This window comes from Mastigoproctus giganteus, chromosome 6, assembly GCF_048544385.1.
Source record: "Mastigoproctus giganteus isolate SK-2022 chromosome 6, ASM4854438v1, whole genome shotgun sequence".
Taxonomy (NCBI): domain Eukaryota; kingdom Metazoa; phylum Arthropoda; class Arachnida; order Uropygi; family Thelyphonidae; genus Mastigoproctus; species Mastigoproctus giganteus.
Window position 1 is genome coordinate 40,389,297 of NC_143580.1, and position 72,089 is coordinate 40,461,385.

The following is a 72,089-nucleotide window of genomic DNA, read 5'->3' on the forward strand; positions in this document are numbered from 1 at the left end:
AAAAACCTTGCTATCTACGCCTGAGACAATATTTGTTAGTAACTGGTACTTTTCTGTTGGTTAGATAAGACTTCAAACTGTTATATAGATTTTTAGAAACATTTGATTGCCGAAGTCTCCGAAGAACGCTGGGCCACCACAGGCGGTCGAAAGCTCTAGCAAAGTCCACCAATATAGCAACAGAGTACAGTGTATTTGAAAGCTGAGTGCGTTGCTTGGGTGATTAGATTGTTGATAGCGTCTTCAGTGCTGCAGCCTGTTTTAAAGCCATATTGTTTTTCTGAGGAGAGTTGGTGTTCCTCGTAGCAGGCAGAAAGTCGAAACAAGAGTAGACGCTCCAGTAGTTTTGCCATCACGGAGAGTAAGGCAATCGAGCCATATGAGGTTGGGTTCTGTGGTGACTTGTCCGAGTTTTTCAGAATTAGTTTTAAGGTTGCAGTCTTCCATGAAGCTGGGAAGGTGCCCTCTGCCAGGCACTTATTCAGTAGGCTTAGCAGTATAGCTGGGCAGGCCTCAGCGAATTTTTGGAGAACTTCTGCGTCCGGGTGTCAATTGAAATTTGTGCCTTCCCCTTAAAAATTTTCTTCATATATGTATATAAGTTTTAGGTTTTCACACCTCCCTTGAACATTGGCGCCCAGGTGCAGTGCACCCCTTTCGCCATCTGGACGGCTGGCTCCTGATCTGGATTTCATATTTATATTTCGCAGTTACAAAATAGTTTGTTTTGTTTATTTCAACTTTTTCTCAAGATAAGTAATTTTTATAATGAAAAATATAACAATGTGAAACTTACTTGTTAGCATATGCGTATAGCTTCCATTCTCAATACCATTTCAATTTTTTAGCATTGCTTATAAATATCACAAAACTTACCTTCTAATCCGTATGATATTTGGATTTTAGGAGCATTAGCAACTAAGGCGATATTACTCAGGGATATTGCGGTTCCTGACCTCTCCGCATCCTCCGTAACTGGTGGTCACGGACTCGAACCCCGGTCTAAATCAAGAAGCGTGTGCTACGCACCGCTGCTCCTGCCCACCTGGCTACGGAGGCGACTAAGCCGTATGATTACAATATTATGAAGAAATTAAAATGGGAAATTTTTTTCCTGTTTTAATTTATTTTTCCCGTGGGAAAAAAGTGCACTCTTTTACCGTGATTTAGAATTTAAAGTTTATCTCCAGAATGATTTTATTTTTGTTTGTTGTTTGATTACTGTATATTATATGAGAGATATGTTGTAATTATTTTCTTTTTCAATAAATTAATAATAATTATTTACGCCTTATTTTATTTTTTTAATCCGAATATTTTGGAGTGGAAATTTTAATTTCGCTTACTGGCAGTGCATAGGGTTGCAGTTGGCCCTGTGTTTTGTAAAATATTAAAATCGTTATAAAGAATAACAAGTCATTATTATGATATCGTATCATTTACTAAAGTTATATTATAAATATTAAAATGTGTAATACGGTATTTTAAATACTTTTTTTTTATTCCTTACCACAATCAATTGTTCTTATGCTACTTAGGTCCACTGATAATTTTGAAGAAATTTATATTTATAAAGACAAAAAAAAAATTTTATGCAAATAATTTACATGATATTGATATCTTTAATAATAACGGAAACACAGACTTAGAAATTTCTATATAATGTGAAAATATTTTATTTTCACCTTAATAACTTATAAATTAAATAAATTATTTTTAAATTTAATTATATCTTAGTTATTGTAAAATTTTAAAAAATAAAAAGTTAAAAAAATCACTATTACAAAAATGCTCTGCATAAGTTTTGCACAGGACCCCAGGGTCTAAAAAAAAACCAAACTATTATATTTAGACCACCCGAATAATTAAATTCATCTGCCGTGTTGTGTCTTATGTCTGTTAATTGCGTATGTTCTGTGGTCGATTTGTCTGTTTACTGGACAAACAACCCCAGTTTCTGGGGAAAAAAAAACCTTGCTGTCTACTCCCGAGACCGACTAACTCAGCCACGGAGTGAAAAAAGCCCACTAAAGTTCCTCGCGTCATCGACGGGATCCGACCCCAAGCCTTTTTCATATTTAGTTGTGGGGAGGACGTGGACGATACCACTGTGCTACACGCGCAGACGGGCCCCAGGGCCTGCAAGTAATTCTTGAACGGGGCACCGCAAATATTGGGGCTGACCATGGTCACAGGTTGAAGTAGCACGTTAGGTTAAAGTGCCACGCCATGTCGTCTCGGCACTATGGAAGCAGTTTCGCGAGACAGGAACAATTACAAGAAGAGCTGACCAAGGTCGCCCGAGGGCTATGTCAACCAGAACACACCGCTATTTGGCTCTAACATAAAAATGGAACCTATGATGTCCTGTCATCATCAGCTGTCTCTTGAGGTTGCTGTGGCTACAGGCGAAAACATTTCCAACCGTACTGTGTTAAGCAAGGTAAGGTAAGCAGAAGCCATTATCAATCCACTGCAGCATAGACGCTTCCTCAACAATTCATGTCGAGGGAAATGAATTGCCACGCTGGTCCACTGCGCATTGGCAGCTCGACCATATTTAGGAGTCAGGGCTTGAACCCCGGTCTGCTTTCGTAAAGGCGACTACGATGGTCTGAGACAGTATTTAAATTCTATACAGTGGGACCAACTGATGATGTTACCAACAGCAAACTCAAAATGGGAAGCATTCAAAGAACTTATCTTGGAAGCTACTAGGCTTTACATACCAACTAAGAAATATTGTTCAAGGTTCAGGCCTAAATGGATGTCAGATGAATTAATGAGACATAGGGCAGAGAAGAAAAATGCATGGGATACATATAAATTAACATGTGACACAGAAGCCTATGATAGATATAAGTTGATCTGTAATCAAGTTACAAAGGAGGTTAGGCAGGCGAAGGCAGATTACGAGAAATCTTTGGCAAGGGATCCAAAGAAAATCAGCAAGGAGTTCTTTACTTATGTAAACTCTAGAAGGAAGGGGATGAATCAGATTGGTCCACTTGATATCGACGGTTCAACTGTTCATGATCCTGCTCAGGTAGCTAACAAACTAAATCAATATTTTCCATCAACATTCACACATGAGGAGTTATTCAGCGAGGGGAATGCCAGAGGTGTATTCAACTCTGGCAGTAAGCTAGATGATCTTGTAATAATTGAGATTAAAGTGCAGGAGAAATTGTTGAAGATAAATACAAGAAAGGCACCTGGGGTGGACGCGATTTATCCGGTTATATTAAAGGAGGCAGCAAAGGAAGTAAGCAATCCGCTAGCCATAATTATGAGAGCTTCCTTGGACTCAGGGGAGGTACCCACAGACTGGAGATGTGCAAATGTAAATTCACAAAGGAGGATCAAAGTCTGACACAAGTAATCATTGACCTGTGAGTTTAACTTCTGTTCCAGGAAAATTAATGGAAGCACTGGTTAAAGAAGCACTGCAGGATCATCTTGACAAGAATTCAGTTATAGCTCAGACACAGCATGGTTTTGTTAAGGGCAGGTCTTGTCTGACCAATTTGATTGGATACTATGATGCAGTCACAAAAGAACTGGATGCAGGGAATAACTTTGATATAATAATTTGGAACTTAGAACGGCTTTTGATACTGTTGCACACGGAAGACTGCTGCAGAAACTGAGCAGTGTGGCATTGGTGGCAAATTGTTGCTATGGATAAAGGGATGGTTGAGTGGAGAAGACAGAGAGTGGTAATTAATGGACACTGCTCATCGTGGACTAATGTTATTAGTGGAGTCCCTTGTCCTATCAGTGTTGGGTCTATTGTTGTTTTCTGTATTTATAGATAATATTGATGATGGTATATCAAGCTTAATGTCCAACTTTGTAGACGATACAAAGGTTGGCAGGGTTGTTAAGGAGGCTACTGACACTATGCTGCTGCAACAGGATCTGGAAAGATTGAGCAGATGGTTTGAGAGGTGGCAAATGAAGTTAAACATTGACAAATTTAAAGTATTACATATGGGAAACAGCAACCCCAGAGCAACGTATCAACCCTGTGGTACTACACTGACAGTGGTAGAGAATGAAAAGGACCTGAGGGTACTTGTGCAGGCAGATATGAAGTTCTCTGAGCAGTGCAGACGGGCGGCAAGAGTAGCTCATGGTGTCTTATCAATGATATACAGGAAGTTTTCTAGCAGGGATAGGGAGGTGATTATTCCCTTGTATAAGGCAGTGGTCAGGCCGCACCTTGAGTACTGTATACAGGTCTGGAGGCCTCATTTCAATTTGCAAATTACAGTGTCTGGAGACTAGGCACCGGCGAGGTGACCTGATAGAGGTGTACAAAGCCTTGAATGGTTTGAGCATGCTCAATGCTGATGGGATACTGCCTCTTGCTCAGAATAATCACCTGACAGGGCATAAATTCAAATTGAGGAAAGAAAGATGTAGCATAGATGTGCGGAAATTTGCCTTTAGCCAGCGTGTAGTTATTTGGTGGAACAGACTTCCATCCCTTGTTGTGGAAGTTGATAGCCTAAATAAATTTAACGCTCAGCTGGACAGGTATTTCGAACGAACGGAGGGGTGAAGTGGAAGGGTTTTTTTTTTTTTTTTTTTTGGCTGATGCTGCATAAGCTTGCTTTCTTGCATTGTGTGCCTCTACTAATGCTAATGCTAATACTCAAAGAGTGTATGCTTCTGCATTCCTGCTCTGACCACTCTGCTACGGAGACCTACTGCCTGACTGGGTAGTAGTAGTAGTAGTAGTGGCATGTGATGCAAGAAAGCAAGTGTATGAGCTTATGCAGTATCGGCCAAAAAAAGAAAAAATCACACCATTCCCTCCAAATGCATGTACAGTTCCTCCTTAAATTTATTTAATCTATCAACTTCCACAACGACAAATGGAAGTTTGTTCCAGCAATTAACCACCCGCTGGCTAAAGGCAAATTTCCGCACATCTATTCTACCTCTCTCTTTTCTTAATTTGAATTTATGCCCCTTTAGGTTCGTAATCTGAACAAGTGGAAGGATCCCATCAGAATTCAGCGTGCTCAACCTATTTAAGGCCTTTATACACCTCACACAGATCACCTCGCAGGTGCCTAGTCTCCAGCCACTGCAATTTGCAGAATTTAAGCCTCTCTTGGTAAGAGGATCCCTTCATTACCCTCACCAATCTTGTTGCCCTTCTCTGTACACGATCAAGCAAATCTACATCCTTCCTAAAATGAGGCCTCCAGACCTGTACGCAGTACTCAAGGTGCGGCTTGACCATTGCCTTATACAGAGGGACAACCATCTCCTTCTCCCCGCTAGCAAAATTCCTATATATCATTGACAAAACCCCATGACCTGCCCTGGTAGCCTGGCTGCATTACTCAGAAAACTTCATATCTGACTGCACAATTACTCCCAGGTCTTTTTCATTTTCTACCACCTTAAGTGTAGTACCACACAGTTGGTACTTTTCTCTCGGGTTACTTCTACCCATATGCAGTACTTTGCATTTGTCAAGATTAACTTCAGTTGCCACTTCTTAGCCCATCTGCCCAAATTATCTAGATCCTGTTGGAGTAGCACACTGCCATTACTGTCATTAACAACCTTGCCGACCTTTGTATCATCTGCAAACTTAGATACTAAGCCTGATATACCTTCATCAGTATCATTGATAAATATACAAAACAACAATGGACCCAACACCGAACCCTGTGCGACTCCACTAATAACATTAGTCCACGAAGAGCAGCACCATTAATTACCACCCTCTGTCTTCTCCCACTCAACCATCCTTTTATCCATTTTAGCAACTTACCCTTAATACCACTCTGCTCCAATTTTTACAATAGTCTTCCATGAGTAACTGTGTCAAAAACTTTCTTGAAATCCAAATATATGATATCAAAATTATTTTTTGCATCCAGTTCCTTTGTAACCACATCATAATATCCTATCAAATTTGTCAGACAAGGCTCTCCCTTAACAAACCCATGCTGTGTCTTAATTATTGCTGCAGTCTTGTCTAGATGATCCTGCAATGCATCTTTAACCAGTGACTCCATTATTTTACTTGGAACGGAAGTTAAACTAACTGGTCTGTAATTACCAGTGTTACCCTTCGATCCCCCTTTGTGAATTGGGGATACATTTGCATATCTCCAGTCCGTGGGGACCTCCCCTGAGTCCAAGGATGCTTTCATAATTATGGCTAAGGGTTTGCTTAGTTTCTTTGCCGCCTCCTTTTATATAACCAGATAGATCCCATCCACCCTGGGTGCCTTTCTAATGTTTAACTTCAACAATTTCTCCTCCACTTTTCTCTCAGTTATTACAAAATCATTAAGCGCCTTGCTACAATTTGATAACCTTCTGCCATTTTCAAACCTTAATAGCTCCTTATGTGTGAATGTAGATGCAAAATACTCGTTCAGTTTGTTTGCTATCTGAGCAGGATCATCAACAGTCGAACCATCGATATCAAGTGGACCAATCAGATTCATCCCCTTCCTTTTAGAGTTTATATAACTAAAGAAATCCTTGCTGTTTTTCTTAGTATCTTTTGCCAAAGATTTCTCGTAATCTGCCTTCGCCTGCCTAACCTCCTTTGTGAACTGATTACAGACTAGCTTATATCTGCCATAGGCTTCTGAGTCGCTTGATAATTTATATGCATCCCATGCATTTTTCTTCTCTGTCACGAGTCTCATTAGTTTCATTTGATAACCATTTAGGCCTAAACCTTGAACAATATTTCTTAATAGGTATGAAACTTTTAGTAGCATCCAAGATTAATTCCTTTAATGCTTCCCACTTAGAATTTACTATTGGTAACATCGTCAATTGATTCCACTGTACAGAATTTAAAAACTGTCTGAGACCACTGTACTCACCTTTACGGAAGCAAAAACCGTTTCCTTTACCCCTGATGGTAATTATATCTTTAAGTAAATCCCATTCCTTTACCCCTGATGGTAATTATATCTTTAAGTAAATCCCACATCAGTACTCTGTTATCACTGTCACCTAGTGGTTCCTTTATCTGCAAATTCTTAATACACGAATGATCACTGCTGATAACCAGATAAAGAGATATTACCTTCTTTAAGAAGGGTTAAGAAGGCTCAATTCAAGTGGACTCTACGCAAGGAATCCACTAGTATCCCATTAACCCCAAACCACCGCAGAGCTCGTCGAAACTGGTGCCATGAACATGTTATTTGGAGCCCTAAGAAATGGGGTACCGCGCTGTTCTCTGACGAGTCCTGTTTTAGCCTAAAAACACATTCTAGACGTTATTTCATCCCCAGACAAAGATGAATGCGGTACCATTCCTCTAAGATCAGAGAAAGGGACACTTACGGTGGAGGTGATGTTCTCGTGTGGGGTGGAATAATGATCAATGGCCGCATCCCCTCTTCATGTTTTTGATAGGAGTACCGTAACTGCAGAAGTACCGAGAACAGATCCTCGAACCGTACGTGTGACTTTTTAGGGACACTATTGGCTCGAATTTCTTTTCATGCACGACAACGCCACTACACATAGATCTCAATTGGTGGAGGAATATCTTGAAACTGAAGATATCCAATGTCTGTCGTGGCCAGCGATCACCGATCTGACCGATCATGTGTGGGATCCCTTTGGGCGTCGCATTGCACGCTACAAGCCAATTTTTTGGTCACTTGGTGAGATAACGTCTGAGCTGGTGGAAGAATGGGATTTGTTGCCACAGTGTCTTATGGACACCCTTATATCGAAAATGGTTCACGGCTGTCAGGACTCTTTAACTGTTGGAGGGGGGTTATACTCCGTACTGATGTTATGTGATCTAGTTTTCAAGCATATTGTATCGACTTCTGTAATGTGACCTTTTTGGTAATTCTTATACAACCCGTATAAATGTTCCCACCTGTCCGAAGTTTCCTGCTGTCTCATTTCATCGTTATTGTACGGTAACCACCATGCCAAACTTTGCCTCACATCAACGCAAGCTGCTGCACGAGATCCTGCATGTTTTCTAGGTGTTCTGTTAATTTTGTCTACAGTGCATTATTACTAATAAGATTATCTATTGTCTAAAACATCAATCATACAAGGGTATCAGTTACAGACAATATACCAATTCTCAGTGCCTAAGTTGTTTTTCCGCTCAACATGCCTAACATAGCCTAAGTGGCGCCACCGTAGCCAGCTGGGCAGGAGCAGCAGTGCGTAGCACGCGCTTCTTGATCAGACCGGGGTTCGAGTCCGTGACCACCAAATACGGAGGATGCGGAAAGATCAGGAAATGACCACCGCATATCCCCGGAGCAATATGGCCTTAGTTGCTAATGATCCTAAAAACCAAATAATAACAACAACGGCCTAAGTAATGTTTCAGTTCATCGGAAAGTACTGGAGGTATCTCTGCATTGAATTCTAAATACAGATGACCATATGAATCTACTTGTTAGACTCTTTGTTTACTGTGAGTTCACATAGTGTTCAGCCTTAAATGTTATCAACCAGTGTTATCATTCATGTGTTCATGCTCTTTTGTGAGTGGCATTAGAAATTTAATGACATTGCAAACTCAGTCCACTGGCCAATTTGTAAATAATTGTTTCTCTCTCTCAACACCATTCATTATCATCAAGGCATTCATTTTTTTTCCTCACTAGGTCCATTATGAATTATATTGGGTGGTGCATGACCGCAAGGTTTCACTTCTTGTTACCAGAATTCAGGGAGTTTTGTTATTCAGAGAAATCGATCTTAGCAGAGAAGGACCGGGTTTTGACTGCATCTGATATAGGAAAATGTGTTAGCAGGATTTTGCGGAACCTACCTTATGCTGCTGAATATTTGATATTCACTAACAAAACGGACCATCATGACGTCGAGGTAAGTTTCTTTTGAAGTTTTAGAAACTTCTTTAAAAAAAATTTTTTTTCACCGACGTTGGGTGGAAATCTGATTCGGATTCATACCCAACATATTTTTCCCGCCAAACATGTTGGGAGGAATAATATATCTGGTGGAAATAATATGTTGAATTCCCAAAAAACATATTGTCACCTAGTATATTGTAATCTAGTATATTATATACACAACGTATAATTTCACCGAAGTCTTGCATTTTCTTCATGATGTGGCAAGTTACATTCAGTAACTATGAAGTTCGCCTTTGAAGGAAGTCAGTGCCCTGTATTCAAATTCATTTAAAGTTTGAGGATGGACAAAATGATTTCCTTTCATTTTTGATTTTGTGATACCAGGACATTTTTCCTTCAAATTCTCTCCTATTAACAAGCACAGACTAAGCTGAGAAAAATTCTCTTCCATAAACCTTGCACATTCTCTCCAGCCCCGAATTGATTGACAATGCCCCCATCATATACTCTTTCCTATCGTGTCTGGGAAGAATTGCAGACACTTTCAAATTTAATCCTAACTCGCGCATTTTTTCATCATATCCTTGTACTTAGCATTAGTAGTGACATATGATGCGAGAAAAACAAGCTTATGTAGCATCAGCCAAAAAGAAAGCCCTTCCTATTTCACCCATCCATTCGCTCTCACTGTTTAGCATTAGCATTAATAGAGGCATATGATGCAAGAAAGCAAGCTTATGCAGCATCAGCCAAAAAAAAAACCCACTCCCATTTCACCCCTCCGTTCATTCGAAATACCTGTCCAGCTGAGACTTAAATTTATTTAGGCTAACTTCCACAACACGGGATGGAAATCTGTTCCACCAATCAACTACCCGCTGACTAAAGGCAAATTTCCGCACATCTGTCCTATCTGTCTTTCCTCAATCTGAATTTATGCCCTCTCAAGTGATTATTCTGAGAAAGAGTAAGATTCCCGTCGGCATTCAGCATGCTCAAACTATTCGAGCTTTATACACCTCTATCAGATCACCTCACAAGTGCCTAGTCTCCAGACACTTTAATTTGCAAAACTTAAGCTTTCTTCGTAAGAGCAACCCTTTGTTCCATTCACTAATCTTGTTGCCCTTCTCTGTACTCGTTCCAGCAGCTCTACATCCTTCTTGAAATGAGGCCTCAAGATCTGTATACACTCAAGGTGTGGCCTCACCATTGCCTTATACAAGGGAATAATTACCTCCTTATCTCTGTTAGAAAAATTCCTGAATATCATTGACAAGACACCATGAGCTACTCTTGCAACCAGTCTGCACTGCTCAGACAACTTCATGTCTGCCTGCACAATTACCCCAGGTCCTTTTCATTCTCTACCACTGTCAGTGTACTACCACAGATTTGATACGTTGCTCTGAGGTTACTGTTTCCCATATGTAGTACTTTACATTTGTCAATGTTAAATTTCATTTGCCACCTCTCAACCTTTCAAGATCCTGTTGTAGCAGCATAGGGTCAGTAGTGTCCTTAACAACCCTGCTAACCTTTGTATCATCTACAAACATGGACCTTAAGCTTGATATACCATCATCAATATCATTTATAAATACAGGAAACAATAATGGACCCAAGACTGAACCCTGAGGGACTCCACTAATAACATTAGTCTACGATGAGCAGTGTCCATTGATTACCACTCTCTGTCTTCTCCCCCTCAACCATCCCTTTATCCATAGCAGCAATTTGTCTCAAATGCCACACTGCTCCAATTTGTACTGCAGTCTTCCATGTGCAACTGCATCAAAAGCCTTTCTAAGATCCAAAAATATAATATCAAAGTTATTCCCTGCATCCAGCCGTAGCCTAGTGGTCAGGCACGCGGGTGCATAAGTACACGTGCCTTGAGTGACCGGGGTTCAAGCCCGTGACTACTGAATATGGTGCTGTTTCTTGTATTCTGTCTATCTTGTGAACTCCTCTGACCGTTTGGTCGTCCCGGAGTATAAACAGAAAATTTATTTATTATTATTTATTATGACTGCATCATAGTATCCAATCAAATTGGTCAGGCAAGACTGTCCCTTAACAAAACCGTTCTGTGTCCAAGCTATAACTGAAGTCTTATCTAGATGATCCTGCAGTGCTTCTTCAACCAGTGCCTCCATTAATTTTCCTGGAACAGAAGTTAAACTCAAAGGTCTATAATTATTTGTGTCAGCCTTTGTCCTCCTTTGTGAATTGGAGTTACATTTGCACATCTCCAGTCCATGGGTGCCTCCCCTGAGTCCAAAGAGGCTCTCATAATTATGGCTAAGGGTTTGCCTACTTCCTTTGCTGCCTCCTTTAATATAACTGGATAGATCCCATCCACCCCAGGTGCTTTTTTTATGTTTATCCTGAACAATTTCTTCTCCCCTTTCCTATCAGTTATTACAAAATCATCTAGCTCGCTGCCAGAGTTTACCTCGCCTCTGGCATTCTTCTTCCCGAATAACTCCTCATGTGTGAATGTAGATGCAAAATACACGTTTAGTTTGTTAGCCACCTGAGCAGGATCCTCAACTGTTGAACCATCAATATCCAGTGGACCAATCTGATTCATCCCTTTCCTTCTAGAGTTTATATAGGTAAAGAACTCTTTTCTGTTTTTCTTTGCATCCTTTGCGAAGGATTTCTCATAATCTGCCTTTGCCTGCCTAACCTACTTTGTGACTTCGTTACAGACCAGCATATATCTATCAAAGGTTCCATGTCACCCGTTAATTTATATGTATCCCATGCATTTTTCTTCTCTGCCATATGTCTCATTAGTTCATCTGACATCCATTTAGGCCTAAACCTTGAACAATATTTCTTAGTTGGTATTTAAAGCCTAGTAGATTCCAAGATAAGTTCTTTGAATGCTTCCCATTTTGAATTTGCTGTTGGTAACATCATCAGTTGGTCCCACTGTATAGAATCTAAATACTGTCTCAGACCATCGTGGTCGCCTTTACGAAAGCAAAAACCCTTCCCTTAACCGCTTATGGTAGTTACCTCTTTGAGTAAATTCCACTTCAGCACACTGTGATCACTGCCACCTAGTGGTTCATTTATCTGCAGATTCTTAATGCATGAAGAATCACTACTGATAATCAGATCAAGAGTATTACTCCCTCTAGTTGCCTCCCGAACATGCGATGTAAAAAACAATCATCCAATAAATCCACAAAAGCCTTGCTAATGTGTGAGTGATCAACTCAAAAATTCCAGTCAATATATGGGAAATTAAAATCCCCCAATATAAGACTCTGATATACTGGCCCACTCTATTTCCTGTACAGTTTCTTATTATACTCATTAGAGTCATTAGGCCTATAGCATACTCCTACTCTCAATTTTGATCTCCCAATGCTTATGTCACACCAAACTGACTCAACACTGCACTGTCCAGCGATGTCGACTGGCTTCACTTCCTTGGATTTTATGTGTTTCTTAACTAATAGCATAACCCCTCCTCCCTTCCTATCCAGGCGCCTCCGTAGCCACGTGGGAAGGAGCAGCAGTTCGTAGCACACGCTTCTTGATTAGACCGGGGTTCGAGCCCGTCACCACTAAATACGGAGGATGCGGAAAGGTCAGGGAATGACCACCGCATATCCCGGAGCAATATGGCCTTATTTGCTAATGCTCCTAAAAAAACCAAAAAACCCTTCCTATCCTGTCCATCCTTTCTGTACACATTGTATTTCCCAAATTCCAGTTCTGCATCTCTTATATCTGTGTGACACCACGTCTCTCTGATATCCCAACAATATCTGCCTTTGATGTTTTGAGCAATACCTCAAATTCATCAAATTTATTTACCAAACTCTTAGCATTGGTCTACACGCAAGCATGCATGCACCTGTTCTTATTCTTAGCTACCTGAACACAACCCATGTGTTTACTTGTACCATAATGACTCCTGGCAGTCCCTGATATATCCTGCATCTTGTTTTCCATGCTGCTGCTTATTCCAATAGAAGCAGTGCAAGAATCTCTTTCACCTCTGCCAGTGGCTACTGTTAATCTATTAGTGCTTGTATCCCCCAAGCTAGCAGTTTTCCGACCCACCTAACACTACTTCGATAGTATTAGCAAATATTCTTACACCTTTTCTATTTAAGTGTATCCCATCCCCACAGAAGCAGTCTCTCCTGTTAACAAGTACAGACCAGGCTGAAAAAAATTCTACCCCTTGAGCCTTGCACAATCTTTGCAGGGCCGAATTGATCGAAAAGGCTCTCATCATATACTCCTTCCTATTGTGTCTGAGCATAATTGCAGACACTTTCAAATTCAACTAATTCACGGCTTTTTGTTTTCAACAGTGATCTGTACTTGTTAAGTAATTCTGCCGGTCTCCTAGTCTTGATATCATTAGTGCCAACGTGTACAATATATCACCTTTTGTGCCCTTAAGAGGTGATATCCGCTCTACAACGTCATCAACCTTTGGCCCTGGTAGACAAACCCTGGTCCTGTTCCACCTATCCTTTTTAAAAAGCATGTCCGCCGTTTCCCTGACAATAGAGTCACCAACAACTACTAGTTCCTGTGGGACCAACGCATTCTGCCTTGGGGGTTGCCGCTGTGTTGCGTGATGACCAAGTGCAAGCTGTGGCGTTGATGTGGGCAGCTGTGAGCTCGATGGGCCCCTCAATTTAGATCCTTTGAGGGTATCCACCCTGTCCTTCCAGCTCACGTATAGGCCCATAACAACGCTGAGTTGTCGCCTGATTTCCTTACACTTCCTACATCGCGCACACACAAAAACATCCTCCATGGCCATATCATGTCCCGTACCCGATGGACCCACAAACATCAAGCAAGCTGTGCATTTTAAAATACAGTGATTCAGAGGGCAACTGCCCCTCTCAGTTCTCCCCTGAGCCACTGCACTCCGATTAGCTTGAGCCTTTTGCTTTTCTGCTCTGGTTTGAGTCATGATTTCGGTTTAATTTCAATAAAATTTCAATTTCAGTACAAAATTATAACCCTAAACTTATATCCCAACACAGTTATAACGCTATATATATTTTTCAGTTTCGAGTATTATCTACGAGTTCCGTTTATATAACTTCCGTATCAAGTAATGTATTAATTAATTATGTTTCGTTTGTAATCTAAGTCGTTATATGTATTTAGTTAAAAAGTACAATTTAATTGAAAAAGAAGTTTAACAAGATTAATAGATTTTACTGATTAATTGAGAATATTATATTATTTACTATACTATACTAAGCTTACGCTTACGTTGTATCGTTTAACAATGGCGGCAAGTTACGAACGGTAAATCTACGGACACTTTAAGTAATAATTAACTTACAAATCTCGATGTCTCAATTCAGAATAAACTAAGGATCCTGACTGGGTCTATAAGCTACTTATAGAAAATAATTTAATATAACGATTAGTCAATAAAGCCGCTAAATATGTCTAAAAAACTTCTCGTTCAGCGGAGCTGCAACTTGTAACACGTGGATTGGATACCCTTACCGATACTAAGTAATACCTACAAAATCTCTATCTAAGTTAAACTTTAAACTAAGTATCGTAACTAGGAATATAAAGCTACTCTAAAAAATAAGTTAATATGTCAATTTAAGCTTATAAAACAGAAAAAACTTCGCCTGCACAAGGCTACTCGCGTTCTCGATGTTTTGACTACTCTCGAAGTCTACTGACTGACTAAAAGGCTACTCCCGTGTTTTTCCACTTATTCCTTGAATCTGTTGAAGCTATCAACTTCCACAACGACAGATGGCAGTTTCTTCCAGGAATCAACTACCCGCTGGTTAAAGGCAAATTTCCGCATATCTATTCTGCAACTGTCTTTCCTCAATATGAATTTATGCCCCCTTAACTGCGTATTCTGAGCAAAAGGAAGAATCCCATCAGTGCTGAGCTTGCTCAAACTATTCAAAGCCTTATACACCTCGATCAGATAACCTCACAGGTGCCTGGTTTGCAGATGCTGCAATTTGCAGAAGTGAAAGCTTTCTTGGTAAGAGCACCACCCTTTTTTCTCCCCACGAATGTCACTCTAGCAACTCTACATCCTTCCTAAAATGAGGCCTCCAGTCCTGTATGCAGTATTCAAGGTGTGGTGTGACCATTGCAATATAAAAGGGATAATCATCTCCTTATCCCTGCTAGCAAAGTTTCTGTATATCATTGACAACACCCCATGACCTACTCTGGCAGCCTGTCACATTGCTCTAAAACTTAATATCTGACTGCACAATTTCCACCAAGTCTTTTTCATACTCCACTACCCTAAGTGTAGAACTACTCAGTTGGCATTTTACTCTGGGGTTACTGCTACCAATATACAATACTTTACATTTGTCAATTTTAAAATTCCGGTGTCATCTCTCAGCCCATCTGGCCAAATTTTCTAGACCTGTTGCAGTAGCATACTGTCTTTAGTGTCATTAACAACCCTGCCAACCTTTGTGTCATTTGAAAACTTGGACATTAAGCCTGATAGACCTTCATCAATATCATTCATAAATATAGGAAACAACAACGTTTCCAACATCGAACCCTGCTGAACTCCACTGATAACATTAGTCCACAAAGAGCAGTGGCCATTTACCACACTCTGTCTTCTCCCACAAAGCCATTCTTTTATCCTTAGCAACAACTTGCCCTTAATGCCATACCGCTCCAATTTATATAGCAATCTTCTATGTGCAACACTATCAAAAAGTTCCTGAAATCCAAGTATATGATATCAAAATTATTTTTTGCATCCAGTAGGAGGTCTCAGACATACTTGTTAAGTAATTTCGAAGGTTTCCTGCTATTAATGTCATTAGTATCAACCTGTACAACAATATCACCTTTTGCCCTTAAAGGATGATATCTGTTGTGCATCGTCATCAGCATTTGACCCTTGGCAGGCATACTCTGGGCCTGTACCACGTATCCTGTTTGCACAATATATTTTCTGTTTCCTCGTATGCCTAAATAACGACTTAATCCAGTCTGTATTGTACCAGTAGCGAATATCGGCGCTGGTAATGTGATAGAATGGTTGTCTTTTCCATGGTTCATCGATGAAACCGTGAAAAATCAGCTATGTATTGTGACTTTCTCAAAAATCTTCCTTACCTGTATTATGCTAATTCTTTGGAGAGCGGCCATTTTTATCACCATGATACCGCTCCATATCAGAAAGCACAATCAATAGAATAATGATTTGAGAATAAAACTGTGGCGAACATGCAGTTTTCAGTCTTGAGCTCAGAAGTAAATCCAACTGAACACCTTTGGGATGTTTTGGGACAACACTGGGAGTCAGATAAGGCGCCCTAGTTCAACTAGAGATTTATCTGCAGTATTATGTGATGAGTGGAGCAAGATTCTAGTCTCTATTCAGGGTGTCTCAAAAATACACGGCATAACTTCAGGAATGAGTTCCTCATATGTAGACAATAAAAATATTTTATATCAATATAGTTCCGGAAATGCTTGGGTTCCGAGTTTTGAAGGTCTGTCTATGACACTTAACTGTTCACATCACCTTATAGTAATTGTTTAAAATGTCCACCCTCTGCCTGAATACAGGCCTCACATCGACGTCTCATGTATTCGCGAAGATGCCAAATTCCTGGTATGTTTCGTATTGTCTCACAACCTGCCACAATTGCATGTGGGTTTTCCTCAGCCCATTCATGCTGATTGTGAAAGTTTTGGATTCCGTCTCGTGTGAACTGTGCTTCATCTGTGAATATCACTAAGGCAGCAGTTGTACTACACTGCTGCAAGAACCACTGGCGGAACATTACTCGCGCAGGGTAATCTACTGGTGACAAGGCCTGTACCCGTTTCAGATGGTAAGGATACAGTTGATGTTCTCGCAACACTCTCCAAATAGTCGAACGTTGAACAGTCAGTTGCATTGCTTTTCTCCGTGTGCTGATTCCAGGAGTGGCATGCACAACATCCAAAATCTCCTCCTCCTCTACTTCAGGAGTCGTAGATTAATAAATAAATAAATAAATAAATTTTCTGTTTATACTCCGGGACGACCAAACGGTCAGAGGAGTTCACAAGATAGACAGAATACAAGAAACAGCACCGTATTCAGTAGTCACAGGCTTGAACCCCGGTCACTCAAGGCACGTGTACTTATGCACCCGCGCGCCTGATTACTAGATCGGCAACCCCTAGATCTTGGTCGTCCTCTGTTGGTAGCACGAGGTGTAAAGGTCCCATGTTCACAAAGGCGGCGATAGATACCTTCAAACGTTTTCCTGTCTGGACATTTTCGTTCTGGTAACCTTTCGTGGTACAAACGACGAGCCTGCAGAGCATTGCCGTCCGTCAAACTGTACATAAAGTGCATATCCGCTTGCTCCTGATTTGAGTACATGGTCGGAATGGAAAACCACCAGATTCTGTCAGTACCTTGTGATGAAGGAAATCACCTGCGGGAGATAAGACATTCCGGTTAATAACTCGGGAACCAAGCATTTCCGGAACTATGTTGATATAAAATATTTTTATTGTCTATACATGAGAAACTCATTCCTGAAGTTATGCCGTGTGTTTTTGAGACACCCTGTATATAGCAAAAAAATTGTAGAAAGTGTCTGTCAGAGACTCTTAAACGTTATGTAAGTTTATTGTTATCGTTAAAGGGCAGGGGACGGGATCCATGCCAATATTAAAATTTCTTTTTTTATAATGCACGAATCATATCTTCATTTAATGTCCCACTATGAGCTGGATATCATCATTCTTCTCTTTTATGGCGATTCCCTTCTACATCTCTCTCGCTTTCGCACTCTATTACTTTAAGGGTGACTCAGAAATTTTTTTTAGCTGGTGTAGCATAAGCCTCAAAGCTTCCTTACACCATATGGCTAATAATAATAATAATAATAAAAGGACATGGTGGCACAGCTTTTTAGGGTAAGGCGCCATCTGTGGTCTCCCACAACTGCACCATCTGTACTCTTGTGATGTATACAGGACTCTGTAAATGCCAGAAATGTGTGTGTCATTATTTATTATTATTATTATTTTAGGGTTGCCCGTAATTAAATACATTAACCCGTATTTGTGTCTGTAAATTGCGTATGTTCTATGGTCGATTTGCCTGTTTTGCTGGACGAAAAAACCCCAGTTACTGGGGAGAAAAACCTTGCTATCTACGCCTGAGACCGACTAACTCAGCTACGGAGTGAAAAAAGCCCATTAAAGTTCCTCGCGTCATCGACGGGATTCGAACCCAGGCCTTTTCCCGGTGTGGGGAGGAGGACGGTGACGATACCACTGTGCTACCTGCGCAGACAATGTGTGTGGCATGTTGTATGTGTATAGTATTGTGTTGGGTTCTGTTGTTTCTCTGGCTTCTTGGCCACAGAGCCCCTAATGGGACCCTACGTTGCCCGCCACAACCACTAGGCGGTGAGCCAGGCTGCCCATCATAGTGCTTCCGTAGCCAGGTGGGCAGGAACAGCACACGATTCTTGATTAGATCGGGGTTCGAGCCCGTGACCACCAAATACGGAGGAAGCGGAAAGGTCAGGTAATGACCACCGCATATCCCCGGAGCAATATGGCCTTAGTTGCTAATGCTCCTAAAAACCAAATAACAACAACAGCCCATCATACTCTGGTTGGCCTCTACCAGGGTCGTTTGAGCTTCCTGACAGAGGCCACAAAAAAAAAAAAAAAAAAAAATGTTGAAGAGAGCTCACAGGGAATAAGAGAGGAGGAGGCCAGACTGTGGGGTAAAAGTTGGACTAATAGTGAAGATAATCCACCATGGATTCAGGCAAAGTAGGGGTAGGGAAGGGGATTAAAAGTCGCAGGAGCAGGTTCCCCTGTGTATTGATCTAGCACCCAATTGAGTGCCAGCAGTGATTCCGTACCCTAAATTGGATGCCAGCATGAATCCTATCCATAAAGGGTTTGCAGTATTGTTTCTGTAGCACAGATTTGCATTTATCCTACCCCCGAAGGGGTTAGCAGGGAGTGGGAAGTATTCTGGAATGTCCTAGCAGCGGTGAGCTTGACACACCTTGTGGTGAAGACAACCTGGGAAAATCGAGTGAACGCTATATATTTATCTCCGTCATTTAGTAGATCTTGCTCCTGATTGAGGATAGTTCCTCGGATTACAGTAAACAGTTGTAACCGGTGGTTTTCATAGGAGGGGCACTCATACATAACGTGGGCCCAGGACTCCTCATCTCCACAGTGGCAAAAGGGATGTGATTCGATACCCATAGAGTTGAGTTTTTGCTGGAATGATCCGTGTCCTGTTAATAAAAAGGTTGCTTGCAAGCCAGGTGAATACCAGGAAGGAACCTTGGGAAAGGTGAAGCTGACTGAGGGGAAGAACTTTTTGGTTATTTCTCCTTTGTGGGTTGAATTCCAGGATTCCTGCCAGAGGCGCTGCAAATGATCTGAGATACATCTTTTTTCCTGTTTTTGTGGTCGCTTGTCAGGTCCAGTTGGGGATTAATTAGCTGTGTAGGTATGCCTTTTTTCAGTCGATGGAAAAGGCTTCTTTTGGCAACTTCAAGGTATAGGGGCATATACCCTGCGATAATAAAAGGACATAGTGGCATAGTGTTTTGTGGAAGGCGCCACCGGTGGTTTCCTACATCTGCACCATGGTACTTTGTGAAGAGTTTACAGAATCTCTGTAAAAGCCAGAAAAAGTGTGGTGTCTGGTTTGTGACAGAGTTGTGCTGTGATCTCTTGTTCTGTCTCTGGCTGCTTAGCCGCAAGGCCCGTAAGGGAACCACCCCACGTTGCCCGCCACCACCACTGGGAGGTGAGCCAGGCTGCCCATTATACTCTGGCTGGCCTCCGCCAGTGTTGCCTGAGCTTCCTGACGGAGACCAAAAAAAAAAAAAAAAAATAATAATAATAATAAATAAATAAAAATAAATAAATAAAAATAAAAATAATAAATAAATAAATAAAAATAATAAAATAAAATAAGTAAAAAAAGTAATAGATTAAAAAAAAGAGAGAGAGAGAGAGAGAGAGAGAGAGAGAGGGACATAGAAGAAGAGAGGATTAGAGGAGGAATGAATTTGGGTGGGTTGACAGGGGAGAATAAATCCACCCTAATTTAGGCAAAGTATAGGAAAGAGTGTGGGTTTAAAAGTCACAGGGGACAGGTGCCACTGTGTAATTGCCAATGGCATGGTGCCTGTAGATCCCGCACTGAGGTCAGTGCCAGCAATCCCGCACTCCGAGGAGTGCTAGCATCCCGCACCTTGGATGGTGCCGGCAATAGATCCTACCCTATTAGGGTTTGCATGATTATGTCTGCGTTTTTCCTGGGGAATGGAGAGTTATCCCACACCTGTCCGGTTTAGTTCTTGGGCTCTGAGTTCTGCAATCTTAGCTCGCCTAAGTGCAAATGTTTCTTGCGCGTAGGTGCTCAATGCCTTATAGGTATCTTCCTCGATTAGCAGAGTGGATTCTTGATTGCGAGGGTTTCTGTGTATTGTGGTGAGGAATTTAAGCCTAATGTTGTCGTAGCTGGGGCACTCATACATGAGGTGCTCCCAGGACTCCTCTTCGCCGCAGTGGCAACGTGGATCATTCTCGATTCCCATGGCGGTCAGTTTTTGTTGGAAGGATCCATGGCCGGTGATGATAAAGGTCACATGGAGGCCAGGCGAAAACCAGGCTGGAGGTTCTGGGTGAGTTGAACTTATGGATGGAAGGAATCGTTTTGTGATGGCCCCTTTTGTTGTAGTGTCCCAGTCATGTTGTCATATCTCTTGTAGATGTTGGGTTATCCGTTGTCTTTCCTGCCTGGTGCCGTTTGTGGTGTCAAGTTGAAAATTTAGCAGTTGGGTTGGAACTCCCTTCCTTAAGTGATAAAAAAAGCCCTCTTTTAACCACTTCTAAGTATAGTGGCTGACATCCAGTTAATACCTGCAGAGCAGGGGTGCTGACGGTGCGGCACTCATAGCAAATTGAAAGGAGCATGAATCTCTGAATTGAATCCGGCTTACGTTTATTTCTTGCTAGGATGGCTTTTCGATACCAGATGGAGGCACCATAACACACAATTGGCACGTATGCCGCTTGGTATATCAGAGTATGAGCTTTGTGCTTCAGCCCCCAGTCTGCCCTGCTGACCCGCCTTATCATAGCACTGTACCTTTGAATTTTGTTGGCTAGATACTTTAGGTGGTGGAAGGTAAGCCCCGAGTCTAAGAAGATACCTAGGAGCTTGACTTCAGTGTGCAGCCGTATGGGCATAAAGTTTAATTTTATTGTAGGTGGTCTTGTGATTTGTAGCCTGCCTTTAAGGAGTATGGACTTTGTTTTCTCTCCTGAAATGGTAAGGTTGTGCAGGGCTGTCCAGTTCTGAAGTTTTACCAGTGCTCCATTTGCCATTTTCTCCAGGTTCGTCCTGGTGTTAGCCCACCAATTGAAAGTGCTTCCTGCGCAACTGCGCTAGTGACCACACAGGAAGGAAGAATACGCCAACGCATGAAGTGGAGCATCGAAATGAATACGTACATCATGCGAGCATACTGTGAAACAATCAGGCTGGACACCGATATGACAATGTACAGTTCGCGACTACATACCAAGTGGTTGGAACGATTCCCGGATATTCAGGTCACCGAACAGCGATTAGCGGGCCAAAGAAGGACCATCGTCACGAAGAACCTAATAGCTCCTGGCATCTTGGAAAAAATGAAGCAGAATGTGGGCGACCAACTCCAAAGAACAAAGAATGTGGTCAATATGGAACCAGAGGAGGGCGAGCAAGAAGAAATACAATCCAGAGTAGCTGAAGTGGAAAGAGACAAAGTCAAGATATCGAGAATAGAAGACGAGTGGAAGAAGGCCCTAACAGAATTTGAAGGAATGGACCCCACAAGAACCCACATGATGTCTAAGCAGAGGCCAAATAAAATCCCGTGGAGAGTAACAAACCACTTCAATCGGCAAATAATGCCATATTACCTTGACAATAATGGTGCAACGCTGGAGGCCCTCCACAAAGCCGTATACTGTGCTGCCATAGCAGCCACTAGAATTAATAGAAAAGAAACGAAGTACCAGCAGCAGAAGAGCCGAAAACAGAAGGAACCGCCAGCTTGGGAAAGAAGACTTCAGCAGAAGATAGAAGAATTAAGAGTTGAGATAGGTCAGTTGGCCCAGTACCAACAGGGTAATAGAAGTAAGAAATTGATTGGACAGGTGAAGAGCATCCTCAAGAGAGACAGCGTCCACAGCAAACATGAGACCAGAAATCAGAGAATAGGAGAATACTTGGACACACTGTAGCGGAACATCCTTGCACTCAGCAAGAGACTACTCCGATAAAAAGAGAACTCCCAGAGGAAAATAAACAACCGAATCTTCGATGCGGACCAAAGAGCCTTCTACAGGAAACTGGGAGAAGATGAGAAAGCAGAAAATGTACCACCCAAGAAGAAGACGATCGAGGGGTGGGTTCTGGGAGAATTTCTGGAGCAGTGAAGTAAAACATAACAGGCGAGTCCCCTGGATAGAAAAATAGAACAGAAGAAAACCAAGGACGTACAAGAGATGAGAGAGTGGGAGATTCGAGAAGAATAAGTAAAACAGTCGATCAGAAACACCCACCACTGGCGAACCCCAGGAATTGATAACATCCACAACTACTGGTACAAGAAGCTGACCTGCACACACAAGCACCTAGCAGAGCAGTTCACTCGAATGATGAGGCACCCGGAGACAGTCCCGTAGTTTCTCACTGAAAGAGTCACATATCTGAAGCCTAACGACGAAGATACAAGAAACCCGGTGAAATACAGGCCAATCACCTGCCTCCCAACGATGAACAAGATGCTGACCAGTTGCATAACCAAGAAGATATCAGACCACTTAGAGAGTCAGAACATAATGGCCGAACAGCACAAAGGATGCAAGCGGCAATTAGCCGTAGATGCAGCAGTTATAGAGCAAGCCTACAAGAAGCTCCGCAACATGTACACGGCCTACATCGATTACCGCAAAGTCTTCGGCTCCGTAGCTCATAGCTCGCTAATAGAGACCGTGAAGATCTACAAGGTCAATTCGATAGTGACAAACTTCCTAGGAGCAACAATGGCGAAATGGAGTGCCATCATTAAGGTCGAGAACATCACAACCAGACCAATCCCCATCAGAAGTGGAATCTTTCAGGTAGATGCTCTGAGCTCACTGTGGTTCTGTTTAGCACTCAACCCGCTATCTACCATGCTTAACGGCAGAAAGTATGGATTTAATCTCAAAGAAGGAAGAAAGAACTTGTACACCCTCACTCACCTGATGTACAGGGATGACATCAAGCTCTATGGACAACCGAGAAGCAACTCCAGCAACTACTCCGGATCACGGAAGAATTCAGCAAGGACATCAGGATGGAATTTTGTCTAGACAAAGGCAAGATCCATGCACTGCACATGGTAAAAGTAGTCGGCCGAAACTACCAGCTGCTGACTGGTAAAGTGATTGAAGCTACGACAAATACCTAGGGATCATCCCTAGGTATTTGTTGCAGGTATATGATGTAGGCTCAACAGTTAGAGCACAAGGAAATCAAGAAATGCCTGACCGAAAAATATCATCAGAGACTCAGAAACCTGCTGAAAGCAAAATTGAACGGAGGGAACATAGTTAAAGCCATAAACACCTATGCAGTTCCAGTACTAACATAATCTTTTGGGGTTATAGATTAGAATAACACCGAGTTAGAGGATATCATGCGAAAAACAAAGACAATGATGAACAAGAGCCGCTAACACCTCCCGAAGTCAGCAGTGGAGGGGCTAACAATAGCTTGGAAAGAGGGAGGAAGGGGCCTGATAGAGCAACAGAAAACAGCGATAGTTAACCTGAAGGATTACTTCGAGAACAACACAGCACCAGGCCATAAGGAAGATAGATAAGTGGTATACCCCACTCAACCTAAGGGAAGAGCCCTCCCAGACGGCACAAGAAACGAAGCTAGAAAGATAGGCAAAGAACGACACTACAATGACCTCCATCAAGATCACATCGATAACATTGCTTCCAATGCATGGCTCACAAGCGGGACGCTCTTCGCCGAGACTGAAGGATTCATGCTGGCCATCCAGGACTAGGTAATCAACACCAGAAACTATAGAAAATACATCTCAAAGGAGCCCGAAATGTCAGATGACACATTTCGACGATGCCACCTGGCCTCAGAAAGAATCCAACACATCACTGTGGGGTGCAAGATGATCACTCCGTCTGAGTACACTCATAGACACGATCAGGTAGCGAGAATAATACATCAGACGCTAGAGAGGAAATACCAGTTAACCAAAGAAAGTGTACCATACTACAAGTACGAACACCAGGCAGTACTAGCGACTCCAACCCACAAGCTGTACTGGGATCGCGCCATAATAACGGATAAGACCATCCCGCACAACAGTCCGGATATAAACCTTGTGGACAAGATGGAAAAGGCTATCTACCTGATTGACTATCAATGTCCAGAAAACCCGTAAGGAAAAAAATTAGGAAGTACACGAACCTGAGACATGAGTTCAAGGATATGTGGCATATGAAAGAAGTAACGACCATCCCGCTCATCATGTCAACCACCGGTATGGTGCCCAAGACCCTACATAGCAGCCTAGCAACAATGGGTCTCCCAGAGAACACCTACAAGGAACTCCAGAAAGTCGCAATCCTGAACACCTGTAGGGTAATCAGATATTTTGTCGACCAACAGTAATACCAGACATTACAACCCCTCTGTGTACTTGGTAGCAGTACCCGTGACGGAGTGGAATCCCCCAATCAGGGAGAAATAATATAAGAGCAACAATAATAATAATAATATATTGGAGAAGAGTGCATAGAAAATACTCGTCCATTTTGGAAAAATGTAGTCTTATATCAAACGTCATAGTTAAAAAGTCATAGCCATAGTTATAGTTATATAGTTTTATATCTAATATCATAGTTAAAAAATTTGTTACCTCATGACTAAATATATATGTATAATCTGCTTTTATCTTTGTTAGGGTAAACCGATCGTGGATTTCACTAGACACGCGATGCATGAGCTGCTTCTTGAAAACGAATGGCTCGATGAGAACACAAAAGGAAATGCTATAGATAAAGTACGTATTTTACTCTTATTAACATGATGTTTAAATTTTTTTACTATATCATAATATTGTCATGGATTTTTTTTAAAAAATTTTAGTTGAATTGTGTTTCATGTATATGTCTCTTTTGATTGCTTTCCTTAGCTTTGTGTTTCTTAGGTGGGTTTTAATTCTATTGGTGAATAGTGGTAACGGTTAAAAACTTAATTGTCTAATGTCGATTTGATATTAATCATTATATAAGACAAATATGCTGAATAGCTGCAGTTATCTAGGGAAAAATCGCATCTCTCTATTCTCTTTTGGAGTAGGTTTCTCGCCCAAGCCTTGTAGAGAAGACCTGGTTTTGAGGCCTGTCTAGTTTCCATTCCGAAAACAGATTTTTTATCCAACAAACATTTAAAACAACCAAACGAATACATGCAAATCACAAAAATGCAACCAGCGACGATTTTGAAGTACTTTTTATGATATTTCCATGTGCTTGCAGAAGTCCGGGCATAGACCTCGCCCTCTGGGTTGAACAGTTGGTAGTGTCTTCTGGTAGAAAAAATCGCCTCCACACACCGTGTGGAAAGGACCCGAGTTCTAATCTCGTTGATGACGTGAGGTATTTTTATGAGCTTTTTACAAGGTAGCCGAGGTTAGTTGGTCTCAGGCAAGAATAGTACTGTTTTAGCTTTCGGAAATTCGGGTTTTTTCGTCCAAAAAACAGTCAAATCGGACACAGGACACTCGCAATTTACAGACATAATATATATACTCGTTTATATAAATATATATATATATGTTTGCTCAAGAGTAGCAGAGATATGGCTATGTGGAAGAATGTTAATTTTCATTAATTTTCAATAACCTTTGCCAAATGCTCCAGCTTTCTTTAAAATTTCATTAATTTTGTTATTTTTTATATGTATCTTATACTTTAATATGTATCTTATATTTTATATGTAAGGCTATCCATACCAGGGCTAGGTTTAAATATAACTAGCGAGTTGGTTGGGGTTGCTACAAACCTGATGCTCCCAAGTAGTACAACAATCTAAAAACAAAAATGTATAAACAATTTAAGTATATATATATATATATATACGGAGAATTAATTCGCCGATAGCTTAGTGAATCCCAATGATGTGTTCGTTTTTTTATGCCTTTGCATAGACGATTTAAGTACAGATTTTTAAATATAATTTAAATTTAAATTTAAAAATGTTACCTATATAACAATTATAGGTAATGACTTTTGAAACTACACTGATGCGCAAAACGTAAGGACCAACACTATTTCTAAAGGTTACAACCACAAAATCTTTACTTAAGGTACTCTTTTCTGATGAGAGTAGATTCAGTCTCAGCAGCGATTCTGGACGTTAGCTAATTTGGTGAGAGGTTGGCACACAGTACAACCCCACAAACATCACTGAAAGGGATCGATATGGCGGTCGAATGTTCTCGTCTGGGGAGGCGTTATCTTGGATGGACGTACACAACTCCAGATACTGGAAGGCGGTACTGTAACCGGAGGACGCTACTGTACTGAGGTAATCCTTCCCCATGTGCGTCTGTTCCGAGGTGCCATTGGCCCCGAGTTCCTGTTTATGGATGATAACGCCACACCCCATCGCACTGCAGCTGTTGATATGCTTTTGGAAGGTGAGGATATTGTTCGTATGGATTGCCCTGCCCGTTCGACGTTTTAAATCCCAACGAACACATATGGGACGCTCTGGGGAGACGCCTAGCGGCAAGTCCACACCCACCAGAAAATGTTCACCAGCTGAAGATGGCGCTGACAGAGGAAGGACGATGTTATCGCAAGAACTTATCAACAACATTGTTCTAAGTATGGACAGGCGGTGCAAAGCCTGCATCGACATTAGGGGTGGTCCTCAGGCCATATCTGAGGACCACCTCTTCCCTTTGTTTCATCTTTGGCAGTGATGCATTGTATCATGGCAGCCAGTGCTATGTTGCCATTTTTGAATAAAGTCCTTCTGTACCATTTTGTTTCCGTTGTTGTGTCGGTGTTGTTTCCTTCATCATTTCTGTACCTCACGAGGTTCCTTTGGTATGCTTTTCCCATATCAGAAGCTACTACAGGTGAAAACCTGACTGGGCCTTAAATTTTGCACACCAGTGTAGAAAATTTAAAAGGACAGTATAGTGGGTTTTACAGTTGTAATTCAAGGACAGATATGGGGTCAAATCCCGCCAGGGACTAAACAAGTTGCAAAACATCGTGTTTTTCCCACTAGTGTTATTCCAGAGTTTTTCAGTCTGCTCAACACGATAATATGCCACTTGTACAGACATAATGCTGTGCGTGGAAAACACTGTGTGATCTGGCATATCGTATGAACTCGCACACCATGACTCGAACAAAAAAAAAAAAAAAAAAAACTCAAAAGAAGAGAGCAACAATAACAACAACGATCGCGTCCTTACTGTTTGTCATAGTCGTAAAATAATTTAAAGATTAGGTGTAGAGAAAATTTCTTTTATGCCACTGTTTTGCTATATATTAGGCCCCGGGTGCCAAGCGTATTTCGAGGCCAGGCGATATTCTGGTGATATATAGAGCGCTCTTCTAAAGTGATTTCCTCTTACGTTCCTACGTTTCTACCAAAAGCCTTTCTTTTATAACTAGTTCTATACTTGAAAACCACAAGTTAGAACACAGAAAGGAAACGCACCTTTCTTTTTCCTATATTTCTTGTTCTATTAACCAACTAACACTTCAACCGCTTGGCCTCCGAGCGGCACTGCTCCTGCCTCCCCGTGGCGGGGCCGGTAATCTGGGGGAAAAGTTATCCCCCAGGGCTAAAAGGAGCAACGATGGATAAAAATGAATATCCACCTCTAGAGCCTTCAAACTCAAGGCTAGACAAACCAAATGATGAAGACGTGAACCAACCAAAAAGGCTCCGAAGAGAAGTGCAGTGCAATGAAATGCCAAACTTTCTGGTGATACACTCTCTCTCCAACCAACCTGTCGGAAAATTATCACCATTCGTCATCCAAAGATTTCTGGAATCGATTGCTGGAACACCAAAAATGGTTAAACGACTGCAATCTGGAGACCTATTAATTGAAACAGCCAACTCCAAACATTCTGAGTGGCTGTTCAAAACAACGACATTCGGTGGCCTGCCAGTATCTATTACTCCACACAACACCTTAAATTCCTCGAAAGGCGTTATAACTGAATGGGACCTACTTACAATATCAGAAGAGGAATTAGTTCAAGAACTGAGTAATCAAAAAGTAACCAACGCCAAACGCACAATGACTAAAAAAGATGGAAATCTCGTCCCAACTAGGTCAATCATTTTAACCTTCAGTACCCCAGATTTGCCATCCTCAGTAAAAGCTGGCTATTTAAACTGCCGAATTCGGGCTTATATTCCTAATCCCATTCGTTGTTTTAAATGTCAAAAATATGGACATTCCCAACAAGCATGCAGAGGAGAAGCTATTTGTCCTATTTGTGGTTCCAAGGAACATACACAAGCAAACTGTTCAGCATCAAGTCCCATTTGCCCCAACTGCAAACCCAGCATTTTCAAAATCCTGTGAAATGTGGAAAACAGGGAAAACAATTCAAAAATATAAAATTGAACACAAAGTCACATACCCTGAGGCACGTAGACAGGTTATGTTGACCATGCCCAGTCGTTCATATGCATCTCATACTCGAAGCGTTATTTCAACAGCAGTACAAACAGATGTATCAATACCCCCCAGCACATCTATGGCTAATTGGGTTAAAAATACATTATCAAATTCAGGAAAAGACACACAAACTAAAACCAGTGAATCGACCAACACTCCAATCAGCATCCCAACTGATACTCGGACACTCTCGCATGATAAAGAAAAATTGAAAACTACCAAAGAAAACAAGAAACCTGAATCATCCACCAATAGTATGGAAGTAGACGTACACTCAGACCTTGAAGAACCCATACTAGAACTCCATGCAAATGACACTATGGATACTGGGCGCCCCAGCTTCCCAAAAAAAGACCGGAAAAAGTGCTCAAACAAAAAACAGTCTGATGAATCATCCTCAACTAAACCTAAATGAACCACAGTATCTTACAATGGAATTGCAGAGGTTTTCGTTGCAACACTGACGATATTAAATACCTAATTAACCGATTTTCTCCAGCTGCCTTCTGTCTACAGGAAACTTACCTGACCTTACAAATTTCTCCTTGGATAAAGAACTACTGCCTTTATCGAAGAGATCGAAATACCGCTAATGCTGCACATGGTGGTGTAGCAATCCTAGTAAACTCGAAGATCCCAACTAGGCATATCACACTCCAAACTGAAATTGAAGCTGTTGCTGTTCGCATAACTCTCCATAATGCAATAACACTTGTCTCAATCTACCTACCACCAAACCGTATTTACTCTTTAAAAGATCTTGAAGACCTCTTTATACAGATACCTCCACCTCTCTGTATATTAGAGGACTTTAACGGGCACCACCCAGTATGGGGCTCTCCTAAATTGGATAGACGGGGCCGATTAATTGAAAGCTTTTTAGAGGCACTAAATTTCAGTATACTCAATACTGGTTGCACCGACACACGTACAGCTCCCAGCAGGACACACTTCAGCAATAGATCTCTCGATTTGTTCACCAGTACTAGTCCCAACCATAGAGTGGTATGTAATAAATGATCCCATGGGCAGTGACCACTTCCCAATAGTATGCAACTTTCTGAAAGCAAAGACTCCATCAATTCAGCCCTGCAGAAAGTGGAAATTTGTCCGAGCAGACTGGGCAAAATTTCAAATCATCAATCGACCTTGATGAAGAAAAAATCCGCCTCCAACATATTGATGAAGTGACAGAATACATCACGTCGCATCTTCTAAATGTGGCTAAGAACACAATACCACTATCAAATCCTCCGGGCCGAAAGCATCATAATTACTGGTGGAATGACAAATGCACCACAGCAAAGAGAGCAAAAAATAAAGCCTGGAATTTGTTTCGGCAATGTCCGAGCACAGTCAATCTTATTAATTACAAGAAATTAAGGGCAAAAGCACGCTTCATACAAAAGCAAGCAAAGAAAGAATCCTGGATCCGTTTTGCCTCAAGTTTTCACAGAAATACTGATTCCAAAATAATATGGAAAAAAATTAGACAGCTGTCTGGTAAGTTTCCTACCATACCTTCTCCAATTCTCTCTTGGAATGGGAAAGATCTCTCTAATCCAGTAGATATAGCTAATGCTTTGGGCTATACTTTTGCCGAAATCTCAGCAGCAACAGCCTATCCTACCTCATTCCAAAGAATTAAAAACATTGAAGAAAAACATGGTATTCATTTCAAAACTGCCCGTCTTCTCCTATATAACAAACCTCTGCAATATTCTGAACTTTTACATGTCATTAAAACCGCCCGAAATGGTGCTGCCGGGCCAGATGGGATTTATTATGTCATGCTACAACATCTTGATGACAAAGCTTTGCGCTGCCTCCTGGTCTTTTACAATCGCATTTTTTTAGAAAATGTTTTTCCGGTTACTTGGCATCACTCTACAGTTTTGGCTTTTCTGAAACCTGGAAAAGATCCATCCAACCCCAATAGCTATAGACCCATATCTCTCTCAAGCTGCCTCAGCAAAATTCTTGAGAAAATTATCCACAGAAGACTCGTCTGGATTATTGAATCGGAACAGCTAATGAGCCATAACCAATATGGCTTCCGTCAAAACAGGTCATGCTTAGATCTTATGGTCAAGGCTGAATTTGCCATCCGTAATGCTTTTGTCAAACATGAACATCTAGTAATGGTTTCAATAGACATAGAGAAGGCTTTTGATACCACCTGGCGGTATGGTATACTTAGTGATCTTTACCTTCTCGGACTACGAGGCAACCTTCCTATATTTATTCAGAACTTCGTACATACTAGATCATTTCAAGTTCAATACCAACATGCCCTTTCCACAACTTTCATCCAGGAAGAAGGTGTTCCACAGGGATCAGTACTGAGTGCCACTCTTTTTGCTCTGAGAATAGATTCTATCACTAAGCAGCTTCCAAATACAGTTGAGACTTACCTTTATGCAGATGACCTTTCGATCTCCTGTCATTCTCAAAACATGAGGTCTATTGAAAGACAGCTTCAGATAGCACTTAATAAAATTCAACAATGGGCGAGCCTCAACGGCTATCGGCTCTCGCAGCAGAAAACAGTTGCCATCCACTTCTGTAGACAACGCAAACTTCATCCAGATCCTGAACTTCAAATTTCTAACATCTTTGTCCCAGTCACCAGCAACATCAGATTTCTTGGATTAATCCTTGACAACAAGTTAAATTTCCTAGATCATATTAAAAATGTACGGACCTCATGTCTAAAGAAGTTAAACATACTCAGAGCTTTATCTGCCCAAACGTGGGGTGCAGATCGTACCTCGCTTCTTCGTTTATACAGGGCATTAATCAGATCCCGTCTCGATTATGGTGCTCCAATCTATGATTCTGCCAGAAAGAGCGCATTATGCTGGCTTGATCCAATTCAGCACAGTGCTTTGAGAATTGCAATTGGTGCATTCAGAACGTCGCCAGCACATAGTCTCTACATTGATGCTCACGAGCCCCCACTAACTTTACGCAGGAAAACACTGTTACTCAAATATGCTGTCAAGATACAAAGTTGTGCCTCTCATCCCGTTCAGTCATACCTTTTCAACCCACCATTAGAAATCCTATACAGAAACAAACCTAGTATAGTAAAGCCAGCTGGTCTTCGCCTTCTTGAATTGGTGCAAGTTTGGAATATTTCCATCCATTCCGTAAAGCAGGTGGCAACTTATACTCAGCCACCATGGGCTCCTCCTCCTCTTCCAACCTGTGACACTTACCTCTGTCAATGGAGAAAGAATACTTTGCAAGCATCAAATGTCAACCAAATTCATGCAGTTCACACTCAAAGATATACTGATTTCTCCCCAATTTATACAGATGGCTCTAAATCTAATTCAAATGTTGGAGCAGCTGCAGTGTTTCCGAATACAACTGTATCAGTTTCACTTCCATCAGAATTTAGTATATTTTCTGCTGAATTACATGCAATTAAACTAGCTTTAGAAAATCTCTGTTCTGACAGTTCCTTCAAATCAGTTATTTACACTGATTCTCTTAGCTCAATCATGTCGTTATGTAATTCTTAATGAAATCAGAAGCTTATTACTGCAAATTAAAGAAAGCAACCAACTGGTCACTTTTTGCTGGATTCCATCCCATTCTGGTATTTTAGGCAATGAACTGGCCGATAAAGCTGCAAAAAATCCAACTACTTTTGATTTAACCAATATCCCTGTTCCAGCATCAGATTATGCACTAACTGTTCATGCTGCTTGCCTATCACAATGGACAGCACTCGGGCACTCTCAGACTAATAATAAACTCTTTCAGTTTAAACATGATCCAAAAATTTGGCGCTCCAGTATCCGTACATCGAGACAAGAAGAAGTAGTCCTTTCAAGGGCAAGAATAGGACATACCCATCTGACCCACCTTCATTTACTCACAGGAGATGATCCACCACAATGTACACATTGTTCTACTAATTTGACTGTAAAACATATTCTTATTGGCTGCCCCTATTATAAACAAGCCAGAACTTCATCCTTGATCTCACTGGTTAATCTCCATAAACCAATAACTCTTGAAAATCTCATTGGTGATAAGGCAAATATTTCTGAATTTTTTGACTTTCTCAGGCAAACTGGGCTTTTCAATTATTTCTGATTTCAGATTTTCGTTTGATTTAGGGGAAACTCATGTTTTAATATAGTAAGTGAATAGGCACATTATAGCCTTAGCAGCTTATGTGCCATTAAGCCTCCAGAACAACAACAACAACAGCTATATATTAGTCACTGGAGCTGGTTCATATTAATTCAAACGGGTATTGGCTTAAAGCTAACGTTTAGATTCTTAAGTTCCATCCATGTCATCTGAATCTGGTTAAGTTTCATATCGCATCCAATTAACAATAATCCTCCTAGAGCTGCACTGCTTCGTTCGGATAACCAAGACACGTATTTCATGCAATTATTTTTCAAAGATAAGATTGCACAGTTGTTTTTGTTATTGTTGTAATAGGATTTTAGGAGCATACGTGACCAAGGCCATATTGTTCAGTGTATACTATCTGTAAATTGCCTGTGTTCTGAGGTCGATTTTCTGTTTGCTGGACAAAAAACCCGAGTTTCCGGGAGGAAACACCGTGCTACCATTGCCTGAGACCGACTAACTCAACCACGTTGTGAAAAAGGCCCGTAAAAACTCCCGACGTCATCGACGGGACTCGAAATCAGGTCTTTACCACCCGTTGTTGGGAAGACAGCGATTCCACCAATTGAGATTGCACAGATCATTACTATAGCACCTGTTGGTCCTACCTGTGTGCGAGAGCAAAATTCACAGATCCATCTGTTCCTGATAAATATATCCCCTTACGAAAATATAAAGTAAAATGAGCTTAAGTAAGTGAAGAGTACATTTTTACACTGCTATATCAATAATGTACAATGAAATTTGAGCACATCCACTTTTCTAAGCTAGCGTAGTAATATTGGTGCTGGTTGCTCTTATCTTATCCGCTGTCGTTCCAGCTTCTTGCCAGGTTGATAAGGAAACCAGTTTTCTCCATTTAGCTCTATCTTCCTACCATTTCTCTGTCTCTCTCCAACTCCTCCCAGAACGCGTATTTTTTACGCATTGCTTTTCACCTCTTCTTCTTCTTCTCGGCCTTCCTCTTGCTCTTTTATCCTCCATTTCGATTTATAACATCCTCTTTGGAAGTCTGTTGTCCTCCGTTTTCTTTAGATGATCAAACCATCTTAGTCTGTTCCTCCCAACCATCGTTCTTCTTCCTCCCATTTTCTCCCAAATGGCTGTGTTTCTTACTCTGTCTCTTCTGGTCTTCCCTCACACACACCTCTCGGAAGCTTCATGCCCTCGTGGGTAGCACAATTGGTAGGATTGCCGTCCTCCCCATACCAGGTGGAAAATACCTGAGTTCGAGTCCTATCGATGACGTAAGGATATTTTGTGGGGCTTTTTCAAAAAGTGGCGGAGTTAGTCGGTTTCAGGGGAGGTTAACACCGTTTTTTTCTTCCGGAAACTCAAGTTTTTTTGTCCGGCAAACAGGCAACTCGACCACAGAACACATACAATCTACAGACAATATACAGGGTGATTCACTACCAGTGCGACAAACTTCCAGGAGGCGTAGGGGGCACAAAGACGAATCGGAATCACATAGCATTGCAGGGTCCGAAATCCCTTCGTCATGCAGTAGAGGACGTTGACCGGGAGGTCGCGTGAACAGCGATCCCGCTGGAAGTCAGCATTTGCGAACCGGTTCCCGAGCAGTAGGATGGACGAGTATTCAAACGTTGAACTGGCCGACATGCACCTCGCGTATGGAACTGCGGACTGTAACGGGCGCGCCGCTCTGCGCTTGTACCAGGAACGTTTCCCGCACAGGCGTGCTCCTCATCATACGATTTTCGCACCTGTGCACAGAAGGTTACGTGAGACTGGTTGTTTCACGAGAGGTACCATGAATCGAGAGTGAACGACGAGGACGCCAGACAATGAGGAGAATGTCCTACGTCTTGCAGAAGGCAATCCGAGTACGAGTACTCGAGCGATAGGCCAACGATTGGGTATTTCCCAATCCACTGTATGGAGGATACTGTCAACAAACCAAATGAGTTCATACCATCTGCAACGCGTCCAATCATTGGAGCCTGCGGATTATCCACTCCGGAGGACTTTTGCTACTTGGTTTCTTCAACAGAGTGCGGCAGACAGCGCATTTGCTGCGTCCGTATTGTTCACGGATGAGGCAAGTTTTACAAGAGAGGGAACCTTCGATCAACATAACTCCCATTTGTGGGCTTTGGAGAACCCCCGTGGTACGCGAACACGTGCAACTCAACGCCGTTTCTCTGTCAATGTTTGGGCCGGCATTGTTGGAGACCACCTCATTGGACCGTACCTTCTGCCCCCTCGTCTGGCCGGTAGGGCATACTTGATCTTTCTACATCAAGTCCTGCCCGAACTTATTGAAGAAGCACATATTCCTCAGTCTTTGCGCCGCTCAATGTGGTTCCAGCATGATGGGGCTCCCCCACATTACACCAGTGATGTCCGCCAACACCTAAACGTTACATTTGGACAGCATTGGATAGGTCGTGGTGGTCCGGTTCATTGGCCTGCTAGATCGCCGGACCTATCATGCCTGGACTACTTCTGCTGGGGTCAAATGAAGACATTGGTGTACGAGACCCCCGTTGATTCAGTTGAAGACCTCGTCGCTCGCATCTCTGTAGCTGTCGGGGAGATTCGAGACACTCCAGGAATCTTCCAGAACATTAGAGATTCCATGCGGCGGCGCTGTGAAGCCTGTGTGACTGCTTCTGGTCGAACTTTCGAACACCTTCTGTAGCATGATGTAAAACTTGTCATTAAAATGATTTCTGTTACACTAACGAGTTGCTGTTTCTGTTCTTTTTCTTTGCTTCTTTGTTCACGCGACCTTCCGCATGACGAAGGCATTTCGGACCCTGCAATGCTATGTGATTCCGATTCGTCTTTGTGCCCCCTACACCTCCTGCAAGTTTGTCGCACTGGTAGTGAATCACCCTGTATACGGAGCAACATGGTTTTGGTTGCCAGTGCTCTAAAACTCTAAAACAACTACGGAAATTTCTTTTCCCTCAATTGCATTGTGATAATCCTTCTTTCGCATTACCCATGTTTCCGATCCATTAATTATTATTGGTAATAAGCTCAATAGAGCACCATCTTGCAATTTCTCAGGTACCTCCTTTCTTCATGCCACTTGGTACCCCCTATCAATTCGAGTAGTAGTGATTGACAGACCTAGCCCTTCCCACCGGTTGCTTTTTACTTAGCGTTAGAGTGAATCCCTACCCTCTCGTCTCTTATGGTAATTTTCGGTCAGGCATGACTTGATCTCCTTGTGCTCTAGCTGCTGAGCCTGCATCATCCCCAGGTATTTGTAAGTCTCTCCCCTTGAAATGGCTTCGCTCTCTTTACCAGTCTACAACTGATAGTTTTGTCCGATTAATTTTCCCGTGCTGCCCTCCGTGGGTCTTGCATTTGTCTAGACCAAATTGGATCCTGATATCATTGCTGAATTTTTCGGTGATCTGGAGTTGCTGCTGGAGCTGCTTCTCGGTTGCTGCGTAGAGCTTGTATGTCGCCCATATACATCAGGTGGGAAAGGGTGTACAGGTTTTTTCTTTCTTCTTTGTGGGTATATACATATTTGCTGTTGAGCATAGTGGATAGCGGGTTGAGTTATTATTATTCGGTATGTGCAAAATTAACATACGTTTTCACATGTAATGTATAGTTTAATTTCATTATTTTAAATTAAATTACTTTAATGTTTACATTCTTTGCTATTCTTACTTGTCACAGAACTTAGTGACACCGTATTTCTAATTGTAATGCCATACTGAATTGATAAAAGAACTTTTGCATTGTTTGTTTCTTCAGTTGAACGATACCGTTGTACTCCTTTCTCACCCATCCTGGGTTGTGAATAAAACGAAAATTGATGAATATCACGAACGGGTAAGTGAAATTTTATTTTTACAAATATATGATTTATAACTGTTGTTGGACATAACAGTTATTTCCAATTCAGTAATTTGCAATTCACATTACAATTTCCGGCATTATTGTATGTTATTACTTTGCAATTAAGTTTTTCCAGAAGAAAGGCAAGATTGCTGAGTTATTTTAGAAAATGTAATGTTGTACCAAAGTACGAATATAAAAAGTATAGTCAAATATTCTATATTATCAGACACGGCACGTCTACCATCATATAATCAGACACCGTCTACACTATCACTGGCCTTTACGGAGTTTGTATTGCGACACTGCGTTTACTACGTGGAGCTGCGGTGGCGATCCCGGTGTTCCGCTTGACAAGAAACACTATACATTATACCCTGCTTGTTGTACAACAGAGTAGGTTCGTTAATCTGCATTTGCAATTATCCATATGCAATTTCTTGCATTTCTCAGTATTAAATATTAAACTTCAACTGTAATTTCTTAGTCCCCATCTGCGTAATTTTTCTATATCTTGTTGCAGTAACGTACCGTCATTATGTCATTAACCACCTTGCCAATCTTTGTATTATCAAAATTTTTTTTTGCATCCAGTTCCTTTGAACCATGCTGTGACATGGTTCAAAGGAACTGGATGCAAATTTTATCCCCTTTTGGTACCGGTATAACTGCATTCCTCTCTAGTTGGTCCTACATCACTTCTTTAACCAGTGGCTGTTATTTTCCCTGGAACAGAAGTTCTTCAGTAGGGTTTAGACATTTTATGATTATTATTAATTAAATCGATTAAAAACATAGCTCAAATTCAAAGCTACAGTTTTAACATGAAATTTAATTTTTTGATTTTTGTTTACCTAATACAGTATTAGATTTTTTAAAATTTTCGTCTTAATGTAGGGGAAGTAATTATTAGTAGTTCTCCCTTCTCACCAATTTTTCCCACCTGGATATTGTATTTTTTTGTATTGTAATTTGTAATAGTTTAACTTGTTGGCATGAAGTTGTTTTCCCTTAACAAATTGGTAATCGTAATTTTGGCTTTAATGACTAAAAGTATTCAATGAATTTATTAATATTTAATGAATAAAATTATTGTCATTATTTCCAGTTGAAATTCGATTACGACGGTACTATTTTACCCATGCATTCCTCCCTGATTTTTATTTATTATTATTATTATTATTTTTAAATTTTAAATTAATTATTATTATTTTTTTTTGGTAAATTAAGTGCGCACGATGATCGTTAAAATTTATTATTTTGATTACTATGGAATTAAGGTATTTCATTATCTTTCAGTTTTATATGCAGTTAAGGTAGATTTTGGTTTGCTTACAAAATTATATGGTTTTCTTAGTGTGCTTTTATTTTATATGTGCACTGTGCAAAGTACCGTGGTGAAAGTGTTGAATGTAATACTTTGGTACCTGTATCCTGGTTGTTCTGAGACATATTGCTTTATAAATTGCTTTGATAAATCTGTTCGAATGCTTGGAGTAATTTCTAGATTGTTTCGGAGTTAAAAATCATGGTAAATTGTTTTTATTCTTTATCTACTTACATTATATGGGGTACTTTAGAAGTTTAGGAGACCTATATGTTAAATTAATTTTTATTTATTTATTTTATTATTATTATTTTTTGATAACTATCTTGGTCCTTCCAGGTCATTTTATCCCCTTTCGATTCACAATAAATTGTGTTTGCAGGTAACCATTATTCCAAATAATATCGCGCAGTATCACATATACCACAGCACTGCTTTAAATATTTTTGCATGCTTAAACGGAAAAAGATATTTATTTTAATTACAGTGTGTCTTTATATTTGCTAGCTTCCAGAATTAGGAGATTCTGATATTGAGAACTTCAGACAGCTGAAATTATTTCGACAAAACAAGCTATTTGAATTGCTGGGAACTAAAACTAGCAGAAATGAGTAAGTTTTAACTGTCTGTTTGTAAGTTTTAAACGCGTGTACCTGCAAATAAAGAAATCCCTTGCAGCACTGAAATTTTAAACGGTACTGAACAAATACTGTGATATTCCCTCCATAGCTGTCAGCCAGGAGATCACAGGTGCCCAAATGGGAGAGTGATATATAGCAAACTCACTTCTCCTAGAGACTTTCGACTGTCCTTTAATTTTTTGATTAAAAAATCCTAGAAAATATACATGTTTATGAGTGAAGTTTTAAACTTGATTTTTATCATCGACTAATATCTTACTATCATTTATCGTAATATAATAAATAATATTCCATTAATGATATCGTAGCATAATTTTGTTAGTCTAGTACGAATAATATAATAGGTATATTACGTTCGAAAATATTTTCATTATTTATTTTAACGTCTGTCAATCTTGTTTATATGAAATTCTGAAATCCCCCCCCCCCGTGTACTCAGAATTTTCAGGGTAGTGATTTGTACGGGCTGTCCCGATCTATAGGTAAAGTTTCATGTTCCATAAAGGAAATGAATTGTTCCATGGAAAGTAATACGTATAACATTTCCTGAATTTAAAAGTTTCAGATTTTTTCCCTCTTACACTAAACATTAATGGTTTTTTTACCTTCCCTGTGGCTCCTGTCTGGGCTTGTAGCAGAGTGGCATCGTCACTTACCTCTCCACAACGGCCAGGTTCGAATCCCGTCGATGACGCGAGGGACTTTAATGGGCTTTTTTCACTCTGTGGATGAGTTAGCTGGTCTTAGGCATAGCAAGGTTTTTTTTCCATAGAAACTAGGGTTTTTCGTCCATCATAACTTCCCTGGTGACCCTAATGTAATAGTTTGGGTTTTTTTTTTTTTTTTTCACTATGGCTACCTTTTGAGGATGATTTATTATTAACTTATTTAGGATACATAATGAACATATTACACGACGATTTGTGAAGGATTTTTAAAATTTAACATAATGATGGCTTAAAAAATCAAGCCTAATGAAAACGTATAAATTTATGCATAAGTAATTAAGAATTTCAATAACTTTTTGTTTTTATTAATTACAAATCATATTTATATAATTACTTCTAAAATAATTCGAATATAATAAAGAAAAATAAAATAGTGAACAAAAAAAACTGTTTTGTTCCCCTTGCTGAATTCTGAATAACATCATAGAATGCCAGCATGCAATAAGGTCTCCCGTAAAATGGAATGATCTGACTGACTTTTAGATCGCCTGTTAAAAAAGGTGGACCTTAGTTTTGTATTCTCTGCCATTGTTTGTAACTGTAATATTTATTTTATTTTTTTTCAGGTGGCCGTTTATGCAGACTTCAGTAGCAGCAAATGCATTTAATTACTTGGATCATAATCTTATAGGTCAGTGCACCTCTCATATTAGTGATTCGTTTTAAATGACATGTTTACATTATAAGAAATGACGTGTTTCTCTCTCTCTGTGAAAAAAATCTGGTACAGAGAGAGAGAGAGAGAGAGAGAGAGAGAGAGAGAGAGAGAGAGAGAGAGAGCTTGCTTCTAGTTCATGTAGGTGTGCGAGTTAATTGTCTGTGGGTGACATTTTACCGAAATATTTTCGAATCCCTGCTATGCCGGAAAGGGTTGTACTTTGTTTAAATTGAATGAACAAATGAATAAATAGTTAATACAAAGTAATAGGCCGCATCGTCTTTCGTAGTCGTCTTATACTGCAGGTCCGAGATCCGAATATAGTGCATGTAGACTGTCTAAGAAGATTATACAGCTCTGATTCTGTTCTGTTGTTTTTTTGTTGCTTTCCATATCTGTATCAATTTTTTCAGTTTCATTTTGGGTTCACAAGCTGAAATGCATTTTATATAGGTAGAAAAAAAATTCAGAATAATTAATGGAGGAAACCCTATTCCCTCTGCCTGAGATCAGCTAACTCAGCTCCGACAGAAGATACCTTTAGAATACTTTTTTTATGTGTACGACCGGACGCGAACCAAGAACTTTCTAAACGAATGAAAAGTATCTGACGGAATCCGGTTCTGACGGGTGGGATGGACCTCTCCTCGTCCTCTCAGATCCAATTGCTTTGTTGGCTGACTGGTTGGAGGCGTTGTTCTCCTTCACCAGTCTTGCTATTTTTTTTCCTTTTCTACTGCCAGTTGCAGTGGAAATGTATAGTTTTAGCTTTTGTTCAGCCCTGCAAGTTGAGTTGTTTTTTTAATGATTATCTATGCATTATTGTTAATACTGTGTGTCTTGTTATTTGAGACAGTTTTGTTTTTCGCAGCTTGTGTAGCAGCTTTTCACTTGCTGGTTATGCACATATGGATTATATAGATTAGATTACTTTGTGTAGAGACATTTTCTCTGCATATTCATTAATTATTGTTTGATACTTAACTTATTATTTTGATTTGTTATACTTAGATTTAAATTTAGAATTGCTTTTGATTCGGTTAACTAATTTATTTGTACAGTATTTATTGGTTTTGCCTTGGGTGAGTTCTGTTTGTTGGATTAATGTTGCTTGTAATTAATTATCTCTTTGTGTTTTGTATATATGTTTTTGCATTTCTCCTGGTTGACTATTTTTGTTAATTTCTTGGTTGACTGGTTTTTCAGCTAAGATTTTAATTACTTATTTTGTAAATATTGTATATTTTACTCTCTGCTTATGCAGTGTAATTTGTTAATATGTTTACTGCTACGTTTCATATCAGTGACAAGTATTTATTATTTATCTTAATTTATTCTTTTAAGTGGCTATCTAATAGCCACTTGTACATTACCTATGTTCTTTCCTTGAGACTTTTCTTTCTCCCCTTGTTGGTGCAGGTTGGGCTTCCTTCCAGGCTAGGGGAATCTTTCTTTCAAAATTACAAGCCTTCGGGCTTCAAAATTTTACCTCTTCAAGCTCTCTCGCTTGTTAGATTTTCCAACTAGTGTTTTCCTCTTTCCTATTTCTTCTTTTTCCTGAGAGAGTGTTTTGCTCTCTTTTCTTCTTCTTCTTTGTTTTCTCCCACTTTCTCCTCTCCATTCCTTATTTATTATAACCGGGATTCCACTTGTTGGAATCCCACTTAGTGTAATTTAGATAGTTCCTGGAGCGCCTCCACGTGGCTAGGTACGGGAGTCTGGACGCAGGTAGCTTGCTCCCTGCCTCCCGGCTGCTAAGACTCCAGGGCCTGCAAACAACAACCATCACAACACACACCCATATACTTACACACACACACACACACACACACATATACTTACACACACACACATATACACACACTTGCCGGCTACAAATAACCTACAGATGCTACAGCAGTATATAGGGGTAACCCTGGAGGCCGCAAGCAATACAAGAATGCCTTGTCCCCTTGTCCCTTGACCGAGTCCTGTGGAATCTGACAGAAATCTCATGGGTCCCCCAAAACTTTGAAAATTTGTGCTTTTGAGGGGATGTCACTTTCTAGAAATTTTGATATGTGGAGACTTGAATTTTTCTTCACTCCTCTTGTGAGGCTGCTGTCTCTTGGAAATATAACGTCTTGTTCTGGCTGTAATTGTTGTTCAAAAAAAAAAAAACAAAAAAAAAACGAAATGTGTTTAGCTGGATTTAGATCTGAGCTCTGGATTGAGACCCACTACAGATAAGGTTTGTTTGTTTGTTTGTTTGTTTGTTTGTTTGTTTGTTTTTTAGGAGCATTAGCAACTAAGGCCATATTGCTCCGGGATATGCGGTGGTCATTCCCTGACCTTTCCGCATCCTCTGTATTTGGTGGTGACGGGCTCGAATACAGATAAGGCGAGATTGTTCAGAATGTAACAATAGACAGCTGTATTCCTAGTTTCATTAATGATACCCAGTGAACCAACTCCAAACCACATAAAACTGGCCCATACTGTCCCCCAATTTCATTGCTGAGGCAGTACAATCTGAGTGAAACCGTTCTCTGGGCACACGCCACACCCAGGTGCGTTCATCCTAGGCGTGGACTGTGTAGCTCGATTCATCCCTCCACATCACGTTCTACCACTCGTATACAATGTTTCCGATTTTGCATCCGGATAGGCGGTGACGCATTGCTTGAAAGTACCTTGTTTCTTCTGCCCCGGAACGACCACTTTCTATACTTTGTAGAACGTGGTCATTCCGTTCTACAAAGTGTTTTTCCCAAGGAGAAGAAGAAGAAGTTGAAAAGATGATTATCCTAAATCCATCAAACAGTATGATTAATAAGAAAATAATAAGAATAGTGTTTTTTTTTTTTTGACGATTGTTGGTCCTACACCTTTCCACTTCTGTTAACTGCTTCTCGAGTCAGCTCATTAAAGGTACTTCTATGATTTGCTCTCACTATTGTACTGCATGCTCTGGGTTACCTAATGGTGGCTTTCCTGACTTGGATTAATGGTCGTGTTATCTTGTCTTCCATTGGCATATGATCTTTCTAACAAACGATTTTGTGTCTTACTTATTCTGCTGTCTGGCGAATGGACGTGCCGATTATGACAACCTGCTGTTGCATCGCTTTGAAGGCATCTGGAGTCTTTTCTTATTCCATTCAGTTCCATCTCATCTCATTTCATTGAGTGTTAATGTATTTTATATCCTATTTAAAACTAAAGAGTGCTATCTGCTTGTTATATGAGCTGTGAAATTAACTATTTCTCAGGTTATAGAATATATTTTTATGTTGGGATTAAAGCATCGACTTTGAATTTATGGTATTATTCTATGAGGGTTGTTCCAAAAGTAGTGGCAGTACTGTCTGGTATATACGTGCACCCGAGTTGGAATCGTGCGATGCAGGCTTTATGAAAAAGAGCTATGAAATTGTACAGTAGCAATGTAAATACGCCGCAAGTGCTTTGTGAATTGTGTTTACCAAACAGGATCAATGCTCTTAGAGATTAAAGTCGCATGGGTGAGAAACGTAATAAGAAAAGCTTTCATGTTTGTAGGAAGCATGCAACATGTATATTGGCCTACCTTACTATGGCAAGACTGGTAAAGTCGTTTCTCTGTAGACGGGAAAGTGTTCAAGACAGTGCAAGGCGTCGTGGGTTAGCTCTGTGAAGGCGACACTAGCGCATGACATTGAGAAACCCTTGAGCAACCCTTTCCTCTTTACTCTTCAGACAGGAGGCCTCATGAATTTGATTTCTTTTCGTATGCCTGAAGCTTTTGCTCAAAATTTACTTTTTTATTCACGTGGTGAGGGAGTCACCTAGACGTCAACACCTTGTGACAACAGCACGACATACTCTCAGCGGTAGATTTCTGTTATAAGATGTAGATCTTACAAATTAAGATAGAACTATATTTGTTTTGGTAAATTAAATCCAGGTAGGGCAATGGAAAGTGAGGATTAGCATTAATGACCGAGTATTAATTAAAGATTGGATATTTAGTTTTAATGCAAATGAGGTTAAAGTTTGAAGAACACTGGAATTAGTAATGGACAGTTTTAGGCGTGGGAATTAAAATAGTGGCTAAAAGGTAAACAAGTAATTTAAATAATATAGGAGAACAAGCGTGAAAGGGTTGCTGAGGGAAAGAAAAATAGGACGTGAAACGGGAATTACAAAGCGTCTCTTTTGATCTAAGCCACTGTTAGAAACTAAACAGGAAATGAGTGGACGTCCAGTGTTCGCGTCAAAAGAAAACGGCGTCAGGCTTACTGATATTTCAGCGTTTCGATATATTTAGAGAGAAAAGTGTGAAAACGATAATGAGTGTTTTTGGAGGTTACAAACGCGAAAAAGGTCATACTGCCGTGTGAAAAAAAAAATAAGAAATTTCTAGAGAAGGGTTGGTTTGTGCGCTAGGGAGAGTTGTTTTGGCAAATAAAGGAATGGAAAATTAAACAGAATATGGGGATTGATTGGAGTCCTTGGGGGAGGTGTTCCAAACTTGAGGGAAAGAGTAAAGTTCAGGAGAGAAAAACTGAGAGAGTGTCCATTCTGTATCTGACTTCTGTGTGGTGTGGTGTAAAGAGATAGGGTCGTGAGTTGCTTGTTGAAGTAGCGGTAGGCGAGTTTGGTAATGTAGGACTTGTAGAAAAAGTCTGAAGAGTAACTCGCGAAGGAACCTCTCATGGATTCCAGCTCCCACCATAGAGAATGAGCTAAGAGTGTACACATGTGCCTATATAGCCTACCTGAGATGGAGCGCCCTGGCCGCCACTAAGGAAAGCAGAGTGCCCAAGAAAAGGGAGAAACCCAGAGAGCCACATAACAGTAGTAAGCCTGTTTGCCATGGAGAAACCCAGAGTGCCACATAACTGAAGTAAGCCTGTTCGCCACGGAGAAACCCAGAGTGTCACATAACTGAAGTAAGCTTGTCAGCCATGGAGAAACCAAGAGTGCCACATAACTGAAGTAAGCCTGCCAGCCAGAAGGAAGCCTGAACGCAAGGTATGTGGGATCAGCGGCCATTTCGGAACGTAAGTCTGTTCCTTGTTTTTTTATTGAACTCTGAACTCTTAAACACTTTGTGTATAATCTGAACTCGTGTAAGAAATTGATTGATAGTGCTTTCTAACGAAAAATTTGAAATAGGCAAGTTAGTACTAAGGTTGAAATAGTTTGTTATGAATGTAGATGATTATGAATTAACGTAAGGGTGGTAAAGGAATGACTAAGCTGATAACTAAAGAATAATTAAGGTAGAATGAGGAATTAATAGTGAATATTACTGATGTAAGAGTATACCAGTTGAAAAATCATTTCATGTGTTAAAGGCTTGGAACAAATATTCTAAAAGAGTAATAAAGAGCTGAAGTAATTATTACTGATGTAAGAGATAAAAAAATGGTAATGTAAGAGAATGATTGAGTAATCATCGGGGATTCAAATTAAGTAAAATACAACTGATGCAAACTGATGTTAATAATTCGTAAATTGAGAATATTTGACGAGAGAGAGAGAGATAGTGTAGTGTAGTGTACTGTAGTATGTATATGGAAATTGGTATGCTTGTATGTAATTATTTGTTTCTTTTATGTAAATATTGTCTTTAATGCTCATTAAAGGTTTGTAATTTTTTTGTGAATAAATGTGTGTCTTTAATTTTTTGCTAACGCACCGTTTTACACATCCTAGAATCCAGAAATGTTTTGTATATTGCAGTCAGATTTGCGTTTGTTTGTGGGGTGGGATTGTGACTTCAGTAGGGTGGAAGTGAATTGCAGATAATTGGTTTATTTAATATTCATTCATCCTCCCCACACACTGTCTTTAGGATTTTGAACTTAACAAGATATTCCCGCATATTTGGGATCGAGTTGTACAGTGGATGGAGATTATTTTCACAATATGTAACCGTGAAATACTTGTAAATAAAACTCGCTTTATTATTGCTATTACTTTCTGAAAAATTCTCTTCTGTGTACAGAATTCAATTTAATAATATATATTTTTTATTTTTATAGTTATGAATATGGCGTTTGTGAATGAACCATATTTTAACACCAAATATCCATGGTAAGAATTTTAAAGATTTCAACCTTATTATTTATTAAAATGAACTTTGCCATGGTATTAACTGTATTATGTATATGCAGTGAAAAAATTCATTTTGTTATCTAATGTCCCTATTTTTTTAGAGATTAAAGTAATTCTGAATAATTGCATTGCAGTTCTGGATAAAGGTGTAAAGTGTTAGTTGTCTGATTTCCCCAGGGGTTTCCCCCCATCTCCACGTTGTGTACCACAGAACTGTGTAAAGGCCAGAGGTTTTCAAAAAAAGTGTAGAGTGTGTGTTAGTGTTGTGTTGTTCCTCTGACTTTTTAGCCGTTGGGCCCTCTGGTAGGATCCTCTATTGCCCACACTTCGTCCCGAGAAGGCAGGTCAGGCATAGAGGGATCGCATTATTACTCTGGCAGGCCCCGTCATCTAGTTTCTGAAGATTTAAGTGGCAAGGGCCTATTGTGAAAAAAAAAAAAAAAAAACCGCGATGAATTAGTGAGAACTGAAGCAAGGGGTAAAGACAGGTAGAAGTATGGAGATAATAGAGAAGGCTACTCCAGAGATTCAGTGGGGTAAGCCTCACCAGGAGAAAGGAGGAGGAGGCAGGGAAGGGGGGGAGACAGAAACTCATCCCTCATGCCTGGGGGCGGGAAGTATAAAGTGAGCCAGGTTAGGGCACTCAGTTTTGGACAGTGGTAGTTCAGAAATTTGATCAGATAGCGTATTTACAACTTACAAGTACTTTCACTTATTTGGTAAGGTGTGAATTTGAAACCGCGATGGCACAAGGAACTTTTACTTTTCCGAGCATAGCCAAGTAAATATCGTCAATAACCCGAGGAATTTTTATGGGCCTTTTTCGCGACGTGGCTCGGTTCGTCGGTCTCAGGCGAGGGTTGCATGGTTCCTTCTCTCGGAAATTCATGTTTTGTCTGGCAAACAGCAAATCGACCACAGAACACACGCAATTTACAGATAGATTATATACGGCACAACATAGCTAAAGTTGCTGATGCGCATTAAAGCCTAGAACAAAAGCAATCTCCTCGAAACTAGGTTTTTGGTCAAGAAAACAGTACACCGACAAAAGGATATATGCAATTGCAGACACAATACACCGATGCTTCACAGACTTAGCTTCTTTGGCACTTAAAACACACACATTATTAATCAGATGAAGACTAGGATTTTTAGAGCAATTTTTTCTTCACACAAAACTAATTTCCCACAGAATTTATGCCATTTATTGATACAAAGCACTGAGACTACGTGACCCATTTGTTCTTGAAGTATGTGTATTCCAACAGATACACATAATACATAAAATGAACTTAACGTTTTATGCATGTCACAAAAGTATGACAAAAGTAAAGCTGATGACAATGGCCAGTCAAGACTGGCCATTGTCATCCGCTCAGTCCTCAACCTATTTACTCTTATATGGCCAGAGGGGTTTACAAAATACACAATATACAATAACATCACAGTATTAATGTTTACGATCTGTTTAAGCCTGTGCACTATGGTACTCCCGCAATAACCGTTCGGCTACGTCAGGCATCACCGACTTGCTGTGTTCCTTCAATGAAAAGGTTAGCTGCTGCCACTGACTGACTTTCTGCCTTCTAGTCAATGATTCCAAATTAAGAGGCTAAATACGAACCGTATATTTCTCTTGGCTGTATAGTTCTTTAAGCAAAATAACTTAGTGTTAAGATAAAGCCATTCCTGATAGCGTGTTCTTTTTACATTGCAGGTACATGAATTTTGGAAGAATGGGTACTCTCCTTGCACACGAATTCAATCATAACTTTGATGAATTTGGTAAGTGAACCATTTCTTCTCTTTTTAAAGATACGATTTATAAATAGGTTAATTTTCTTATGTTTAATTTTATGTACTTTTAAACGTCTTTTGTGATTACTAAAAAAGTTACTTGTTTATAATTCCGTTTGCAGCTTTTCATCAGTTTCTGCATTTATATGCACTTGTACAGTTTTTATTAGACTTTTGATTACACAATATATCACTGTTTTCAAAATTGATATACTCTAGGAATTCTATGTCCTTTCCAAAACTGTGGAATGAATCATTTCTGGTAATGATTATTCATCGATTAGTATGACGTTTCCGATGAAAAAAATGAGGTGCAGATATGCCAAGGAATTTTGTTTACTTCTTTGCATTGGCAGCAGACACAAGCATACGAATATATAGTGTAATAATTCAGCCTTAAACTTATAACATTCATTGTCTTTTTTTTATACTTCACTACAGCCACGGATTGGCCGGAGACAGTTGTGAACATTAAAATCATTAGCATTAGCATTAGTAGAGGCATATGATGCAAGAAAGCAAGCTTATACAACATCGGCCAAAAAAAAAAAAAAAAAAATCCCATTTCACACAATCATTTGCTCTAAAAGTTATTATTATTAATTAAAAGTTATTAATCTAATTTACGAGTTTATTCACAATTTCAGCTGGCTTCACTTTTCTAGTTGCACGGTTATACTCCATACAACTTGATATTATATTATATTAACCTAAGCTAATATGTCATCAGTGGATCGACACTGACAAACCAACTTATTGATCGTTGATCAGATGGAAGGTTTCGAGATAGTCTAGGAGTTGGCGGTTGGTGGATTTCTCCATTACTTTGGATTGGAAAAAGTAGGAGTAAGTAATGGGACGATATTTGGATGGGAATGATTTGCCACCCTTTTTATGAAAACTAGTTGGATATGAACAAATTTACAAGAAGAAAGGAAAACGCTAGTTGAATAAGAGTAATAGATATAAAGAGGCGTCACAGAACTGGAGCAAGCTCAGAAACAGGTTTTCAGAACAAGTCGAGCAATACCATCGGGACCTGGAACTTTCTTGGCATCAAGATTATTCAGAATTCTTTTAAAATTCTTCTGTCAGAAGATTACAGAGGGCATTGATTGGGTTTTACTGGGTATGGTAGGAGGAGGTTTACGAAAATCATGAATACAATTAGAAGAAAAGTAGAATGCTAGTAAGTTGGCGTTATCTAACTGATGATGCAATAGACGCATCAGGTTTTTACAGAGGTGGGAGTATAGATTGGCAGAAGTTGCAACCAGTAGCTTTGGCAAGAAACCAGGCTCTTCGGCTACCATTTGAAACATTCGGAAAGTTCGGAAAATTCATTCTATACTTGTACGAGGAATGAAAAAACACCGCTAGCAAAACCCGTGCATACCTAGTTGAATGTATGCTACACAGTATTGCCGCTAAAGGTAAATCTGCGTGTTAGGTAAATTCTTCAATATTTTGTTAGACTAGTATATTTAATTAAATATTTATCATATTTTATTGTTTCTCCAAGCCTGCGGTAAATATTTTGATTCTTTCTGCTTATTCTGCATGTAACCTAATTCTCGGTACAGAATTCCTAAGAGATATAAAAGAAACTATTAATTTTTTTTATTTTTAGTTGTGTAATAATTTCTTCATTTAACTTATAAGTGCTTCTAATTCTGGTTGTAATTTTTATTTTTCTTCTTTTAGGTAGGAAACGAGACAAGCATGGAAACATGGTTAGTTGGTGGAAGAACGAAACCCTCTCAGAATATAAGAGCAGGAAAGACTGCCTTGTCAATCAGTTCAGCAGCTACTCGGTTCCAGGCATTAATAGTAAATATAAAGTGAGTGTTTATACATATAAAGTGAGTGTAACTAATTTCGTGCTAAGTGCGTGTTCTTGAAATTCGTTTTAACTGTTCGAAACTGTTTAATAAACATTCTTTGATTTCACAGCATTATCAGTTCAATAACTTTCATATTATATGGTAAATTTAATACATGTATTACAGTATGAAAAACTATTATTTAACCAGTTAGAACTTCTGACCAGTTACGGTCTCAGGCGAAGACTGCATAGTTTTTCCTTCAGCAAACATCAAATCGACTATAGAATAGACACATTTTAGAATAGACGTAGACACACTATATAATAGACAATTTTCAGAATTAGGGAGAGGGTGAGTTTAAGAACTCACCCTCTCACTAATTCAGGCTATGATTAGAACAATGGTACCCCTTCCAGAATATGTAAGTATATGTGTCTTATCATAATGTAGTTTCGGAATGTAATGTTACTAGAGTTCGTTATTGGCAACAGTTTTAAATTGGATCTTATTTAAATTTTTTTTTCAGGTTCATCAAACATTTTGAATTGTACCATGCCTTCTATATTCGTGAATTACAAATTTTCTTTGAACGGTTTTTGAGAATGGACTCTTCGATACTGAAATTCGTTTTAATTCGAGGGTGTCGTAAGCTTTGAATTGAGCCGTAACCATCTCTCTCTCTCTCTCTCTGTAACGTCAGATTACGATTCATTGTTCCACTAGCGACATTTCATAAAGTATAAATGTTATTTTTGGATATTTACCTCGAATGAAAATTAGCTATACAGAGTTACGGCTTTAATGTTATAAAATAGCTAATGGTATTTGGCCTTAATCAAAATTATACGAAGTTGGGAGGACTGTTTTAAACTGCCTAGTTAAGGCAGTGTCACTCAAAGTAGTACAGATTTGGTCTCCATAACGAGTTGTCTAATGCAATGTTTTCAAACAAATGACATAGCCATTAGGTTAAAACGAGCCTTTTTGGCTGACTCGACGTAGTGGAATCATTACGGAAAGGTGACTTCAGTCATTTCGAAATAATATATCGTTTAGCCTAGGAGCAAGAGCAGTGCCAGCAAGTGAGCAGTTTAACTGAATTGCTGATTCCAGTGCAATACTCAACCTGTCGAGAGAGAGAGAGAGAGAGAGAGGGTGAGGGTGGGGGGAGGGAATCGATCCGTCAGGAAAAGTCTCGAGGTGGCAGATTCATTTTCCGATTGGCCCATTTCAGTAGCCAATATTCAGATGCAATGGGAGGCTTTTTAGTCATTTTGGTGGCTGAAATGGGCCGGTGCTTACAGTAGTGGTGGATAGATAATCGCTCTGATGTATTTCCTGATGATTCCACTCAACTGGAAAGGAGCGGTTCTTCAGGATGTCATTGTAGATAAGTGTAAAGTGTAAAGTGTGTTTAGGGTCAAACGACACCAGGGGTTCCCCCCATCTCCGCGTTGCTTTCATTGTGGGTGAACCAGTTCGCTGGGAAATGCCAGAGATTTAAAAATGTATGGATATTGTATATGTGTAGTGTCATGTACCGTTGTTCATCTGGTCGTTTAGCCGCTGGACCCCTACTGAGGCCCAACGTTGCCCCACTTTCGCCCCGTGGAGGCAGACCAGGAAACACCAGTAGACTAAGATTTACTCTATATATATATATATATATATATATATATATATATATTTGGTAAATTCGATGAGGAATAACGCTAAATTTTGAAAGGCCGAATGTATGGGCGAAAAACGTAATTTGGAGATGATTAAATCAATTCCGAAGTGTAGGGCATTCGCTTGCATATGTGTGGGTTGAGTGGGTGGGGAGACTGAAGCCTGGGGGGAGAAAAGACAGAAGTATGGAGTCGAGAGAAGAGGCAACCCCCAAGTCACAGTGGGGCATGCCCATGCCCCACCAGAAGGGAAAGTGGGAATGGCAAGGAGGGGAGGAGACAGTAAGACCGTCTCCCCCCCACCGGAGATAGGGATATTAAAGATGAAGGAGGCTAGGGCGCCCTCTTCAAGTCGCCAAATGGGGTTTGGCAGCTGTGCTGCGTTAAGTCTCTTTTCTTCAATGTCGAGTCGATTTCAGTCCAGTCGCTCATGGGGTAAGCCCCGTCCTTGTGTTTTTCACTTTCTTGTCTCAGGGTTTTTCTCTGTAGTAACTCCATTGGATAGTATTTTATGGTCTTGTACAGTTTAACTTGTGGTGGTCTTTCGTCAGACACGATTTATGGTAATTAGCAGTTTTCTCCTCTCGAAGAGGTCCTGCGCATATTGAGAAAGTGCTCTGTATTCCTCTTGTATGTTAATGAAGTGGGATTCCAGTCCTTTCGGAAGGTAGTGTATCTTTGTGATCAGGATGCCTCTGAGATCTTCATATTCTGGGCAGTCGTAGACCAAGTGATTCCAGTTCTCGACCTCCCCACACGTGCAGTTGGGGTACTCAACAAGGCCGAACCCGAGCAGCTTCTCCTTAAAGGGGCCATGACAAGTAAGGAGGGAAGTCAAGTGCTTCCCCGGAAAGTACCAGGCCGGTTGCTTGGGGTATATTTTGCTGAGGTCGGGGAGGAATTTTCTTGTAATTTCTGCTTTTGTTATATCGGTCCGTCTTTGTTGCCACTCCCGAAGTAGGTAGGCCTGTAATCGGACTTTTTCTGTTTTAGTACTACTCGCTTGGTCAGTTATGAAATCCTGGAAAGATATTAGGTATTAGGTATTAGGTATTAGGTATGTTCGGGGTCTGACGGCACCTGGGATTTCTCCCATCTCCGCGTATGTTCTCTGTATCGGACAAGCCAGAGATTTAAAAGTGTGTGGGATATGTACTGTGTAGTTTGTTGTGCCCATTGTTCGTCCGGCCTGTTAGCCGCCGGGCCCCTAGTGAGACCCGACGTTACCAATACCTGCCACAGGGAGGCCGGCCGGGTGTTACCAATATTTGTACTCTGGCTGGTCTTGCCACTTACTTTCCTGGGATTTTAGTGGCTAGGACCAAAAAAAAAAAAAAAAAAAATCGAGGTTGATATTAGTGATACAAGTTAGTATTAATATTGCGCGACGTGGGGCTGTGCGGTGAAAGTGAGTTTTAAAAACCAAATAGGTTCGGGCAAGAATTTTGATGTTCTCTTTTGATTTTGACATGTAGGGCTAAACGCTGTGCAAGACAAAAGTTTGGGGGGAGGATGAAGACTGGGGGGAAGAAATTGGAAATAAGGGGCCGACAGAGTAGATGGCCCCTGCAGGTAGTGAGGCATGCCCGTGCCCCACCAGAGTGAAAAAATTGGGGAGGCAAGGAGAGGCAAGCCTCTCCTCCCCAGGAGTTTGGAAAGAAAGATCCGCTCAAGAGAGTGCGGATTTGGGTCGCCAATAGGCTGTTCCGGCGGGAGAGTGCCACGTATGTCGTCTCCATCAGTTTGCAGGCCCTAAAAAAATTGGCCGTTGAGTCTCATCTAGGTGGGACACTAATAGGGGATTAAATCTGGATGTCATCCTTCCAGACTGCATGTGGTCTGGGGCTTATTTTCTGGTCATTATCTTGGGGTCATAATCAAGTCTACTGGCTGTCATTATGGGGTTTTATCCCTTCCGTGATGTTTGCTAGTCCTTACACTACCTTTTGTCATTATGTAGTGGGTCTATGCTGCAAGGACTTGGGGCAGTGTCCCTTTGTTCTGATGTCACGACTATTTAAAGGTGTTTTTTCGCTTCTATTGGCGGTAATCATGACTCTTGTAGTTCGACAATCTATTGTCACTTGTCTTTTCCTAGTGCATTTTGTAGTCAGTCCAAGGTCTGTATAGTCGGTTCCTCTGTGTCGTCTCGCAGCTATTTGCAGTTTTGTTTTGTCTCATTCCGTTAAGGTCTTCGGTATATGGCGGCTAGTGTTTGGCGCCTGCTAAATAATCCCTGGGCAAAATCAGTTAAGGCTAAATATTCTTCTTGTGTATCTAGTAGATGTGACTCGAGATCCCTCGGTAAATAGTGAACTCTAGTTATTAGTCTGCATCTAAGGTCTTCGTATTGGACACACTCAAACATAATGTGCACCCAGCTTTCTTGTTCCCCGCAAGTACAACGCGGATCCTCCACTATTCCCAATGCTGTAAGCTTTGCATTGAAAGCCCCATGACCCGTAAGGAGGTAGGTCGTGTAAAGTCCGGGTTGCAGCCAGGTTGGAAGAATGGGGTATACTCTGTCTACGTCCGGGATGAACTTTTTGGTGATGTTCCCTTTTGTTGTGTTTGTCCAGCGGTATTGCCAGGTTTCTTTTAGGTATTTCTGCAGCCTGTTCTTTTCAGCCTTGTGGGTTGCATTGTTATCCACTGTGTAGTCTTGGTGGGTGCAAGGCATTCCTTTGGTTATATAATAGGCTATTCCAGTACGTATGATGTCCAGGTCAAGGGGAAGGGCTCCGGCCAAGACCTGTAGGGCAACAGTGCTAGTGGTGCTACAGGCTCTGGTAATGGTTAACAGGATAGTTCTATGGATTGAGTCGATTATGCGTCTATTTACGGCGGTTGATGCCTTGTGATACCAAACCGCAGAGGCGTATGTTATAGCTGGTAGGAATGTCGTTTTATAATATAAGGAGAGCACGCGACGTTTAAGTCCCCAGTCCCGACGAACCACACGTGCTAACAGTGCAGAGTACTTCCTTATCTTTGTTCTTAAATGTGTGAGATGCTGCTTGAAGGAAAGATTACAATCTAATATCACCCCCAGGTACTTAAGCTGGCTTTGGAGTTTCACTGTGGTGTTGTTCACCTTTATTTGAGGTGGCCTGTGCAGGTCAAGGGAGCCTTTCAGTAAGATTGAGGATGTCTTAGTTGGTGAGATTTTTAGGCAGTGTAAGATGGTCCAGTCCTGTAGTATCCTGATGGCATGGTTTGCTTTTACCTCCAACTGGGTTCTACTGTCGGCAGCAATTTTCAAGATTAAGTCGTCGGCAAAAGCTTGGGTTTGGACGTCACCAAGGTCCATGGCCAGGAACTCATCCAAGACAATGTTCCACAACAGCGGCCCCAGGACAGAACCCTGGGGGCAACCCCTGCAGACACGGCGGTTTACCCTACCATAGGGTGCCACGACACTAATACTCCTGTCGGTAAGGTAAGACTTACCTTACCTTACCTGGAAAGATAGACAGCAGTGGTTGAATAATAAAAGGGCTGAGAGCCGACCGGGCTAGCCAGGTGGGTAAAGTGCTTGCTTGACAACCCAAAGGTCGCGGGTTCGAATCCAGCCTCGGGCTTGGATCAGAGTAAAATGCAAAAACTTTGGGAGGTGCATTATGGCCACAGAAGCCGATGCGCCAACAATTAACAAAAAAAAAGGGCTGAGGCACTTAACGATGAATTGGGGAACATTTATCAGCTCCCGTAACAGCAGTGGGAGCGATTGAGTTGATGTGAAGTGAAATTATAGCTGTGAAGGATATTCAAATAAGAAGGATATTCAAATAGTTCTCAACCTTTTTTTGCCCCATGCACCCTTTTTACCATATGTCAGAATGTCATTTCCCCCCCTTCCAAGATTGATGTAAATTACTATAACTTTACAATTCAAGAACTTAAAAGTGATAAAGTACAGTGTTTCTTCTGGCATGAGGGTGAAGGTAACCGGAGGACCCCCCCCTTTCCAAGATTGTCTGACTTAAAAGGTGCATTCCAAAAAGATAAAAAAGTGAAATATTTGTCTTTATTTTTAATTTAATATGTGACATGCAATAAAGTGTAATGTCCTGTAGATTACGTACAATCTGTAGAATTGTAGTTTGTAGAAAGATGAATATTCCAACAGTTTGAGTCTGTTACTCTGTGGTTCCAATTCCTCCCCCTGAAACCCTAAAATTCTCCCCTGGGTGAAAATCCCTGAGATAAGACTTGTGATCTGGCATATCAAGTTTTGGAGACAGCACACTTGACGGTTGAAATCTCGTGATGTGATCCATCCATTGGTCAGGTTCGCAAGGATTTGGTTGCTGGCATCTATGACGATAGGGAATTTTTCCCATATGAAGTTGAGCATTGCAGAAATGAGCAATCGCTGATGATTTTTATCTGTTGAAATGCGCCCGTGCTTTTGAGTACGAAATTCGATCACCAACATCTTTTGTCTCCTTCCAAATTTTGTGCAGTTGTTGCTTCAGTTGAAAAGCTGCATTGGGGTTCCTAGTTCCACCACGCCTTTGAGTGGGGGGTGAGGGGCGATTTTAATTGCGTGGAGGCAGAAAAGTTTGCAGCAGTATTAATCCAGTTTGTAAGAATGGTCGTTGCAAGCGTGACCTCACACCCTTCGAGGACATGCCAGGGAATCAGTGTAGCAACCATAAGGCATTTTTCAGTATTTAGAAAATTTGTGCTGATAATTGTGGACTCAGCTTATACTCTTAAATTATGAAGATATCAAAAATGCAATGTGTGGATAATAAATACAGTGCACTGAGAGGCTAAAAATACAAATAATAATACCTACTATAAAAATTTAAAAATAAAATTAATCTTTTTTATTTGCATTAAGAAACATGATCAGACACTGTTAGTCAGCCAGCTACGCTTCAAAGTGATCGTCAGTACTGCTTACCATAAAATTCCCTCATAGAATTGAATTTGCAACTATGAAAAATCTACTTTTAACTAATTATTAAAGCCCGAATATAATTGATCTTGTTATCTTTCCGCTAGTTTAGTGGATTTTCATATATTAACAAAAGGGGTTAATATTTAAATACAGTTCTACTTCAACAACGCCGAATGCCTTAAACTTTTCTGTTTGAGGAAGAATCAAGTTCCTGGCAGATTGAGATGGACTTAATGTTGCCAGGTAACTTTCTCATAATAACCGGAGAGCCTTCGGTTTCACATATCGGCAACATCCTGTTTCGTTTATTTGCAACTTTTGGTTTCGCTTATTTGCGTCAATTCGGTTCGAAGTAGCTGGTTTCAAACTTTAAAGCAGCATCACGATTTATTTTCAAGTGCATATGTTTATTTTTAACATCAACGATTATTAGATGTCATATCAGTAATAACAAAATCAATTTTAATCAAACTCTAATACTACATATTAATTTATTTTTGATTTTTAATGCCCACTCTATGTCTTTGGATGCATTCTGCATCTGTAGTGAGTACAGCACTGTAAGGATTGACTCATTTCATTTCATTTTTTCATTTATTTAATCATACAATACAGTGCTTTGTGGATTGACGGCCATATGCACTTACATCATTTTTATAATACATTTGCATAACATTCTACAGTTTACACTGTACATACACTTGAAAATCAAGAGCATATCTGTATAACAATCTGCTAGAATTTGTTTCAGTGTTATTCAGAAAACCTAGATATAATGGTTCCAAAGTTGAAGGATACATAAAAATGTACTGTATATGCCATTTATATGGCTATATATATTTACATAATCATATCTATACAATATACATACAATTACACATTATTTACATAACACTTTATTTTATAATACTTCATTATGCACTAATTAATCTGATTATATAAAATTCCTTCAATTTTACAGGGATCAACCATTCCTCTAAATACACCGTATAGACGTCATTCTTTTAAAAACTCAAATTTACAAAATTCCCTAAAATACTGTTTATACAGAATTAGTTTACTAATGTTAACCTCTTTAATACCCTCAATCATCATATTCAGAATAAATCTCAGATCACAATAATTAGGGCATTAAAACATAACATGTGAACGAGATTCAACTTGTCCGCAATGGCATCAATCATTTTCCACCGAATTAAAGTATTTTAACTTTTCCTTGCGTGTGTGACCAGTTATTAAAGTCATCAGATTGGTCTCCAATGCACACCATAGCCTTTTCTTAAGCTCGACACTGTTGACCTTAGGGATGCATCTGTAAGTGTCTCCTCCGTCTGCTTTACACCAGCGATCCTGCCATAGTCTAAAGATACTTCGTGAAATTTTATTCCTAGCTATCCTGATGGGTAGGATATGCACCAACTCCCCATCCCTTTCCTAGTAGCGTTGTTATGATTCGTTTCCTTACAGCATATTCAAGATTCCTTTTAGCCACTAGCATATTTGCTGGAATATTTAAGGTAAGACACACAGAACACTTTCGACAAAGTTCTATAGGCCTTAAGTGATACTCAATAGGACTAGTTTCTGTGCAACGAATAAGTGCCTTCTGATTTAGACTTTATCAATTCTCTGTTCCCACTGTCTTGCCTCATAAGTTATTATGAGAACAAATAAACATTCTTGTAGCATATTCGGATGCTTCTCTTCTATTCCCTAACTTGTGCACAGAACTTTTCATAATTCCATATTGCTCAGGAACCTCAGATGATCAAAGAAAGAGCCTATCATCAGTAACGACTCCTAACTATTTCACCATCCTAGAATGTGCCAGTGTGATCTCTTCAGCCTTAATCATGCAGTGGGTGCCTTCTTTCACTCAGCCTACCCTTGAGCAATGTACATTTGGACTTAGGCATCGACATTTCCAACTTATTTTTTCGTGTCCACTCCTGAACAATATTAAGGATGCATTTTGATTTTGTTTCCAGCTGATGACTGGAATCTGCCTCCACCAAAATCAATAAATCATCTGCATACGCGACAGCTTTCGATAAGTTAGACAAAGTCCACAGCACTTCACCATCGCCTTATTCCAAAAACTTGGACTGAAAATCGATCGCTGAGGGTATCCTTTTTGCACATTTTTCTCAATCTGTGCAAACCTTGGCCGAAATATGACTGTTATGATTGAAAAGTAAGCCTTCACAACATTGAACATATTCATAGAACTGTGCATCATTCGCAATCGCTTCAAAACTCCAGCCCACGATAAAGTATCGAAAGCTGACTTGAAGTCCATAAACAACCTCAATACATAGGAAGTAGCTTCATTTCATGTATGCATTGACTGACTGTGAAAATAAGATATTGTAACGACAAGGATAACATGTGGAAATCAAGAGTTAGTGTCAGCTTAACTCTTGACAAAGTGATAGCCCATGTACTCCTGCTACTCTTTTTCAGCAAAAATATCGTCTATAAACACGTCTGTCCGTCGATTTCCAGACGGTTGGTATCAAACACTAGTTTGATACCAACCGTCCAGATTTGTTTGTGTATCGTAGTTTGTACGTAGTTGAGTTCTGGTTCTTTTGCTAACTGGAGTACTGGTATAATGAGATAATTGAATTGATGACTCGCTCACTCATACAGCTAGATCAGGGGTGGGCAACGTTTATAAATGGTGGTGCAACAAAATGTCTGTGAGGTAAATGAGGGCCAAATTTCCACAGTTCTTAGAATTATTAAAGTTATTAGAATTATTAGATTTATAGAAAAAATTGTCATAAACATATTTATGTTATTTATTGTAATATTTATACATACATATAATCAATTTTATTGGCCTCCGAACTTCCCCCCGATATCAATCCAACAGAGCACTTGTGGGACACTATGGAAAGGCATATCAGGCGTCTGGATACACCAATCACCTCCATATCTGCATTGCTGGGGCCACATTACACAGCCTGGTTGGCCATACCTCCCGAACGCTTCCGACATCTTGTTGAATCAATGCCACGTCGGATAGCTACTGTACTGAGGGCAAAAGGAGGACCTACGAAGTATTATGTAGGTGGTCATAATTCAGTGATCGCTCACTGTATATACTGTACATGTATTTTAAAAACGACGGCGGGCCTGATTACGCACGACCGCGTGCCGCTGGGTGCCCACCCCTGAATCGAGTTACTCAGTAGTTTATACGACAATATGTCTGTTGTTATTTATCAGCACTTTATAAATATGTTATTCATTGTATTCATTGGTTATTTAATCATGTCTGTAAATTTACTTTTCAGATTAAAGGAGCACTAAGTATGGATGAAAATTTGGCTGATACTATTTCATTGCAAAATGCATTTCGGGTAAGTGATGGTATTATCTAGTTATTTTAGTAAATTGAAGAAAATAGCATTTTAATGTTTTATCACATTTCAGAACAGTATCAAGGAATGTTATGGCTAAAAGCGAAGATTCTTAAGATTCATTTCTTTTTTTATTAGAAATTGAGATGGTAACAAGTTAATCATGGCAGTTGGGTGTGGTTTTCCCCCAAAAGTTATAAATCGGATTGAATAATACTCTGTGCGATACCACCCTTCTTCCTGAATGCCTAGCCAAATAAAAGAAATTATACATATAATAAAATAAAAAACTAATCTTACGAAATAATGAAATGTTAAAGGCGATCAAATAATTCGTAGACTATTCGCGCTCATTCCCACAAGATTACAGGATTTATCCGTTGCCAATTGGCTGAAAATGAGTGTCTGAAGAAATACGACCGACAAAGAAGATATTCGATTAGGTCGCAGTTTATAAGTACACGTAGCCAAATAACACGCACGGAGCGTATTCAAAATATGCAGGAAGATTTTCAATCAGAATTCACAAACTTAAAATGATATAATTCCTGATTTTTCTGTTTATATTTTGAGTCGGCCACTTGCGGTCAGAGAAATTCACAAGACAGGAAACAGAACGTTACCTAATTTAGCGATTTCGTCTACTGGAACCGCTGGAATTCAAACGCGTGTACTACTTTACGACTGCGTTTAACTACTGGGCTACTTTAGGCCTAAATATTCGGATTATAATCGGATACGACCACTAAGTCAGAGTTTACAACTATTTTGACAAGAATGTACTCTTCATCGATCGTTGTTCGAGTGGTCATCTCAAACGCTTGTGCTACAGTACTCCCTCGCCGATCGTTGTTCGAGCGGTCATCTCAAACGCTTGTGCTACAGTACTCCCTCGCTGATCACTGGACTACTGAATGAAATATAATAGCCAATAAATTTCTGGGCTAAGGTAAAGAAAGCCTACACGACAAGCATGCAAAAGTTCGATGAAATTTACCGGTAAAAGTACTTTGCCGTAACGGCATTTGTATTGTTGCTCGCTCGGTAAACAAACGGTGGGTGTTATCGGTCTGGAGTAGAAGCTGAATTCCACGGGAGCTTGAAACCTTCCTGAAGTTGAGGGGAGGGGGAGTAACCTGACCCTTTTTTTTCTTTAGAATCACTAATTGAATCACGTACAGAGTCGTATTGGAAGTTCTGCCGTCGTAAAAAATGTTCGTAACGTAGTTTCACCGGTAAACATTTTCGAAGTTTGCCATGCTTCTCGTGTGGGCTTCCTTTGACTTTTTTTTAATAAACAGTTTATCCACTAATATACACTAGTCCACCAGTGATTCTAAAGATAAAAGGTCAGGGTAACGATTGATACCCCCTCCACTTCGGGAGGGTTTCAATCTCTCATGGGATTCAATTTCTACTCCTGATCGATAACACCCACTCTATGTTTACTGAGCGAACAACAATACAAATGCCGTTATGGCAAAGTACTTTTACCGGTAAATTTCATCGAACTTTTATGAACCTCGTGCAGGCTTTCTTTACCTTCGTCAGTTTCTGTATACAAATACAGTACAGTATTTATATTTAAAACTTATAAAGTGTAACTGACTGTAGGAAGAATAACCAAACATTACGTGCTTAACGAGAAATGTATAATAATATCCATTTTCACCAGCAAGTGGATATTATTACTGGTACTATTAAATGTATCTCATTAATATATATAGCGTCTGTATATTTCATTCTGCGTTTGTAATTCCAAGTTTCCATATTTAATATCCAGTATATGTATTAACTAATTGTACTGAGCAAACCAAATTATAACCAATAACAACTTATTAAATTATTATTAGTATCATTTTATATTAATCGTTAAAATTATTAAATATTAGTTATTAGTTAGTTTGTGGTATTCAAAGATAATTTCATTATGCTCATATATACGACTCGCCACTGAAATTGACCCATCTGTAAGGAGCAGACCAGATCTATTCGAAATTGCTTCAACTTTCACATTTAAACATGTGAAACTTTTGAGTCGGCTCTTGAAATTTGGGACGTGTCCGGAGACGTTATTTAAATTTGAGGGGATTTGAGCCATGACTAATTATGGGTTGCTGAAGTTGGATGGTGTATAAGGCTATTCACGTGGGCAGTGCTGTAAGGACTGTTGTCAGATGCATCAGAATTACGGAAAGGTGCTGATATCCGTCGTTCAATTTCTGGAGCCAGACTAACGTCAGCATTGATTGATCTACTGATCCCTGGACTGACCAGACAACACAGATAAATATCGCTCAAGACTCCAATCATGGCATAGTTTATATCAGTGATAACTGAAAGAAGTTGATTTGCATTCCCACCATACATTATTCCATGCACTCTGACTTTATGAATGGTCAACTTTAAGAAAAGCCCACTGACTTTATGAATGGTGCTTCCTTGTCTTTTAGTAATAGGAAACACGAGAAGAGAGCAGCTCACTCAAAATTATGGAACATCATGCTTTTTCAGCTGCGGGAGTCAAGAGTATTGGAACCATCACCTTCAATAGCCATAGACCTCGTGTAATTACTAAAGGCACTTGATAAACCAGCGTTACGTTGATATCAGCCTCGAGGCCCATGTTTTTTTTTTTTTTTTTAACATTGTTCGCTCTATATATCGCAGTACTGCGCGTGTAGCACAGTGGTATCGTCACCGTACCTCCCCACACCGGGTTTGAATCCTGTCGATGACGCGAGGAACTTTGATGGGCTTCTTTTCACTCCGTGACTCAGTTAGTCAGTCTCAGGTGTAGATAGCAAGGTTCCCCCCCCCCCCAAAGAAACCGGGGTTTTTCGTCCAGCAAAACAGGCAAATCGACCAGAGGACACGCGCAATTTACAGACACAAAACACATGGGTAGATGTAATCAAATACGGGTGATCCTAATAAATAAATAAATAATTTGAAATATATATCCCAGTAGAGCTCGTCTAAGATATGTTGTTGTTATTTGGTTTTTAGGAGCATTAGCAACTAAGGCCATATTGCTCCGGGGATATGCGGTGGTCATTCCCGGAGTTTTCCGCATCCTCCGTATTTGGAGGTCGCGGGCTCGAACCCCGGTCTAATCAAGAACCGTGTGCTACGCACTGCTGCTCCTGGCTACGGAGACGCCGTCTAAGATATGATAGGGCGTAAACTTTATCTCCGAGCATCATCATACCCCAAACAGTTATCGAACTGTTATTAAGCAAGTGTAGAGGGAGTTCGATAGTTGACATTCACCGCTTTTGTGACTCATTCACTAACTGTGGGTCGTTACTCTATATTTATATTTCTCATATTCTGAGAGGAAGTGATAATTTCGTTATTTAAAGTGATTCTTTAACTCAAAATGCAATTATTTCTACTGTTCATTACACGAGTTTAGATTAATATACAAACTCTCTATGGGTGAGTCGATTTCAGTGATGAGTGGTGGATCTTCGAACGGTAATCGTCATCCTCTTTATATTTCAGGCTTATAAGGATTATAAGAAGAAGAAGTTAGGAAGGGACAAGAAATTGCCCGGGTTCGAGAAGTATACAGAGGCACAGATGTTCTTTATTTCTTTTGCATGGGTATAATAACATTTATTTGTCTCATATTTAAATAATATGGAGTGTCAAAATTCAAATTAAATGGTGTTGTCAGAAGTTTAGGGAATCGTTTAAGATTTAGTTTCATCTGTAAAGTTTCAGAAATTAATAATATTCCGTAATTATGTTGTATATTCATTATACTGATCTTATCAAAGGCGAATTTATGATTTGGGTTAAGGGTGTGGTATGCTAGTTCGGAATCTGCGGGGTAATTGGAAGTCAGAATTTACGTGTTGTTGCAGGCTTTGGTCCACTGTACATCTACTGGAGCCGTGATGTGATTAATTGCACCAGTACCAGAAATACTGTGTACCATGTGTTTGGAATGCAACAATCGGTCTGTGGAAGGGTTGGGCTTATAATTTATCATGGGGGTCATACTTAATCACCGATTTTTGATCATTTGAGTATTTCTCATCAGCTTCCGCACAAACTGTTTAAAACTTTCGCCTGTTGCGCAATGTTGGCCAGTGTTTGTGAGCAATTCTAATCGAAAACTCCATGTCCGACTTTGGGCTAGGCGTTCATTTTATTTAATTAGAATTGTCTTTTGGCATTTTAATAAAAAAAACAATTCTTGTATTGCATGTCTTTCATTCTGGTATTGGAAGCGAGTGGTGCCCGTTCGTTTATTTTATTTTATTTTTTAAATCTGCCAAACAGAATTGCCACGATTATTATTTATTTTTTCTATAAAATTCTTATGTAAAAAATAAATTTAGATAACTGTGGTTTTAATGCAGTACTGTTAGCTTTAGACGGTCTGTGTGTGTATTATTATGTAAGACTCGAGATCGTGGTGTCGCTTGTGTAGAGATACGTATATACAGAGAGAGAGATTTTAAAGAAGAATAATAAATATATTATACAGTTTTAATTAAACTGAACGGTGAAGTTTAGAGAACGTAAAACTTTAGAGTTTTATTAAGTGTTCTGTAAAGTTATAATCTTAGTAGATCATTGATAAGGAGATAACTACACTGTGCTGCCACTTTATTAGGTATACCCCTGCTGTGCACACAAATGGTTTGTCCCACAACATTGCAAGTCACATGACCACAATTGTGGTCATGTGACAGTAGAACAACTTTTCTAGTATCAGTTAAGCGTACAAACCGTAACAAGAATGGGGAAAAGGAGTGATCTAACGGACTTCGAACGTGGCATGGTAGTAGGTGCAAAACGTACTGGACAAAGCATCTCTGAAACAGCAGTTCTGAACTTTTCACGCACCACAGTTTCAAGGGTGTATCGAGAATGGTGCAACGAACAGAAAACATCCTTTCAACGGCACTCATGTGGAAGAAAATCGCTTGATGATAGAGGTCAGAGGAGTTGGCTAGAATTGTGCAAGCAAACAGACGGGCCACAGTGTCGCACATCACGTCAGAATACAACCTTGGTGCGCTGAACAAAATATCGCAACGGACCACTACTGGTAGTTGCACTTTGTCGTTGATGGGCTACAACAGCCGACGGCCACATCCGTACCTTTGTTATCAATGAAGAATAAGAGAGCACGCCTCCTGTGGGCACAGCAACACCAGCACTGAACTATCAAGGATTGGAAAACAGTTGCTTGGTCTGACGAGTGGAAGTTCCTGGTGCATCACGTTGATGGAAGGCTCAGAATTTGATGAAAACAACATGAATCCATGGACCCGTCATATCTGACGACTATTGTGCAAGGTGGTGCAGGCAGTATTATAGTGTGGGGAATGTTTTCTTGGCACATTGGCACATTGGGTCCATTGATACCCATAGATTCACGTCTGAATGCCACATCGTACCTAAACATCGTTGCTGACCTAGTGCATCCATTTATGTTGACAGTTTATCCTCATTCAGATGGTTACTTCCAGCAGGATAATGTGCCGGTGCACAAAGCCCGAATCACAATGGAATGGTTCCAGGAACATAACAATGACTTTTCTTTGCTGCAGTGGCCCGCTCAGTCCGCGGATCTCAATCCTATTGAAAATCTTTGGGATGAGCTGAAAAGGGCTGTTCGCTGCAGGCCTTCACTTCTGTCAAATCTGACGAACTGCGTGACACACATATTTGCATGGTATTCCATTCGTGCACAACGTTTTCAGCATCTTGTTCAATCCATGCCTAGACGAATTCAGGCTATTTTGAAGGCTAAAGGAGGCTCTACACGCTACTAGGTAGGTGTACCTAATAAAGTGGCAGCACAGTGTATATTTACTTTTCATTTGTGTCAATCACAGAAAAATAAAATTCATTTAATTTAAGAAAAAAATCAAACGCGCCTGAAATGTTACGCAATGCGTACATTAACTAATTAGTTTTATAATATAAGAAGTATTTTGAGAAATGCAAGAAAGGTAAGTCTTTAAGATATTTTTAAAGTAGGACATTGTTTGGTCAAGTTACTCTAAAGTAAGAACCTGTGGTGAATAACAGATGGTGATTTAATGAATAAATAATTCCTAACGCAAGGGGTGTGGGCTTTTCACTAGTCGTTCTGTCCATCCATAATTGTTTAAGAAAAGTGAAATCAATATATTAAAGAATGGCAGTTAATAAAGAAAACTAGATATTTTTTTAGTGCAGTTACATCATCACCATATAGTTGAATTTCTGGGCAAACCGAAGTTTGTCGTACGTAAGGCTTCATTATTATAATACTGTATATCCTATTGTGAGATCCTTCACAATATGAGATGTTATAATAATTTTTCTGTCCGGATCCCACTTTGGTACAAAATTAATAAATATTATGGTTACATAACGCAAATTAAGGTGCATTCATCATAGCTTATATTCGATTTTTTAAATGTTTCACGTAAAATTAAGGGAATTTACAAAAGTCCAAACGTAGAATAATTACTTTATGTATAAATTATTGACTAGGTTCAGAACATTTGCGGCGCGCATCTGGACCGCCAGTTAGTGACCTTGTGTGTATGGTATCATAGCTGGAAATGATCTCTCATTTCCGTAGATTTTTGTGTTTCTGATACCATGTATTTACATTTTCCCGGATGTAATTTGGACTTGTTTTGCTAACGCTTTGGAGATTACCACGTTTGTTATACAGTAATGTGTATTAACATTCGTTTTCACCCGTAATTAGTTCTCTAGAAGTTAAATAAGTGCTTAAAGTTCTTATTTTGTTTTTCTTATTGTATTCTCAACCTTAGCATCATTTCTGTGTTGTTCAAATTGAAATTAAAATTTGTTGCATTTTTTCCCGATATATTTTATTGGCCTAATTATTTGTTTTTGCCCTAACCCCTGTTTTCTATAGGACTTTAATCTTGCCAACCGCGTTTCCTGATAATCTAGAAACTGTTAATCTTCTCAGCTGTTCACAAAATTCGATGTTGTGTATATCACTAAAACCGTATAAAATGGTAGAGCGAATATGGGCAGTCTTGTCTACCTTTTTGTATTTTAGTATTCATTTTTCGGACTCACTTGTGCATAAGATGTAAAGGGTTCGGGTAGGTTTTTCGGAATAAGCGCCCGGGCAGCTAAGACAGTGAGATATTGGAAGATACGGACGGCTTAAAGATAAAGGTGTTTATAAAGTTTTGATGTAACCTTTAACTTCTTAGGGTTGCGAAGCCGAAAGGAAAGACTTATCCTGGTGCTTATTCAGTCTATCATACTCTTTACGATAACAGTTAATATTTTTCTTTTATTTCGTTAATGGGAACCTACCTATAACGAAATGTTATTTGTGGTGTGGTGCGGTTAAAATGTTAAACTTTTATTACGTTCTCCACCTATAACGGTTAATTCTTTGAGAATTAATCGTTATAGGTGGTCATCCATTCTTAAATACGTAATGGAAATATTAACTTTTAACTAACGGGATTCGAACCAGGGCCATTTCATCTGGCGTGGTTTGAAAATGGCCCTGGTTCGAATCCCGCGGTACAGTGATTATAGCTACTGTGTTTCCCGTGCGGGATTACCTTAGTATTTTGGTCAGTTACATGCTCTCTGCAGTGCTTTGGTGCAGAAACAGTTGAAACAAACATCCATGACTGTTCCAACAATCATGGCATACTGCCGGGACTGTGTAAAAATGATTCATGGACATGAGCGTATAAAAGTTGGAATTGCGGTCGCATAGTTCCGATATTAATCGTTATATTAATCGTTATAGGTGGAGAACGTAATAAAAGTTTAACATTTTAACCGCACCATACCACAAATAACATTTCGTTATAGGTAGGTTCCCATTAACGAAATAAAAGAACACACCAATAGGATGAACTGGAACATTAAGTGAAAGTGAGACCAACGTGTCCACATCGCTAGCTCAACTGTTTATTGTTTTGTGGGAATGGAGCTGTATGCACGCTGCAGTCTATCGTTCTTTGATGAAAAGCCTAGTAGGATGGAATATGTCATAGCGACCAGAGGGGTGATCGACATGCTATGGAAGTGAGTGGCAGTGACATCAGTGTGAAATCGATTTGTGTCCGGTTACTTATTGGAAGTTGAAGTATTTAACCAAGAAAAAGCCAGTGATCAAAATTAGTAGTTTCAATTAATTAGTTAGTGTGCAAAACCACATGAAAAAATAATTATAATAAATAATTACAAAAACATCAAAGAATCGGAGACTAGACCATTTAAATCATATACTGGTTGAAATGTTTGAGTTTGTTAATAAATAGGACTAAGTTTACTGTTATGATTGTTATAATTGTTAAATTTAAAAATTGTAAAATTTTTAAAATAAACCGCAGAGACTTTTAATTGAAACGCCTTGTATAAAATCACAGTAAAAGTACTAGTACTTAAACACGACATGGCACGGCCTTCAGGAAAGTGCTTCGAAAGACGAATATTAATTGGTGATACTTATATTTTTTCTGATTTATGAGACGTTCATGTCAAATCTATACCGTTTCAGCTGTCAAGGTGTTATTTTTTAAGTATTATCTCTATTTGATATTTCTAAAGAATTGTACAACCTGCTGTTGTTTTTTCAGATGGAGTGTGCAGTGAATCCTCTGCACGCCTCTGTGATTATTGGACATTTAAAAGCTTCTCATGCACCTGGCATGTTCAGGTAAGAATGTGTAAGATTTATTCTTAAGAAATGTTATGAATTTTAACAAAAAAAAAACAGCATATTATCTATAAAATTAGGAGAAATTTGCATATAATCCATTTTCCTTAAATTTCCCTTCTCAATTGTCAACAAATACTGCTTACTTAAAAGAAATTGTAGAATTTAATTATTGTAACTAATATATACCTTGCGACTTGATGTTTTTCTATTTGTTGTTTTATGGAAAGAACAAACCGAAAAGTTAATTACATAGACGTGCCTATTAACTAGTAAACAGCGTAGCTTTACAAATGAATTTGTCTTTGCACTATAAAGCTTTCGGAATGCACATCAATGATCATTGTATGAATAAAATGTGTGTGTGAGAGAGAGAGAGAGAGAGAGAGAGAGATTTTATTGCTCAGCTGTTGTAAAACTTTGTATCGTTTGCAAACTTTGACATTAAGCCTAATATGCCTTAATCAATATATCACTGATAAATATACAAAGCAACAGTGGGCGGGCCCAACACCGAACCCTGTGCAACTTCACTAATAACATTCGTCCCCGAAGAGCAGCGTCCATTGATTACCATTCTGTCTTCTCCCACTCAACCACCATTTTATCCATTGTAGCAACGTGACGATATACTCTACAATCTTATACAGATTATTGAACACACAATTGGCAAACTCCATTAAATATGTGAGCGGTTAGAAGCTCGGACCTCTCTTGTGGACTCGGTGCCATTCCTTTCCTGTTATTAATTGTGGAGGGTCGCTCCTGAGATTCATTGAAGTTAGTATGATGGGCATATATGATCTATGACGAGCTTGAAAGACGATATAAGAAGGTCAACCATACTTGCAAAGGGCCGAATTTTTACCTGGTCTGACAGGAATTTTTAAGGAGCTACTTTTTAGAGCAAATAATTTTAAGGATTGAGTTACGATAAACTCGATATCTTCGGCTATCAGAACCTATTTTGCACTCCTATGTCATTCATTTGGTGGGGAAGAAATATCTCTCTGCTCGATAAAGGTGATTCTGTGATGGCCATAGACTAGGTAATGGCTCTGAGAAAAAGAAATTGTTATCCTCACCTAGGTAACTCAGCCACAGAGTGAAAAAAAAAAAAACATAAAAGGTGGATCATTGACGGGGACATGGAACTTTTCCACCCAGTGTGAAGATGGTGATTGGTAACCACTGGGCAATCGCGAAAATGACCCCGAGGGAAGCTATTGTTGTTGTTGCTGTAGGGTTTCGGTCGCATGAGCAACGTAGGCCATATTGCACCGTATATAATATGGCTGTAAATTGTGTGCTGTGGTCAATTTGCTGTTTACCGGTCGAAAAACCCTAGTTTCCGGAGCGGGGGGTAACCATGTTACCCTCGCTGAGACCGAGTGACTCAGCCACGTTGTGAAAAATACCCCAAAAAATTCTTCCCGTCATCGACGAGATTCGAACTCAGGTCTTTTCTATTCGGTGGCGGAGGGCGATGATTATACCAACTGTACTACATACGAGGGCTTGAGGGAAGCACGAGGAATTCGCCATCAGTAGCATCCCAGAAAAACGGTTCAGAGATTATATCAATCATGTGTTTAACAGTTGTGACGAGGCGCCGTTTCTGTATTACCAATGGAAAACTTTTTAAGAGGCATATCATTAAACAGAACACAGTAATATTGTGTTCTACATTATTCAGTGTGTGTGTTTTGATAATTCTAATTACATGAATTCTTTCTTTCATCTTTACTGAATTGTATGATTAGCTGTTCTTTTGCGTACACGGATTTTACAAGCCACAAATTGAAGCTAAATTCAGGTTATTATGAAGAAGAATAGAGAAATGAATATTTTTGAAATTAATAATAAATAAATAAATGAATTGAGTTGAAAAAAAAACGCTAGTTTAGTAAGTATTAATGTCCAGTAATTTTATTGTAAACGATTACAAGCAGTAGACATAACCACAGCACTGACACAAAGGTGACGGGCGCCTCGGTAGCCAGGTGGGCAGGAGCAGCAGTGCGTAGCACACGCTTCTTGATTAGACCGGGTTTCGAGCCCGTGACCACCAAATACTGAGGATGCAGAAAGGTCAGGGAATGCCCACCGCATATCCCCGGAGCAATATGGCCTTAGTTGCTAATGCTCCTAAAAACCAAATAACAAAGAACAACAAACAAAGGTGACGTTTCAAGATTCTCCCGAATTTCGTCATCTGGCCCCAAGAACCAGGGTTGCAGCTGGTTCACAGGATAGAAAACTCAACCGATCGCATCCGTCTTTTCATCATACCTGTATGGGATTCAGCAAATTTAAAAACATCACCTTATATGTTTTAAATATAATCTTGTGATGATTATATTCTCCTTGAATCGTTTACAATAAAATTTATTTAATGTTAATACGTGTATAATAGTTTCTTAAACTTAATTCATTCACAATGAATTGATTTTTCCGTTTATAAACAAAGTAAATTTTCTGTTTATGCTCCGGGACGACCACGCGGAGTTCACAAGATAGAGTAAAAGAAACAGTACCGAATTTAACAGTCACGGGTTTGAATCGTGGTCACTCAAGGCACGTGTACTTCTGAACCCTCACGCCTAACCATTCAGATACATATTGCCGTATTTTTTGGAATAGTTTCGATTTGAACGGTGTGCTGGAACTGTGCTTTCACACCCAGAAGTCGGCCGTTTGCAACAGTGCTGGATTAAATAAATAAATAAATTTTCTGTTTATACTCCTGGACGACCAAACGGTCAGAGGAGTTCACAAGATAAATAGAATACAAGAAACAAGGTATGGGCTAATAGGGCCCTTACCTGGGACGACATTTTTTAAGGGGCGCCAAATTTTATGAATCATGGGGAAAAAAATATCTATACAGTGTTTATAGATATTTCCTTAGTAAAGGGGCCCCGAAAAATCTTTCTGCCCGGGGCGCGGAAATACCTTGGTCCGGGCTTGCTTCGCAAAAATCTTAGTGCAAGAAATCAGTTAAATCTTGTCATACGGTTTGCTGCACTGTCTTCTTGGATTACATTAGATATATGTAGAGTATATATCTAATATATGTTGTACGTAGTTCCATAGCGTTGCCATAATCTTCAACAAATAAAAGATAAAATAAAATAAGGACCGGTGATGCGGTCATCGGACAGTACACCTCATGTGAATGCGATTGATGTACTAGAATTTAATAATTTGAAGATTTGTTTTAGCCCTTTAAGAAATAATTGAGAGTTTTTCTTTTTATGTACGAAAAGAATTAATTTAACAAAATATTTGTGGTTAATTTTTTGAATCGCTCTAGATAAGTGACCGTTATTCATATTGGATTAGGTTGGGTTGTTTATATTAAGTGCCGGCACAACCAAACCCAAGAACTGTCAATATATCTTGCCTGTACTTTGCAGGGATTCTTTGGTCGGTTTTGCTCATCTTAGGGGAAGGAAATACCGAGTTTTTGGGAGGTATCGCACGAAACCATGCCGACTACGATGTGAAGCAATTCCATAAAACTTTCTCCTGTCCAGACGGGATTCAAAGTCCTATTGCACTAGCGTGATTGTGCTTTATTCATATGTAGAAACAATTGTAATATGAATAGCATGTTAGCTTATTCACATAAAAAAGTTATAGCTACTGTTAAAGATAAATAACGAAATTCTAGTTCGTTTTTGTCTGTTAAAACTCGTGGATTACGCGATCTTTAAAAGTCAAAGAAAGAATTTGTTACT